Here is a 72,089-nt window from a genome sequence, read left to right as displayed (position 1 = left end):
TGCTTTGTTCTACAATGATACCTTTCAGACAGAAAATAGAAGTAGCTAGGAACCATTCTAGGTGCCACTCTTCAGTCATATTAAGCAGTGTTGTACAATTGCCACCACAATCCTTTTCAGGATATTTTCTACTTCATTGTACTCCTTGATATCAGTTCCCCATTGCCTACCACCTCTCCTCCCATACCTCTGAGGAACCTTTATTCTAGTTGTTGTCTCTATACATTCTTCCATCTTGTGTTTTATCTACCAAAAAACACAGAAAAACACGTAACAGCGAGTCAAGAATTCTACAAACAATAATAAAATACAACAGATTTTTTTAATGTTTGGATACCATCTTGGGGAACTATCTGTTCATTTCTTTTATTCGCTTTTTAATTAGATTTTTATCTTATTGAGGTTTTGCAGTATTATACAGACTTTTTAGACTAGTCTCTTAGCTGTTGCACCATTGCTAAAGATTTTCTTCTCAGTCCACATACTAACTTTAAAAAAATAGTTTATTTTTAACAATTTCACAGACAAATACATAGCATACATTCCAATAGTCCAATCACATACATAAGATGGTGAACCATCACCAAAATAAATTCCAGGATATATCTTCTTAAGTGCACTCATTGTTCTTAGCTTCCTATTTCCTGCCAGCCTCCCCTATCATGTCCCTTTGAATCTGCTTACCTTCTTTTTTGATGACGTTTTTTGATGCACACAAGTGTCTTATATTTAGTTGATTATTCACCTAAATTTCTTCTGTGTGTTTCCTTCATTATATTTAATAGTATTTATTTATCATGTAATAGGGTCTCAAAGTTTGTCCCTATTCTCTCATTGATAATATTTATAGTTCTTGGATTTGCATGCAGGTCTTTGATCTATAATGATTTTGTTTTGTACATGGAATGGGTTGTGGGTCCAGTTTCATTGCTCTGCATATGGTGTTTCAATTTTGCCAACATCATTTGTTGGAAGAGACAGTTTCTTTCCTATTTAATGGCTTTGTGGTCTTTTTCAAAGATCAGTTGTTTATAGGTAGATGCACTTATTTCTGAGTTTTCTATTCTGTTCTGCTAATCTGTGAATCTATCATTGTACCAATGCCAGACTGTTTTTCTACTGTGGCTGTGTAATAGTTTGTTTTTTTTTAATGTTAGTAGTGTGAGGCCTCCTACTTTGTTCTTCTTATTAGGAGTTCCTTGCTTATCCTGTCTTATTCCTCTCCATATGATCACACCAATAGAATCAAAACCTTGGTTCTGTAAAAGCCAAGGTAATTGGTAAAGGAGTAAAAAATAGCGGGAAGTAAGCAATTTTTAAATTAAAAGATCATTTTATGTGGGGCTCTTACAACTCTTATTATGATCCATACATCAATTATACCAGGCACATTTGTATATATGTTGCCATCATTCTTTTCCAGACATTTACTTTCTATTGAGCTCTTGTTATGAGCTCCCCTTTCCCATCCCTTCCCCTGACATGACCCATTGATAGATAATATATTATTATCATTTTCAAATCTTACACCGACTGCTATCTCCCTTCCCCCATAGTTTTTGTTGTTCTTCCCCATGGAGGAGGTTGTATGGTTATGTGTCAATCATTGCAATCAGCTCCCCCTTCTTCCCCTCTTTCTCCCCTTTCCCCCTGCCCTTCTGGTATCACTATTACCATTTCTGTTCCTGGATTCCATGTGTCATGAGCTCTTCTGTCTTATCTATACCTGTGTGCCCAATTCTGTCTTGTCCGGAGTGAGAAGCAGCACTGAGGTCATGATAATAGAAGGTTAGGTAGCCTCAAGGAACCAGAGGAATATTGCATCTTTCATCGGTGCTGTGCGGCACTCCAGTAGGCTCATCCCTTCCCTATGACCCCATTGTGGAGGGTTATTCCATTGTCTACAGATGGGCTTTAATTCTCTGCTCCAAGCCTCCTTGTTCTTGATGTGTTTGTTTGTTTGCTTGTTATGGGTCTTCTGATGCCTGTAATCTGGTCCCGAAGACACCTCATAATTGCACTAGCTGCTGTGCTTCTTCCATGTGGAGTTGTTGCTTCTCTGCTGGACTTGTTTAACTTAAAGCCTTTAAGACCCCAAATGCTGTATCTTTTAATAGCCAGTCACCTTCTGCTTTCTGCACCACATTTGGTTCTGCACTCATTTTGTCTTCAGTGATTGTGGAGGCAGGTGAACATCACAGAATGCCAGTTTGTTAGAACAAAATGTTCTTGTATTGAGGGAAGGAATGAGCAGAGGCCCAACGTCTGTCTACTACTTCAGAGTATTGCCATATAAATATATGTACATAGATCAATACCTCTATTTTGATGGATTAATGTATTTACATATGTATACACCTATGCTTATACCTCTAGGCATAGCTTTGTTTCCTAGATCCTTCCTTGGTTGCCTTGTTCCTTTCTCCTGTCCCACTATCACTCTTGCCCTCTTAGTACTTCCTTTCAGCTAGATTGCTATTGCTCCAACACTCCCAGGATCTCTACGTCCTCCTTGTTGTTGATTTTAATTCAAAAGTTGTTCCCCTGTCTATGGCATTGTTTGCTCACAAGACCCTTCTCCAACTACCTTCTCATCTCAAGACCCTCTGGGACCTTTGTTCCCATTGTTTTCTCCTCCAGCTTGCTTCCCATTCCTGTCTTATATAAGTAGGCAAACCAACAGTAACATAGACCAAACAAAAGAGAGCAAAGAATTGAAAAAAAAGCAAAGGAAAAAAAAAAGAGGAAAAACACATGCTTCTAGGTCTGTCTGCTGACCTTCAAGATGATCTCCCCACTGGTAGTGGGGGAATTTCAGGAGCTGCCCCTCATATCCTGAAGTGTATTTGGGGGGCTTTATAAAGGCTTTGTGGCTTTGCTTTGTTCCTATTGCTGATCTGTTATGGTCTTTTCTTGATTTGCCCGCTGGAGAGTTCCGACTACACTACCTCCCCGCTGTGTGTCCCCAGTACTGCCCTCTGTCATAGTCTGCTCCAGTAAGATCATATGTCATGAGCTGTTGGCGGACCTACAGTCATTTTTGTACTTTAGCAGCTCCATTCAGGGACATCATCCTTTGGGCTTGGTGTGCTAATATGGGATCTAGACCAACCATCCCTTTCCTTTTTCCTTCTTGGTTTGCTTCCTTGGGTGCATGGAATGCCAGCCTCTCCCCACAACCTGTAGGTTTAGTGTTGTTCTCTGTTGCATATACTTCTGGGGGGGGGGGGGTCAGTTGGCCTCTGGTTGAGGCCAGCCCTATAGCTCAATCTTTTCATGAATCCATAGCTTGGTTTGAGTTGCCGAGATTAAGCCATCCATCTTCTCTTCCATCAGATGAACTCAATTGGATCTCTGTATTGCCTCTAGAGGAGTGCTTGTGTACAGCCACCTTTTGGGGCATTCCAAAAGGTGCTTTCTGTGATCATAGCATTGGCTCTGAAAATTTCTCTCAGGTGATCTTGATCTCCAACTTTGCTTCTATGAAAAGGTCCGCATTTTCCAAATGCTCTACAACCTTCTGTGTCTCCATCTTTTCCATTTCCAATCTTCATAATTATCAACACAACTGGATTGCAGGATTGACAAATTTCTGATTGAAGCCTTTGGTGGAATTTTTCCATGTCTGCATCCCTCGCTTCTGTGGGTGGTCCATCCATTTGTAAAATACTTGTTTTGAATGGATTTCCTTCAATGTGGATACATAGAATCGTATCATAGACAGTATTTATACCTCAAGGTGGACTTCGAAATATTTTGAAACAGGAATGAAATCCATTCATCTTGAAAACTGTTGGACACGGAAAAAGGGCAGACATATGGAAAAACAACAACAACAAGAAAAAAAAAACCGCCAAACTGACAGGCATTAGCTAAGCAGTGGATTACCTTCAAGAAACAGAAAGAAAATTTCTTCAACTGTAGTGGGCAATTCACCTTTCCAGGAATATTTCAAGTACCCACAGGAGCTTAGGGAGCCATGCCCGGGCATTTCATCCAGAACACTTGGTACTGGATACCAGTAAGAAAGAATCGAATGAACCACTGACCGAACGAGGGTGTCCCAGGTCCACCCTTCCCTGGCGCGGGAATCCACATCCACTAGGAGGGAGTACATGAAAATGTGCTCGCAGAAGTGACAGGTCCGTTTGGGAGGATTTGTCAAATGGTTTGCACGGAACATTTACCTTCTTGTATGAGGAATTTTGGTCTTTCTGGCATCCCCTTTCACTGGACCAGTTGCTATGGCTGAGGTGCTCTGTGACGTCAGAGCGCTTCCAGGACTCCCATTGGCTAAAGGCATTGCCATGCTGACCGACCAAACAATGATAACTTGCTTTGCTCTTCCTTGACTGGGAGAGTGTGTCAGGAGATCAGAAGACTTGGGAGCCAATAGCTGTTTGGTCAAGCCTGGAATATAGGACTGGGAAGGCAGCCGTGGTTGACAAGACTCAAGAACCTGCTGTAGTTAATCCTCAAATTGACACCAGATTATATAACTACCTGTTAATAAGGTGATCAGATTTTAACATTGGTAAAGCGAGACACCAGCGGGAAACCATTGATAAAAGTCATATCCTGGCGAAATAGACACATGGCAGCTAAAAACTGTATACCCTAACATGTCGTGCATTCTTTCAAAAAATCAGGACAAATTGTTAAAAATCAGGACTGTCCTGCCAAAAGCGGGATGTCTGGTCACCTACCCCAATAAATAATTTTGCGTCGAATTCATCTATTGGCCTGGTAATGTGGTGGTTGCGAGTTGGACTGTTAATCATAAGATCAGTATTTGGAACCACCAGCCACTCTGTGATAGAAAGATGGACTTTATACTTCCATAAAGAGAAACTCACAGGGACAGTTCCACCCTGCCTTATCGGGGCCACTGGAGGTCGGCCTTGACTTGGTGGTAGTAAGCTGGGTAGCGACAACCTAGACAATTTCCTGCTCCTCTTTATCCTCTTCAGAATTACCTGACAAAATCCCATATATGGATGAGAACAAATAACTACCATCTATGCGCCTACATAGGAAGCTAATCACTGTCTTAGAAACAATACAAGCAAGAAGATTATCATCATTTTAAACTAATAATCTCTCAAATCTGCCTCTAATCATTGTGGCCATACTATGTTGCATTTCTTCTCAGCTGGATTGCCATGTCTTAAATTGATTATTTTAGAACAACCTACAATTACTTCAAATATCTTGTTTCTCCTCTTTTTTACTAAATTAAGGGGATAATTTCTCAGACAAAATGAAAGACATATAACAGAAATTATCTTAATTTCTAAAAATCAACCTGAACCTAAGAACTAGCAGAGTATATTGGTAAGAGCATAGATTCTGAAGCCAAGCCTCCTGCATCTGACACTTAATATTGTCGATTACAAGCTGTGTAGGGCTTGAGAAAAACGTTTAAAGCTCTAATTATATTTTTTCTTGTGTACAATGAGAGTAATCATAGTCCTACTGAGGAGTGTTGCAACAATGCAAGAGTTTAGCGTTGATAAGAGGTTAGCCAAGGTGTCAAAGCCTCCCCGGGACTGCAGGCCACATGACTTGCTACCGGAACCAGACATGATCTCAGAAAGCAGGATGGTGAAGCGGAGCAAGAGAGAGAGAAGCTATCTCTAGCATTTCTTATTTAAAAAATCACGAAAACAAAGCGGGATTGGCGACCAGGTAGCTGAATAGTAAGAGTCTGGTGAGTGAAATATCCCCTTGGGACAGCTCCCCAGTCCTACCCCACGTATTTGTCCTGAGCAGGGGTCTAGGTGAAAGAGGACCGGACTCGTGGGACATCTCTGGCCACTAAGCTGCCGTGAGCTCACTGGCGACCAGCCTAGGCTCCATCCCCAAACCGGACGCCAGCCCAGAGCCGCTTGCTAGCCCTGCCTAGACAGGCGCAGCAGGTCACGCTCCCCTACTCCAGAGGCACACTCCCCACTCGCGGATCCCCACTGGGAGAGAAGCTTTCCTCTCCCGCAGTTCCCCTCTCCCCGCAGGGCAGCGATCTGCCCTCGGGCCCACGTCCCTCCCTCCATTCATCCAAGCTCAGGGGAGCGGACCAGCGGGTTGTCTGGCGACCCCCACGGGGGACCATCCACCCGCACCGCTGCCTCGGACCTCTCCACCTGCTCTCCGTGCGCTGGCCTCCCACCCCCGCCCGCCCCCGCCAGCCCCTGGCAGCCTAGCGCCAGCTCCACTCCTGGCGGGGACCCTGCGCTGAGCACTTCCCGCCAAAAGGAGCCATAGCCCAACTCGCGCCTGTCCCGGACCCTGAGCTTCCGCGGAGCGCCGCGCCCCGCGCTGCTGAGTCTGCCCACCAAGGGCCCCCCCCCTGCGCAAGGCACAAGAGTAGGTGCCCTCCCCAGGGTGCTGAGGGGACCCCGGCAGCCGCGACTCTGAGCCTGAGCAGAAGAAGGGCGCCATTACCCCCCGCGGTTTCGCGCCAAAAGGGCGGAGAGTGAACACCATTGTTCCCTGCAGGGTCCCGCAGCTGCCTGTGCAGCTATCCAAGGGTCCTCCCCGCGCCCCGCTCACAGTCCGGGCAGATCAAACACTCCACCTGCAGTGGAGCCTGGATCTCGACTTTGTAGTCCCTGAGGAGCCGTCAGTGAGCTCCAGCCAGCTCTCACCACCTGGGGCCCTGTTGGGTCCCCAGTGCCAGCCCTAAGCCTGCCGCAGCCCGCCCGAGCCACCCCAGGAGACGGCACAGTGGCCTGAGCCTCCACACAATAAGGCTACTCCTGTCTCCCAGAAGCATGGGGCCTATTAAAGGATCAAGGAAAAATCAACAGACCACATCACTCCCAACAAAAAAATCAGAAAAACGAGGCACTTTAACAGACCTAACGTCACTCAGAGAAGAAACAGATATAGATCAGCCACAAAAGGAAATCTTCAGAACTCTGCTTGCAGTAATACAGGAGCTAAGAGAAGCAAACCAAAATAAGGATGCAACGATAGAAGGGATGAAATGCACAAGAGAGGGGATGAAGTCCACAATAGAGGGGATGAATACTATCCACCAAACGGAACTGCAGAAACTAACAGAGGAGGTAGCAGAGGCCACACAAAAGGTCACAGAAGCTATATCTAGGCTTGAGGAGGCTGGGAACCGTATCAGTGAACTTGAGGACGCTCAAACCAAACGAAGCAAGCGAGAAAAACAATCAGATAGGAAAATTAAAGAAACAGAAGACAGCCTGAGATCAATGACAGATGCTATGAAGAAGAATAATATTCGAATAATCGGTCTACCGGAACACAACATAACACACAAATCGACCGCCAAGATAGCAAAGGAATTCCTGGAAGAAAATTTCCCCAACCTAACAAAGGAGAATCCGACTCTCATACAGGAAGCAGAGAGGACGCTGGCTAAGCTAAACACCAAGAAGAACACGCCAAGGCATATAATTGTAAAATTATCCAACTTAGAGGAAAAAGAGAAAATTCTACGAGCATCAAGAGAAAGGAAGACAGTCACATACAAAGGAGCACAGGTAAGGGTATGCTCAGACTTATCAGCTGAAACCATGAAGAGGAGGAGAGAATGGAGCAGCATCTTCCAAATTCTGAAAGATAAAAATGCCTCCCCCAGAATCCTATACCCTGCCAAGTTATCCATTAAGATAGAGGGTAAGATAAGGGTCTTCCAGGACAAGGAAGAACTCAAAAAATATACTGCAAGTCACCCGACCCTGCAGAACATACTGGCTGACTCACTATGGCCAGAAGATCAAGCTCCAACTAGAACCTCCAGGAGACCACCATATAGCCCATCTCCATCTAGAAGCCAACATGCCAGCAACACGTACCAGGACAATACGGTCTCAGATGGAAAAGAGGACAGGATAGAAACCCTCCACTCAAACGCAGTACACTGATATGAAGGAAGATAGGCAAAGACCCAAAACACAAAACAGAATATGGCAACCATGAAGCCAGAGATTGTAATAATCACTTTGAATACAAATGGGCTCAATTCATATGTTAAAAGAAAGAGGCTGGAGGATTGGATTAGAAAACATAACCCATCAATCTGCTGCCTGCAAGAGACACACCTTAAGCAAGCAGACAAGCATATGCTGAGAATAAAGGGCTGGCAGAAAGTTTACCAAGCAAATGGTAACTCCAGGAAGGCAGGAGTGGCTATCTTAATCTCCGACAAAATGGATCTCAAGATCCAAAACATAAAAAGAGACAAAGAGGGACATTACATAATGCTCAAAGGCTCAGTAAACCAGGAAGAAATAAGCATACTGAATATTTACGCACCTAATAATGGTGCGGCAAATTTCGTCAAACAAACTGTTAAAAAAATGACAGAAGAAATCACGGAAACAACAATAATAGTGGGGGACTTCAACACTCCACTATCAGAGAAAGACAGGTCACAGGGAAAGAAGCTCAGCAAAGAGGCCAGAGAGCTAAACAATGTAATTAGGCAACAGGGCCTGATAGACATCTATAGAGCCTTTCATCCAAAAGCAAAAGGTTTCACATTCTTCTCCAATCCACACGGATCTTTCTCAAGAATAGATCACATGCTGGGGCACAAGGCCAGCCTGAGTAAATTCAAACACATAGATATTATCCAGACGTCTTTCTCAGACCACCATGCCATAAAGCTGGAGATCAATAGGAGGGCACCCAGAAAAGCAAGGGTCACCAATTGGAGAATAAACAACGATCTCCTGCGACATGAATGGGTTAAGGTCCAGATCAGAGAGGATATCAGGAAATTTCTAGAAACTAATGAGAACGAGCATACAACATATCAAAACTTATGGGACACTGCAAAGGCAGTTATCAGAGGTAGCTTGATATCACTGAATGCATACATGAAAAAAGAAGAAAGGCTTATGACAGATATGTTAACACAAAACCTCCAACAACTAGAACAGAGTCAACAGAACTACCCCCCCAATAGCAAGAGAAAAGAAATAATAAAAATCAGGGCGGAGTTAAACCAGTGGGAAGACAAAAGAACAATGCAAAGGATTAACGCAACTAGAAGCTGGTTTTATGAACGAATTAATAAAATTGACACTCCCCTGGCAAAGCTTACCAAAGATAGAAAGGAACAATCATCAATAGCCAGGATAAGAGATGAATCGGGGGCAATAACAACAGACCCCAATGAGATAAAAAGGATAATCACAAAGTACTATGAAGGTTTGTATTCTAATGAATTCAGAAACCTGGAAGACATGGATAAATATTTAGAAAAACAATCTATCCCTAGATTATCTGAGACAGAGATCAAGAACCTCAACAAACCCATAGCGAAGGAAGAAATAGAGAGTGTCATCAAAAACCTACCAAGGAAAAAGGCCCCAGGGCCAGATGGCTACACAGCAGAATTTTACCAAACATTCAGGGAAGAGCTGACACCGATCCTCCACAAAGTATTCCAGAACATAGAAAAGAACGGCAAGCTCCCAAACTCATTTTACGAAGCCAGCATTACTTTGATACCCAAACAGGGAAAAGACCCCACAAGTGTAGAGAATTATAGACCAATATCTCTAATGAACATAGATGCAAAAATCCTTAACAAAATATTGGCCAATAGAATACAAAGGAACATCAAACATATCATTCACCACGACCAAGTAGGATTCATCCCAGCGATGCAGGGATGGTTTAACACCCGAAAATCCATCAATATCATACACCACATCGAGAAGAAAAAGGATAAAAACCATATGATAATATCCATAGATGCAGAAAAAGCATTTGACAACATCCAGAATCCATTCCTAATCAAAACACTCATGAAGATAGGATTGGAAGGTAAGTTCCTCAAGCTCATACAAGCTATCTATGAAAGACCAACAGCCAACATCATAGTCAATGGAGAAAAGACAAGAACAATACCACTGAAAAAGGGTACAAGACAAGAATGCCCCCTGTCCCCTCTTCTATTCAATATCGTTTTGGAGGTTCTGGCTAACAACATAAGACAGCGGAAGGACATCAAAGGGATCCAGTTGGGAGAGGAGGAGGTGAAACTATCGTTATTTGCAGATGACATGATCCTATACATTGAAGACCCCCAAAACTCCACAGTTGGAATACTTACAGCAATAGAGGAATACGGAAGGGTAGCAGGATACAAGATCAATAAACAGAAGTCGGTAGGGTTTCTATACACATCGGACAGGGCCATGGAAGAGGCGATTAAGAGGGAAGTACCCTTCACAGTAGCCAAGAACAAACTGAAATACCTAGGAATATACTTAACAAAAAATACTAAAGACCTATATAAGCATAATTATAAAACCCTATTACAGGAAACCAAAAGTGACCTTCACAAATGGATGAAGCTCCCCTGCTCATGGTTAGGTAGGCTGAACATAGTAAAGATGACAGTTCTTCCTAAAGCACTCTACAAGTTCAATGCTATACCAATCCAATTACCATCAACCTTCTTCAAAGAATTGGAAAAACTGACCACCAACTTCATATGGAGAGGGAAGAAACCCAGATTTAGCAGAGAACTCCTCAAGAAGAAGGACACAATTGGAGGACTCGCCCTGCCTGATTTTAATGCCTACTACACAGCTACAGTGGTCAAAACAGCATGGTACTGGCACAATGATAGACACTCAGACCAGTGGAAAAGAATAGAAAGCCCAGGAGTAAAATCATCAGCATATAGACAACTGATCTTCGACAAGGGTCCCAAAAACGTCAAGTGGGAAGCAGATGCCCTCTTTAATAAGTGGTGCTGGAAACAATGGATATCCACATGTAGAAAGTTGAAACAAGACGTCTACCTCACCCCATGCACAAGAATACACTCAAGGTGGATCACAGATCTAGAAGTCAAACCCCAAACCATCAGGACCATTAAGGAAGGAATCGGGACTAATCTCAGAGCACTGGCCCAGGGAGCACATAGGCTCACTGCAACAGGGAAGGGGACACACACAGGTGATCTGGAAATCGACAAATGGGATCTAATAAGAATAAAACACCTGTGCACCTCGAAAGACTTTGCCAAGAGGGTGACAAGGCAACCCACAGACTGGGAGAAGATTTTTAGTAATGACACGTCAGACAAAGGGCTCATTACTAAAATCTACAACACCATCATGACCTGCAAAAAGAGGAAAACAGTTAACCCCCTAAGGAAGTGGGCAAAAGAAATGAGCAGAACTTTCACTAGAGAGGAGATCAATATGGTCAATAAATATATGAGAAAGTGCTCGAAGTCCCTTGCCATAAGAGAAATGCAAATCAAAACAACCATGAGATACCACCTAACACCCCTGAGGCTAGCCCAGATCAGTAAATCAGAGAGCAACAAGTGTTGGAGGGGCTGTGGTGAAATAGGAACCCTCCTCCACTGCTGGTGGTCGTGCAGATTTGTACAGACACTGTGGAAAGCAATCTGGCGATACCTAAAGAAAATGGAAATTGATCTACCTTACGACCCAGCCATCCCTCTACTGGGCATATACCCGGTTGAAGCAGCAAATAAAACACGACCAGTCATATGCGCTCCAATGTTTATTGCGGCACAATTCACAATAGCAAAGACTTGGAAACAGCCTAAGTTTCCATCGATAGACGAGTGGATTAGCAAACTTTGGCACATACACACAATGGAGTATTATGCAGCACTGAAAAGCACCGATGAGCACATGAAACACGTTATTTCATGGGAAGAGCTGGAAGGAATTATGCTAAGCGAGGTAAGCCAGTCCCAAAGGGACAGGTACAACATGAGTCCCCTGAGGTAAGTACAATCAGCATGACAGAAATGGGGCATTAATCCACCCAAGGGGAGGGTATTGTTTATATCTCCACAGGGAAAGTGGGACCAGACTTCAACCCAGTGTCGCAAGGTGTGAATGCATTATCCCGGCGTGGAGGACGGAACCGGTGGAGAGGTCTGGGAGGCAGGCCCCAGCACCATAAATTAAGTGGATTCCTGCCCCTCCCCCGAAAAGAACTTGTTCCAAAGGACGACATTGACCCTGCAGCTATGGGAGATGGACATATTTGATCAGAGCACACGGGAGCAGATGAAGGGGCAGGAGGAGAGAGTGGAGCACAGCCTGGCCCACCAGGCCGTGATGATGATGTTCCTGAGTAGAGCAGCAAGTCCACAGAGAGAACAACATGGCTGGCCCTACTATAAGACATGATGCCCCTCAGTGACTAAGGACGATACAGGGGACAGCACCGGAGACACAGTGTGGGAATTGCACCTGACCTGATCCCACCACACCGAGGCAATGCACTGGGGGAGTGCAGCGGAACAGCAAGGGAATGGAGTGGCAAGGTCCCCAGGGAATGCTGAAAGTGGACTTTGGGGCCAGGGCGTGGTGCCCCAACAGACTGGACTGGAAAACGCTCCTAAGGGCCAGCAAAGATCCCTGAACTAACTACAAGCTTTTCTCTTGTGAACTGTTTTGTTCTGTTCTTTTTCAGTGGTTTGTTTTGGTTGTTTTGTTGTCTGGTTATATACTGTTGCTTTGTGTTCCTCTGTCTAGTTTTCGTGCATGTTAGTGACTCCACAGGTCTGTCTGAATAGGACAGGCTGGATGAACTATCTGGATGAAAAACAACGGGACCGACAGTTCCGGGGGGACTTGGGGTGGGGGGTAGGGGGGGGTAAGGAAGTGGTGTTAACAAACCCAGGGACAAGGGAAAAACATGGGACCCCAAAGGGTAGAGAAGGGGGAGTGGCAGGCCTGGTGGGAAATGATCAAGGGTAAGGTTGCTTAGAGAAGAGGTATACTCTAGCCCAGGTGGCAATGAAGCATGGTAGTAGGGCAGGAGGAAGGTCAAGGGAGATGGAGGAAAGAGCTAGGAGTCAAAGGGCATTCATGGAGGTCTAGACAAAGACATGTACATGCAAATATATATAGGAGGTTGGGGAAATAGATCTTTGTGTCTATATTTATAGGTCAAGTATTAAGGTGGCAGAAGGACCTTGGGCCTCTACTCAAACACTCCCTCTATGCATGAATACCTTCTTTTATTAAATTGGAACTCTATGATGCTCACTCTCCCGACACAACAGCTGGAGCCAACATGGGTGAACAAGTAAATGTGGTGAAGATAGCTGATGGTGCCCGGCTATCAAAAGAGATAGTGACTGGGGTCTTAAAGGCTTGAAGATAAACAAGCGGCCATCTAGCTCAGAAGCAACAAAGTCCACATGGAAGAACACACCAGCCTGTGTGATCGAGTGGTCCCAAAGGGATCAGTTACCAGGCATCAAAGAACAAAAAATCATATCATTGACTGCACACCTCCATGATAGGATCGCTGAAGACAAATGGGTGCATAAACAAATGTGGTGAAGAAAGCTGATGGTGCCCGGCTAGCAAAAGAGATAGTGTCTGGGGTCTTAAAGGCTTGAAGGTGAACAAGCGGCCATCTCGCTCAGAAACAAATAAGCCCACATGGAAGAAGCACACTGGCCAGTGCGATCACGAGGTGCCCAAGGGACCAGATATAAGGCATCATGCAAAAAAAAAAAAAAAAGATATAAGTGTGTGTATGTATGTGTATTTATGTGTATATGTATATATGTATGAGTATATATATATTATATTAAATGAAGGGGGAAGTGCAGAGTGGAGACCCAAGGCCCAAGTGTCAGCCAATGGAGATCCCCTCATAGAGGGGCTTCGGAGAGGAGATGGGTTAATTAGGGTGTGAGGTAGTATCGATGAAGAACACAGCTTTCTCCCAGATCCTGGATGCTTCCTCCCCCCAACTACCATGATCCGAATTCTACCTTGCAGGGCTGGATAGGACAGAGGCTGTACACTGGTACATAGGAGGGTTGGAGATACAGGGAATTCAGGGTGGATGATACCTCCAGGACCAAGGGCGTGAGGGACGATGCTGGGAGAGTGGAGGGTGAGTGGGTTGGAAAGGGGGAACTGATTACAAGGAGCCACATGTGACCTCTTCCCTGGGAGAGGGACAGCAGAGAAGGGGGGAAGGGAGACCCCAAATAGGGCAAGATATGACAAAATAACGAGGTATAAAATACCAAGGGCATATGAGGGAGGGGGGAAAAGGGAGGGAAGGGGGGAAAAAAAGGAGGACCTGATGCAAGGGGCTTAGGTGAAGAGCAAATGCCTTGAGAGTGATTGGGACAGGGAGTGTATGGGTGTGCTTTGTACAATTGATGTATGTATATGTATGGATTGTGGTAAGAGTTGTTGGAGTCCCTAATAAAATGTAAAAGAAGAAAAAAAAATCACATGCCGAAGGCGTCATAATCTCGCTGTGAATTTAGTGACAGATTAGCTACACCCATACCTTCACACAAAGGGCATCAAATTGACATAAAATCTAATCATCACACATCCTTATCTGTTTTATATTTTTGTAGTGGATAAATAACCTCTACTTTGAACTATGAGTGAAGTTTATTACCTTATGACTGCTCAAGGGCACTGTCATTGTTAGTTGCATTCAAGTTGGCTCCACCTCATGGTAATCTTATATACAACAGGACAAAACATTGTCTTGTCTTACGCTATATTCAAAATTAATACTTTTAATCTGGTTTTCCCCCTAAATTACATGGATAGCTCCTATAACTTCCAAGATCCACTACTTATCAAACACAATATTCTTTTCTAGTAGTTATTTTTCCCTAAAGATGTGTCCCAGGTAAACACCACCAAGTTTAGCTTTTCTGGCTTCTATGGAGAATTCTGGATATATTCCCCTGAAACTAATTTGTTCATTCTTTTCAGTAATCCACAGTATAACCAGGATTCTTGACCAACAATACAAATCAATTTTATCAATCCTTGTATGTTTTTTCAATGATCAGTTCTCACATGCATATGAGGTAATTGAAGAGACCATGGCTTAGGTCAGTTATACAATAGAATTTTCTTTTTACTGCGTACATTAACTTCTCAGTGAAGACTTTTTCCATCAGTAATTAAATATTTTTAGACATTATTTCATAACTAAATTTCTCAACAAATGTTTATACCCTTGCTTATAAAATTAAGTATATATCAGAATCAACTGGACTGCTTTCTAAAGCAGAGATTTCTGGACTCACTTAAAGATGTTATTCGTCATTTAAGCAAAAATCAAGGTAATGCACCTATTAATTGTCAACACATCTCACTTTAACATTTCTGTACTATATTCTTAGTTTTTAAAGATTGCCAATGTCCTCTAGGTCACATTTGGGTACTCATTTTGCAGTAATCATAACTATGTCTGTCTCTCTCTCTCTCTCACCATTTTTTTGGGGGCTCATAGAGCTCTTATCACAATTCATACATCCATCCATTTTGTCAAACACATTTGTACATTTGTTGCCATCATCATTTTCTAAACATTTTCTTTCTACTTGAGCCCTTGGTATCATCTCCTTTTTTACCCTCCTACCCCCACCCACCCTCCCTCACGAAAGCTTTATAATTTATGAATTATTATTGTTTTTTCACGATTTAAATTGACTGATGTCTCCCTTAACTCACTTTTTCTGTTGTCCATCCCCCAAGGAGGGGGTTATATGTAGCTCATTGTGATCAGTTTCCCCTTTCTCCCCCCACCTTCCCTTATCCTCCTGGTATTGCTGCTCTCATTATTGGTCCTGTGGGGTTTATCTGTCCTGTGTTCCCTGTGTTTCCAGCTCTTATCTGTACCTGGGTACATGCTCTGGTCTTGCCGGATTTGTAAGGTGAGTTTGAATCATGATAATAGGGGGGGGGGCATTAAAGAACTAGAAGAAATTTGATTGTTTCATCTGTGCTATACTGCACACTGACTGGGTCATCTCTACCTTGTGACCATTTTGTAAGTGGATGTCCAGTTATCTACAGATGGTCTTTGGGCCTCCACTCTGCACTCCCCCTCATTCACATTGATATACTTTTTTGTTCTAGGTCTTTGATGCCTGAGACCTGATCACACAGGCTGGTGTCCTTCTTCTATGTGGACTTTGTTGCTTCTTAGCTAGATGGCCGCTTGTTTATCTTCAAGCCTTTAAGACCCCAGATGCTATATCTTTAGATAGCTGGGCACAATCAGCTTTCTTCACTCCATTTGTTATGCACCCATTTTGTCTTCAGCAATCATGTTGGGAAGGTGAGCACCATGGAATACCAGGTTATTAGAACAAAGTGTTCTTGCATTGAGGGAGTACTTGAGTAGAGTCCCAATGTCTGTCTGCTACCTTGATACTTAACATATAAATATATGTACATAGATTTATTTCCTTATCATTACAAATAAATATATTTACATATGTACATGCCTGTATTTAGACCTCTATAAATGTCCTTTGCCTCCGAGTTCTTTCCTCTATTTCCTTTTACTTTCCTCTTGTCCCACTATTATCTTTGGCCTTCATTCAGGTTTCAGTAAGTCAGTAATTACATTGCCCTTGTTCAAACCCTACCAGATATCCGATGCCCTCCTCGCTATCAATTTTAGATCACTTGTTGTTTTCTTGTCCCTGGGTTTGTTAACACCCACTTCCTTTTCCTGCTCCCCTCTCCCATGTTGCCCCAGAACCATTGGTCCCATTTGTTTTCTCTGCCAGACTGTTTATCCCACCTGTCTTATCTAGATAGACATACAGAGATATTAATAAGTACAAATAGAAGGTATAGCAAAACAAAATAGCATAAAAACAACAACAACAACAACAAAAACAACGCTATAAAAAAGAAAAGCCAATGAATAGTTCCAGGTCTGTTTGTTGACCTTTAGGAGTGCTGTCCAGTTGAGTTTGATGGGGTGCCATGCCCTGGTCCAAAGTCTATTTTTGGTTGTCCCCGGTGATTTAGGTGACTTACTTGCTGCTCTGTTGCATGCCCTTAGCGTTTCATCCCGGTATGGACGGGTCAGATCAGACAGAATTCCCGCACTGTGCCTCCAGTGTTGTCCCTCATAGTGATAAAGGTCCGTACGAGACGTCTTTTCTTGTGGGGGGGGGGGCCTATGGTCCTGTCTGTGCATTGGATGCTCTGAGCAGGAATATCATCCTTGGTGAGCCAGGATGTCTTCCACTCTCTTTCTTCCCTCTTTATTTGCCTCTGTGTGCTCTTATCAGATGTGCCACTCTTTTTTATCTATGTCTTCAGTGCTGCCCTTTGTAGTGTATTCTTCTGGAAGGGGAGTGGGGGTGTCCGTGTAGTTGGGATTGAGGCCGGCCTGCAAACCTCTCTATTGATTCTCTGCTCATGCCAATATGTTGCATTCATGGTGCACCATTTTGAAGTCTGATCCCTCTCTCCCTGTCCTGTGGAGATATAAACAACACCCTCCCATTGGATGGGTTAGCGGCCTCTTACCCTGCCACCCCTGTCTCTCCCAGCACCCACTTATTATTTGGCTGCCATATGTATCCCTGGGTTGCGTTTGGCACTTCCTGAGTACCTGGACCTTACCCCAGGCATGTATGTACTTAGTAGCTTACCTCAGCAGGCTCATGTTGTTTATGATGCCCCACCTGTGACCCAGCAATGTGGAAGTTCTCTCTTAGTGACTCCTGCACTAATTTCTGCAGAGTCCCTGTGGTATGTATTCCTCAGTCGCCATCTTGTCAGAAGTCAGACACTATCTTTTTTTGTGAGAAAAAAAAATCATTGCAAATACCCAAACCTATGATTTGATTGGCATGATTAAAAACAAAACAAGTGTAAACTCCAAAAGGATCATAATGTCAAAACACAGAATTATCTAGAATCTTCAAAATTCTAGACTAAGTTGCTGTTTTTACAGCAACTACTAACAATAGGATATCAATTTACTTTAAGTGTAATACAAATTGAAATTTAAAAGATATATATTTAATATAATACAATTATGTTAATATAATTCACATGTTATTTGTGAAATAATAATGATATAATTATTTTGAAAAATAAGTATATTTTCCAAAATCAAAGCCTCATTTAATAAGAATAACCTACTCAATATTTTGTCAAGTCTTCTGATGTATTATTATATATCAATCATTTTAATTTACAAATATTCAATTATTTTTACATCTATTTGAATGAGGTAATCTGATCTGTAATTTTCCTTTCCTATCATGCTCAAACCAGGTTTTGGAGCATGAGGTTTTTGACATCTTTTCTCAGTTTTAGGAGCTTAAGTTATTTGAGAAATATTCTATTTCATGCAAATTGTTAAAATAATAAAACTAAAGTTTTAAAAATTAGTTTTCTATTATCTTGTAATGCCTTTAGAATTTGTACCTATGTCCTTAGTTGTTCCCTCTTTATCTTGGCTTTTATTAATTCTCATAAGCATAGCCTTTTAATTTGAGTAATTTTTCATTTTTATTTAGTGTAAATAAAGATATAATTGAGTTTATATTTTCCATACTACTATTTACTCTTTGCTTTGAATCTCTACTTTAAGTTTCTTATTGCTACATACTGTTTCTTCATTTTTTCTTTTTAGTAATGATGCATTTTTTATTATTTCATTCTTCTTTGTATAGACTTGATACACACTCCTACTATTCTAGAAATCACAATCATACTTATAATCACTCTAAATACTACAACTAACATCCCATGATCATCATGTTTTTAAGAGTGTTATTATATTTGTGACTTCCCTTACACATATAAAAGGTTAGAATGATTAAATCACTTTAAATCTTTTCCTATACTAATATTTTCTGAATATATTTAAACATATTAAAAATTGCGCTTAATGATTAATTTATTCACATATTTACTGTTCACATTGTTACACATTTTTCCTGTATTCCAAATTTGAGAGAATTTTCTTTTTCATAAAAATAACAATTTTTATTTTTAGTTTAGTAAAGGATGGCTAATAATTTTTCCATCTCTTTATAAATTAATTAATTTTATTTTTATCTTATTTATGTTTTAGATATTTTATTCTGTTTTTACTTTAAAAATTAAGTAAAGAAGGCTCACATTAAGCGAATGTATATAATAAGAAGCCCTGGTGTATACTGCAATATGCATTGGAATGGTAGTATGAAGCTGCCAGAAGGTCTACAGGAAAAGCATGAGGGTTTCTACTCTCATAAAGATTCACAGTCTGAAATTATGGTACACCCACACAATGGAACAATATGGATCCATAAAATATGGTGATGAAAGCATGAAATGCTGCATGCCATGGAATGACCTGGATACCATTGTGGTCAGTGAAGTCAGTCAATCGCAAAAGGACAAATATTGTATGAGTCCACTGATCTAAGGAGAGACTCCAGTTCAACAAATCGTAGAGACCAGTTCACAAACAACAGAGTAGAAAGGCAACCTGCAGTTTATGAACCATACATCATACCCCCATATGTGCTTTTCATGAGAATCACTTTGAAAGAGGAGACCTCACATTTGTTTTGGTCACTCCTTCAAGAAGGCAGAAAAGGGAGAGGACCATCAATTTGGTGCTATACAACACTGAGACAAGTCTGTGACAAATCAAAAGGCCCTCCACAGGAATGATAAGAGGAGCTTATGGAAAATCAAGTTCAGACCTGGGTAAGGGAGCATCTGCATTTCAGAGGAAGCACTGACAGCTCTGTTGGTGAGTATGGTGGGTAAATGGGGAGGGAAAAGCTCACATTGGGAAGGGATGCTAAACAGTAATTGTAGGGAACCTAAGTGGAGAAAAACCTCAATTTCATGGTCTTGGGTAGAACCTATGAATATATTTCCACACAATCCTCGGTGAACCTTGCCATGGACTTAGACACTAGCCTTATAGGTGACAAAGCATCCTCCAACGATGACACCACAAAAACGCAGTGTAAAAACTCGACTGAATGAACTGGGAACTATCTTCAAACTACCTGTATGGTTCATGGTCAGTAAGTCGACTTCTCCCCTCTTGTTCAGAAATTGGCCCCGAAGATTTGTTTACTTTGTGTTTATGGTAGTAGAGTTATACAACACGTGTTCCTTGTCACTTGCGTACTTCACAAAAGGTATTGTGAAGGACAAAATCTCACATTACCTGGGGTCACTCCAAGAGAGAAAATGGGAGATAACCAGTCACCGAAGCTATACAACATCGAGACCAGACTGGGAAAATCAAGGGGGCACCCACAGGAATGGAATGAGATCTTTCCCGGAAATTGAAGCTAAGACCAGGGGAGGGGGATCATCTACATTTTGGAGTTGACGTTCTGTGGGAGAGTACGGTGGGTGATTTGGAGAAGTAACCTCACAATGGGAAGGGATGCAAAACAATGCTTGTAGAGAACCTAAGGTGGCAATGGGGCAGACTTTATGTGCCTTGGGTGGAACCTGTTAATATGGTTATACCCAACCCTCAATGAAGCATGCCATGGAATAAACACCAGGATGACCTCGGATGCTGACCCTGCAGGACGCATGGCATAATACAAGCTGGGAGAAGCTCAGTTGAATGAACTGAGCCCTGCCACGAAGTTGCCTGTAGTCTTAGATGGAAGAGGAAGCATAAAGTGGCTACCCTGGGACTGTGGAAATGATGGCCTTTGGACCTTTGGGAGAAGACCTGGCTCAGGGAGTGTCCAATGGAAAAGGATCCAGAATCACCATACATTTAGTAACTGGATGTCCCCCTTGCAGTGGCATGACAGTTTGTGATATGTTGGGCAGGGATCTGCATGTGGAAGAATTCATCCAGGAAGTTTCCACCTGGCACCAATCCTTATACTTTAAGTCAACAGAACTCAATCGAATGGGAGATTGAACTGTTTTGGGCAACAACTCATGGGTTGCAGCTCAAGGTAGAACTGTACTCACGTAGACTCCTGATACTGACAGTCATATTGTGACCACCGAAGTAATCTAGTTGTTCATAAACTATGGACAAGTGGAGTGATTCTGGGCTCCTACTTAATTCTAGTCCCAATCCAAGAACTGTTAATTTTTATAACATGGTCCTGTTCAATACTCACAAATGGTGCCTGACTATGAATTTGAATAGTGTCTGGGATTAAGAGATGAAGTTCTTTGAATAATCATGAGAAGGCCACACCCTACAGAGGCATCATTGATTGACAGGTTAAACTCTAAATCCTTCACTCATAATATCTTCAAGTTGACACAAGATTATGCATCTATCACATTTGTGTTCTACTGACTATGCCAAGGCATTCCACTCTGTGTATCATAGCAAACTATGCATAATTTTAAGAAGAATTACATACCATTTCATTTTGTTCATGTGGAACTTGTACAAAGATGAAGCAGTTGTGTAAGCATAAAAGGGAATACTGCATGATTTAAAATCAGGAATGGTGTGCATCAGGGTTGTGTCCACTGTTTTGAAGTTGATTTCTACTCATAATGGTAAGCCTCCTAGGACAGAGTATGTAGTTTCTGTGGATGGCTGTTAATCTTTTTGAAAGGAAACAAACACATCGTTCTTCCACAGAGCAGCTAGTGAATTTGAACTGTTGATTTTGCAGTTAGTTACCCAATGATTAGCCCACGTGCCAACAGATCTATATGTGATTCTAACATCCATGCCTGTAACCAAGACCTCCCACTGAGCCAGAACCTTTATATCTAAATGCCCACTCAACATCTACTACCACATCTTTACCCTTTTCCCTTGTTTCTTTTCTCTTCTTAGTTGTAAGATGAAGGTGATGAATAGAAATATAGAAGTTATCTGATGACCACGATGCAAAAAAAATAGCAGGGCAAAAGACAAAACATTAGCTATGATAGAAGGGAATTTTGGAAAGAAACTAGATCACTGGTGATGTTGTAGCTTTGTATTTTCATCTCTATACTTTCTCATCCTGGGCCTCTTCTTATTTGAGACAAATGAATGTTGTTCTATTCAAGCTATTTTAATATGATTTCCTTTTATTTTAAGTGAAATCTTGATACTCAATAATCTCAATAAATGTTGGTGGCTAACTATTCAATTCTATTACATTTAAAAAGGTAATCTGAAAGAGTTGCTTAACAAATTATATAACCAATGATCTACAAGCAAATAGAAAATTTTGCATTTAAGAAGCTTGCTAAATTTGCTATGCCTTTAATACTCTTGATTTCTTGTTGTGTACATTTTATTGATATGTATTCACATAGATATATGTACTATTTTATGTCTTTATAGTTATAATATTTTTATATATTTGGTGTATTCGAAAATACTTTTTAAATTGACAGTGATAATCATTTAATTCAAGCAAGAAGAAAGAAGACATGCATTTGCGAAAATAATTTCTTTTAGAAAGATTATTGTAAGGCTGATCTTAATGAGGTGTGGTCGTTACATAATCTGGTATCCATTTGAGAGGATTAGGAGTGAAGGGGTGGAGTCTGGCCTGTCAATAAAGATATAACCAATGAGGCGTCTGTGTGGGCATGGCCTTCTCCTGAGGATTCTGGGAATTCCTGTATTTTCTTCCTTGGGGCCAGGAGACAATTCTCTCTCTCTGCTTACTCCCTTGGAGACTCTCTACTGACAAGACACATGGCACTACACCCTGGGAGCTGAAGAAGCCACATGGATCTTCCCTGATGCAACCGGACCTCTGGAGCCAGAGAAGCAACGTAGAATCCCCTGCCAGAGCTGAGATGCTTACAAAGCCACTGGATCCAGATTTCCAACCCACTGGACTGTGATCTCCTGCATTTGGCATGATTGCATGTGCTTTGTGATTCTGAAGCGGACTTTATAGATTGGTATCGAACATATTGGCTAATATAGGACTTAATAATATAGGCTAATATAGGACAGATCTGGAATGACTGAGATGTTTTCTCGATATTCAATTGCTCCTGGATATAAATCTCTTTCTTATGAGTGTGTCTATGAATTTGTTTCTGTAGTCCAACCAGACTAACACATGAAGTAAAGTTTAAAGATATACTAAATGTCAGACTTTTCCACAAAACAATATCACTTTATTATCCCTAATCAGTAACCATTCTTCCATTTAGCTCTTCATGTCCTAGGATTCTATAATCCACTGCAACATTTCACAGAACTCACAAATCTTTAACAAAAGAACTCATGTGATTGTGAAGGGTGGCATATACCAAATCTGAATGTAGGTGTATATTTATAGGTTTAATTATAGATCCAATATTTGCTTTAAAGATATAGTCACTCAATTTTACACTTTATATGTGTTCAAAGAATAATATGCAAAAACATAAATTTTAAAAAAGGAATGAGACATATGTTTGAAAGCTCAATATGAAGGAATCTGATTATCTGGATCAACATAAACAACAACAAAAAAGAAATTAAAAACACTGAACACTAATGGCAAGTTTATTTAAAGAACATACATCCTTTCACCTATGCCAATTTCCCCCCAAAAGTTGATTCAGGTACACTGGAAAAAATTTCTAAAGTGTGTGAAGCAATTAGCTCTTCATCAGTGTTTCAGGCCAATCCATATCTTTTGGCACTTAAATAATAGGACACAACTTGTTTTGATGCTGAAAGGGAACTTATTTTTGGCTGCTCTTTCTCTTCAATTGGCTATTTATTACTGGAAATCTACCTTTTAAAATCATTCTACTTGTGCAAACTTTATATGACTAACATGCAGTTCAGTTTCTCACTCTTAAAATCTAAGCTTTTATAATTTCATTTGTTTCTAAAATGGTTATAAGGTCTGCAAAAGAGAAAAAGTGTAATCTAGTTTACTGTACCTAGAAATATGGGTATTTTTGTGTTTCTTTGCAATCTCCAACATTTTAAATAATTTGTGATCCACTTTAAATTTACCTAATAGATATATTTCTACATTGAATATATGAATCAGTAGAACAAGAGATTGAGAGTGATGTAGTACTACCATTGAGAAACAATACACTCATTCCTTTCCTCAAACAATTAATGCCTGAATATTTTGGTAGTTTATCAAGTGCACCATATATTTCTTACTAATCACCATTGACTTGAATTTGATGCTTTTTCAAATTAAGCACCATCTGTGTATATAAGGCTTCAGTCATGTATGCCTATAGCTCAATTCTCTAAAATTATGAAAAAAGGTTTGTCTTGGGACATAGTGTAGGGTTGGTAAACTTAGATAATTCTAAAAATATCATATGGATTTTATTTAGAGTCCCATTATTGATTATGGATGTGAAGTTCATAACAGAATTATAGCAAAGAAATATTTGAATTAGATCCCTTAATACATGCTGTTTGGTAATCCTGTATTACATTCTGTGTTAGGTTTTGTTGCCTAGAGAAACAAAACCAGTGCTGCTTATATATTTAGGAGAAAGAGCTTTATATCAAGAAGTAATCTTACATTAAAAAGGCATCCCAGCCCAGTCCAGCTTAAGTATATGGGTCCAATGTTAGCAAGAGCCCTCTTTAAACTCATATAGCTTCAGGTCAGTGATGCAGAAAGGTGAAGCAGGATACAGGAAGATCACAGGCTGGTAGGAGTTGAGTCATGTAGATCTAAAGTCAGTGGACACATGACAGGGCACCAACAGCTCTGAGGGTTGGAAATTCCATGTGAGGCCACACCAGGAGGCAGGCACAGAATCCCAGCAAGCAGGAAGGAGAAGGGGCAGAGAGAGGAATCCCCAGTGTCTCTCTTATAAAAGACCACACTTCCCAGGAGTCATTACCAGGCTGTGATTGTGATTAACATGTTAGATTCCACCCCTACACAAGTACAAGTTGACAAAATCTAACTGCCACATATTTCTTTCCACCACTTCTGGCTTCAACCTTGCCTTCAGTAGACAGTTCCTGTGAGTTCACTTCTAGCTCACAGTTAGTATCTCTATTTTTCAATTATTGTTTTTGTTTCAGTTCCATTTCTAAAGCCAGCGGAGGAAAGGATATTTCTACACCTTCTGGTACAACCACTATCATGCACAGTAGATTTATTAATGATCACTAAGCATCATGAGTAAAATTCACACCCCAGAATAAGGAGTTAAATCAGGCTTATTAAAGAAAATTACAATTCGAAGTTGAACAAAAGGAGCAAAAGCATATGTTCTCCAAAACTTTTTTTTCTGAAAACTATGTACATTTGTACTTCTATATTTTACAGATAGGAAATCCAGGGCTCAGAAACAGATGGATTTAATGTAGATCAGCCAACAACTTAATTTTAGGTCCATGTTTACAAAAATGTCTCTAGATTACAGATCACAGTTAGCAATTTGAACCCACTTAGCAGCACATGGAAATAAAAGCTTGGAAATTTGTTCAGTAAAACCTATATAGGTTAGGACACTATGATGGTCAATTTTACTTTGTAAAATTTACATCGTAAAGTTACTATGTAAAAATACATGGGATTTCTATGAATGCCGCAAGGAGGGTTTTGACTTATACTATGGCAATGGATACGGTTGTAGATTTCTGTGTTTTAGAGCAAGAGTCCTAGTGGTGTAGCAGGCAGCTAACTGAGAGGCAACCATTTGAACCCACCACATGTGTCATGGGAGAAAGATGAGGCTGTTTGTGTGCGTAAAGGTCTGGCATCTTAGAAAGCCTAGGGAATCATTATATTTTCTCCTACATGGCCACTATTCTTTGGAATCAACTCAATGGGAGTGGGTGGGTCATGTTTTAGGATGGCGATCTTTAAAATTCAGCATTAAAATTTATTTCCTAACCACCATTGAAGAAAAAAATCTCAGCGGATTGTATTTTTTACTTATATCCTGATGCTACATATACTACATATACTTTTGAACACACACACATACAAACACACTGCTTTATCCTCCCTTCTCTATCCTGCTGTACAGTATATGCTGTTTGTTGAACAAATGTTTCCCCACGCTTTCTTTTCAAGTGATTTCTCAGAGCAGATGTTCTCCCAAGTGTACTTTCTTCCTCTTTTACCAGCAATTTTTTCCATGGAAACAACAGACTGCTTTTAGGCCATCCTATAAATTTAAGGAAGAAAAATTTTCAGCACTACAGATGTTTGCTTCTATTTCCCCACCCCTAGGTTCTTAGCCAAGATTCATGAAGAAATGTGCATCTTTCCTCCTCTTTCTTCCCCGCCTCCTTAATGTCATATTATAAGATTGGTTTTCAATTTTCCCCATAAAGTTATCTTTTGGATTTCTCTGAGCAAAGATACTCCTTAGAATATTAATCATTAGATGAAATTGTGGTGTTCTGAAACTCATGAGCAAAAATGCTTTTCTAAATATCAGTAAAAATAGAACAATTTTATATTATTAAAAATTAAAAGAGGCTAATTACAATAATATTTTATCTGAAAATATTTTACTGATTATTATCAAGAAGGTCTGTGGAAAAAGTAATAAAACATATGGGTCAAATATAGGACTTAGATTTTTTAATATATACATTGCAATAATAATTACACATTATAATCATGCATTGTTTTACAAGATGTTACATTTAATAACATTTTGCAGTTTGCAAAGTGTAGTGTCACTATGAGTCAGAAGCCAGTAGAAGGCACCTAACAAATACAAAATACTATTGGATCCTTATATAAACTATTGAAAGTTTTACTATCCATAGTTTTAAAGGTAAAAGCTAAAAATTATTTACTTGATTATCATGTATCCACTCTCTTAGTCCTGAATATATAGAGAAATAGAACTAATGATAATAAATAGATGAATAGGAGATAGAGGGATGATAGAAAGGTAGATAGATAGATAGATATAATTTTTCTTCAAAAGATTGACTCTAACATGTGGTGGTTGACAAGTGCAAAACTTTAGCTCATGGGAAGCTCCAGACTTCTGCTGGCTTGTATCCCAAGATGCATAGGTCTAGTGACAACAGAAATCCAGAGAACACACCCTAACGAAACTGCTTTTTCAGATGATTGATCACATCAAATTACATTATAGAAGCTGATTTATTACATTTCACTACATGAATTATGGAACATCAATTAGCTAGCATTTAGCTAAGCCAGGAGGGACCATAGTCTAGCCCGTTTGCCACATAAAATTAACAGTTACAGCCACCAAGCTGAGGTGACAACAATTGAACTTAACTTAAAATGTATTTACACTTTGCACTCTGCATGCCTTCAATTTTATAATAACGTACAAAGTATTCTCAATTGTATTTTCATCATCCCCCAAAGAAGCCCTGTACCAATTATCAATTACTATCATATCTCTACTAGTGCTAGGCAACCATTGTTCTGCTTTCTTTTTCTGTTTATTTGTCAGAATGGACTTTCTATATAAATGCAATCTTACAAAATGTGGTCTTTTATAATAGCTTTTTTTTTAGTTAATATGATGTTTTTAAGGTCCATACATGTTGTAGTACATATAATCATTTCTTTCGTGTTTTTAAGAATAATATTCTAATAAAATCGTTAGAAATTTGAAACACAGATGAAAATAATATTCCATTTCATGGGTATACTATGTTATTATTCATCCATTATTTAATGGATATGTGGGTTGTTTACATGTTTTGGCTATTTAGGGCCTGTGTTAGTTATATAATCGCTTGTCAATTTGAGAGGATTAAGAATGAAGGGGTGGAGTCTAGTCTGTCAATCAGGTCATAGACAATCAGGCCTTCTCCTTAGAATTCTGGGTACTCCTGTTTTCCTCCTTGGAGTTGGGAGATACTCTCTCTGCTCACTCTCTGGGAGACATTGAAGCTGACAAGACACACGGAACTACTATAGTACCCTGAGCTGCATGAGCCTCATGGAGAATCCTGCTAGTGCTGAGATGCTTACAACACCACTGGATCCACAAGACTTTCCACCCACTGGCCTGTGATCTTCCTGTCTTTGGCGTCATTGCACATGACTTATGAGTCTGAAGAAGACTTTATAATTAGGTATCAGACATATGGGCTAATATCAGACTAATGGACTTGATCTGCACTGGGGTGGGATGTTTTCTCTATATTCAATTGTTCTTTTATATAAAGCTCTTTCCTATACACATATGAGTGTCCATAAATTTGTGTCTCTACTCTACCTGGACTAACACAGGGCTATTGTGCTATGAACACCTATGAATATTCCATTGTTTGTTAAAAATTTTTCTCAGTGTTTTTATCTGGAGACTCAACCACCTTCAGTTGATTAAATGAATAGTATATTTAAAGGTAAACAAAGAGTGAGAACACTTTTGGTTCATCTAGGTATCTGTAAAAATAGTGGCTGTGGCTGAAATTTTCAGCAGACAGTGGTCAAAATTGAGGTTAGAGATTTAAGACCGTACGTGCCAGTCAAAGAGGCAGTCAAGTTCAATTTAAAGATTTGGTCTTTGTCCAAAGAGCACCCAAAAAACCATGAAAGATTTTAATCAGTCTAGTGACTTAATTTATTTGGGACTTTAGAGAGATACTTAGGTTCAATTCTGGAGCAACAATAGGAGGAAGTAAAATATACCAGTACTCAATATCAGCAATGCCTTTAAACAAACTAAACATTGCCTGTGTTAGTCAGGGATCCCTAGAGAAACAAAACCAGGACATTCATTATTAGATAGATAGATAGATAGATAGATAGATAGATAGATAGATAGATAGACAGATAGACAGACAGAAACAACTTGCAGGAAAATAACAGCTAATTAGTCCACACAGCATTACAGAGGACTCAGTTCAACTCACTTCTATGGAACAGTTAATATACCAGTAGTCCTTCAACTCCTGAGAGCTGTTGGGTTCAAGGTCAAGGAAGCAGACAACTGAGTCTTTCTTATGGCAATAAAGGCAGTCCAGTCACAGGCAGAAAACAGCAGCAGGTGTCACCAACAGTTAGCAACTCAAGAGCTTAGGGAAGCAGGCTCAGATGGGAATAACAAACTCAAGAAATGCAAGATGACAAGATCTTCCAGCCAGCCTCAAACGCAAGCAGCCTGGCAAAGCGGTCTTGAAGGCACCTCAAACTCTAGTTTCATAATCCACAGGTTGGCCATACTACAGGTAGTGTAGTTCACAAGTTGAGACAGAGAACTAGCTAAAGCAGCCACATGCTGGTCTGATCACCAGACAGCAAGAGAGAGAGGGGTGGGCCTTGCCCTGGCATTTATCTCTTTGTCCTCCAAATAAACTGCAACATTATTAATCCCACATGTTCCTATTGGTCAGGTTGACATAAGAAACCTACCTATAACATTGCGTTAATCTGAAAAATGTTGCTTCCTTTCTGTCCTTTTTTGAGACTTCCCAGGAATATATAGCAGGTGCTGTAATGCATAAAGTAATTATTCAAGATTATTTAAAACTTTTCTAGCCTATTTTGAGTTTAGTAGGTGACCCATTGTTTCCAAATACTTGTTACTATGTTCCACATCAGAGCTAAAGTAGGTAAACCAAATTTTCTCAACTGATACATCCATATTATAAGAAATACAGCTTAGCTAGATCATTTGCTGAAGATCACACAGCTGTGTGGCTTAAGTGTCTGGACTCACAGTACAATATTATTTCCACTACAGCACATTACTTTGCACTATATACCCATCACTGAACTGGAACAACTACTTGAGATGTAGAACTGTGAAAAGCACTGTCGAGTGTGTAAAAAGAGTAGTACCTCTTCTTTGGTCCTTGAGAAGCCTATAAGGAAACGGAGCTTATTTATCTGGGTTTCCTATAATTGTACTCGTTCTTAGGGTGCCTTACTGGGAGGGGGATGTCTAATATTATTTCAACTTAAGATCTTTATCAAAGTAATAAGTCCAATTCTTGCCCAATAGCTTTTTGTAAGTGGCAAATGATATACTAATATGTTAGCAATGTCATGCACATTTACAATATACAATAATTTTATAAAGTAAAATACTTTAGAGATAACAGCAATAAAATTTGAAAAAAGATATTAATAAGGGCTGGAATCAGTGAAAAGAATTCATGGATGTAAAATAACCTTTAATTTAACTTTGATGAATAACAAAAATTTATTATCCTTTCTAGGCTCATTTGTCTTTGAAGAAGTACAGCCAGAATGTTCCTTGATAGTTTTGTCTAAAATACTTTGAACATCCTTTCCAAAAAAATGAAACTGGAAGTGACATAATGACAGTTTAAGTAAAGTATAGCAAAACAGAGATTCTCCATGAGATGGACTTACACATGATGAAAACAATGTGCCCCAAAATAACAACTATTATGAGGATAAACCAGAACCCATGTTTCCTTATGTTGTACATGGGGTTGCTATTCATTGGAACCAACTTGCCAGCAACTAATAATATTAATCAGAGGTCTAGTAAAAACAAGCAAAAAACATATTTCCTTAAACCCTATGTGTTACAGAGTAAAATTGTTCCTCATAGTTTCCTTGATTTTAATCTTAGCAGAAGTAGGTCATTAGGCCTTTCTTCCCTGGTGCAATTGATTGGTTTTGAACCATAAAATATTAGGTTAGCAGCCAGTCACAAACCACTTACACCAACCTGGGAACTGTCTTAAGTAGTCTGTTAGGTAGAGGAAATATACAGGAATCTGGATCCACTTACCCATAGTTGCATTATTCCTTTACTTATCATGGTTTCAAATACAAGGAATTCCCAACCAAGAAAAGTTCAGGACCAGGTGGCTTTACAGGGATTCATCAATTCTTCACAAAATTTAGAAAGGGATATCAAACTCCCAAACTCATTCTATGAGGGAAGAATATCCCTGATTCCCAAAACAAGAAAAAAACCACACAAACACAGACACTTACAGAAAAATATCCACTATGAACATAGATACAAATTTATCAACAAAATTATGACCAACAGAATCCAACACCATATCAAAAAATAATCAACAAGATCAAATAAGATTTATACCAGGGATGAAAGGATAGTTTGACATTAGAAAAACATTCAATGTAATCCACCACATAAATAAAACAATCAATAAGAACCTAATGATCAGATCAATAGATGCAGAAAAGCAATTTGACAATATCTAAAATCCCTTTCTGATTAAAAAACACTCAACAAAGTAGGAATTGAAGGGGAACTCCTCAACACAATAAAAGCAATATATAAAAATTCAATGGCCAACACCACACTCAATGAGTGAAAACAGAAAATATTTCCTGAAAAGAAGTACCACATAAGGATGCCAATTATCACCATTCATATTCAGTATCATGCTGGAAATTTTAACCAGAACTATTAAACAAAATCATGGAAATACATGTGGGCACAGAAGAAGTGAAATTCTCACTATTTATGGATGATATGATTTTGTATGTAGAAAACCCTACAGACTAAACAAAAATATTTTGGAAACAATTGAGAAATATGTTAATGTAGCAAGACATAAGATTAATCATCAGAAATTCAATAGACTCCTATATATCACAGAAGAGAGCTCTAAAAAATTCATCACAAAAGTAATTCCATTTAAAATAGCCACACAAAATATGAAATACTTAAGAATTGTGTTAGGCCGAGTTGACTAGTGAATCAAATCCAGTGACACTCAACTATGTGTAAGAAAGAGCTTTATATCAAGAAGTAATTGTATCTAATGAATACATCCCAACCCAGTACTACTCAAGTTCACAGGTCCAATACTAGTTCATAAGTCCCTCTTCAGACAAATGCAGCCACATGCAATGATGCAGAATTCAGCATCCAGCACCCTCCTTATGAAAATACCATGTCACATCTGTAGACTATTAAAGAAACCGATATACTTCCTTGAACTTAAGGCTGAAATTCGTTAGGGATGAGAAGAAGCACATAACTACTTGCTCAAGGTTATGGATTTGGACATCATTAGACTTGGCTCAAATCTCTTACTTTGAGGGTGCCCAATAAATCCTAACTCAGAACCTCCATGTATTTTTTGTTTTCATTCTGTATTTGGTTTTTATACTTTTTTGAATGAGTATTATGAAAAAATTTTCCCAATCTGCAAAGCTCATTGTTTGTGTAGTGGCCCGTCACTTAAATTTTTAATCCATACAAGTCAACAACCAAGGTATTTTAATCTAAAACGCTGTCATATACGTATGTTGAGAAAACAAATATATATGTTCTCAACAATATTTTAAATTCTAAACCATAGGATAAATTAATGATGATAGAATTACCATATGATCCATGGGGATGATTGACAATGTTCCCCAGTAAAAGGAGTAGAGACGTATCGAAACCATAGATACATGAATGCATTCTGAGCTTGCACTTAGTCATAGCCCTAATCTAGGAACCATTCGTACCTGCTCTTATGAAGAGATCACTGAAGATATGAGTGCTAGAGTAAAGAGTGGCTATAAGAAAGAATAGTGCCTGCGTCTTAAGGCTTATCTGAAAACAAACTGTCATCTAAGTGAGGTGCCAACTACACAGAAGAAGCATGCAGTTTGTATGATCCAAGAACTTTATATAATAAAATACAAGACAGGCAGAAGTAATGGCATTAGAGCTTAAATTCTGAGCACTCTCTTTACAGAAAGCTAGAGATGACAGTGAAAGCTCAAAATCCATTTTCAGGGTCCCCATATGGATTAAGTTTCAGGTGAATCCCCTGTAACCGTTGACCACGTGTGTGGATAGCTTTGCTATCAGATAGAGTATACTGGAAAATTAACTAATATGGATGTAGTTACATTAAACTTAAAGCACATCATTTGTTCTCCCTTTTGATCCATTTTAAATTTGTTCTAGTTTTTATTATTTTCTCCTTTTTGATAAGCATTTTTCTCTGTTTTATTTTCCTTGAATTTGCATGTTTTTCTTTACATGAAATCAAGGATAAACAAATCTATAGATACAGTAACTGAATTAAAGTTTTCCTAGAGTCATGGCAAGGGAGGTTGGAGGTTAGTGGGTAGCTAATAATAATGAGTAAAAGACAGAAAAAAATTCTAAAATTAATGGTAGTGATGATTGCACAACTCTCTTAAATATGTTTAAACCATTGAATTGTAAAATATGTTAATTATAGGTCATAAAAAGTATTAAAATTAAAAATAAAACATACTGCTGTATCCTTTTTCTTTTTAGGTCAGCACCAGTAAGAATTTGAAATCTTAGCCTTGTTCTTTTCTTCTAACGGATAGGAAATTCGCTTACATAAAGCACATCACTGTAAGCATGATTGAACACACCATCTGGTAGTAGTTTTGATCTTGCAACCAATTACCTGAGTCATTACCATTTACTAGACTGGGCTTGTCTATTAGGTCCTGTAATCTGATCAAGAAAAAGTCTGTATTTATTTGGCATGCTTTACTTTTTCTTATTTATGCCCCAGAGACCAAAAAATATATGGCATTTCTAATATTGCATAATAGGCAATTTAAACATAGTGCAGAGATTTAAAATTAACTGTGTCATCATTTGGGGTATGACAAAAATTAGAATATTACTGGGTGCTTTTACAAATTGGCGTTAATTAACTCAGTATTAAACAAGAGACTGCTGCTGCCTCTTATTTTTTTTTTAACCTGAGACAAAAACAGTTAAGCTCCGTAATACTAAATTTCTTTTTTTCAAAACTGGAAATAATAATGTCATCTATATTATACAGAGATTGTAAAGTAGAATAATGTTTAAGAAAGACACTTGCCACTAGTAAATAAAAATATTTCATTTTTAAATTGAGCCTATACTTTGCAAAACACTGTGCTAGATGTGCTGCAACCATTACCTCACTGAATTCTGTAACTTCTACAAGTCATTATTTATATTTTCTATTATAGTTAATGTTAAGAGATCATAAAACTAAATAGTTTGCAATGCTAGTATGCTACCTTATTCCTAACTGATTTCCAAAATTTTAGTTTTACTCTTCCATGAAGATACAACTCTAGTATTATGTAAATATGTGAAAAATTTAAAGCTCTGATCTCCTTGAAATTGTGTTAGTGTTTGTATGGAATGTGAATATTATAATTTATGATGATTACTCACAAGAATTATGTATTTTTAATACACATTAAAAAGTTACTCTGTAATTTTATAACATGTATTTTTGCTGTTGACAAAATGATTGGTCAAAGTTACTGTATAATTTTGTATTAATATACATTAGAATATATAGTTTAGAAAATGTGTTTGCTGAACATTTGTACTTTTGGTTTTGTAAACTGACTGTTCATATATTTAACTTTCAAATTTGATGTTCTTATTTAATTATTGTCTTATAAAAACTTCTTATATATCAGACTATTAATTAGTATCTTAAATTTTGCACCTATTTTTTATAAGTTCTTAGTTTGGTTTCATATGGCTTGTTTATGTATATTCTTATTGAAGATGAAATTACAATGCACTCAAATAATTGCCCATATTTATCAGTTCTAAAGTTTTATTCTTGCTTGGAAATATTACAAACATATTGTCTTATGCTTTCTGATTGTACTTATATGGTGGTTGGCATTTACATTATTCATTATAATTCTTCATAATGAAGGGGTCTTTTTTTAAATTAAAGGTGTGCAGTATGAATTGAAATGTACTTTTAAAAATCAAAATCACTTGGAAATTTTACTAAATTATTTGGGCTGCTTACTTCAAGGTCAGCAATTTTAAAACACAGGAAACACCCCAGGAGGAAGATGAGACTTTGTACTCTCTTAAAGATTTATTGCTTTGGAAGCCCACCAGGAAGTTTCTACTCTGTCCTATAGGTTCACTATAAATCAGAATTGATTTGGCGGCAGTGAGCTTGGATTTATGAGTGTTCATTAAATAACATTATGCTTCGAACTCAGTTTCACATTAATTAATGCAGTTGTGTAATGATTGAAATATCCTGTAGAAAAGTTTACATTTATTGCTATTTTGTCAAAGGTTTGTCTTTTCTATTTGCATTATATCGCTTTCCTATATTAAATATATATTATTGTTGTTGAAAATGCCAGAGACATAGAATAGCTAAAATCAAAAGTAGAAGAGAACAACGTTGGGAGCTTCTCACTTCAAAATTTACTGGAAAGGTGAAGTAATCCAAACAATATGGAACTAGCATAAGGACAGGCATATATAGACAATCCCAGACTAGAAGGGATTTCAGGTACAATGACCCACACTTATGACCAGACGTTTTATTTTGCTTTGTTCTTTATGATTGTAGAGCAATGCATTTCCTCTGAAGTAACTTATGGGATATTGCATGCAGGGGATTTGGAATAAAAATTCTGAGTTATATTTACAAGATCTGTAGCCTTTACATAATATCCTATTTACATAATTTGTGAATGGGTGGAGTCCAGCCTGATTACCTAATTTTGAGGCATGAAGGAGATAAATAGTTTACTGGAGGCCAGATACAGTCTCTGTTTGCCTGGTCTTCTTGTACACAAGCCGCATGCAGCTATGCTGATGGCAGCCAGAGACTTGCAGCTGAAGGAGCTACATGGAGACTCATGCCAGTCCTAAGATGCTTCCGCTACCACTGGATCCACAAGACTTGCCACCCACTAGCCTGTGATCTTCCTGCACCCAGCATCACTGCATGTGTTTCGTGAGTCTGAAGAGGAATTTACGTACTGGTGTCAGGCATATGGGCTAATATTGGATTTGTGGACTTGATCTGGACTGGGCTGGGATTTTTTAAATATACAATTACTTTTTCAATTGGAGGTCCCTTTTACATATATACGAGTGTCCTGGAGTTGTTTGGCTAGTCAACCCAGACTAACACAAGTTCAAAGCATTTGAGAATAATACCATGATGGAACGGATCAGTAGAAAAATGGCCCTTATGGCATGGACACTGAATTCAGAATTTGACATCTCAGCTGTGGAACAGGTCAAAGATTGAAAAAAATAAGAGAAATTGACAAATCAGGATAATGAGTTTCGAAGAAGAAAGAAACAATGAGAAAGAGCAAGGAGAGAAGTTATTAATATTTTTACTGTGAAATGATTTTTTGAACTTAAATTAAGGGCTTCAGCTGTTGGATATATGGGTTCAAATTTTGATTGCTTTTTGACTGATAGATAAATTAGGGAAGCAGTAAGAAATTGCCCTGAAGTATATGTAGACAAAAGAAAGGAAACATACCGAAAACTCTCAATAAGTTTTTGACTAGAAACAAAATCCTCATTCACAGGGTGATGCCACAATTCTGAGTACAGTTATTACCCCAGTGGAAATATGTCAACACAGTCTAACTCTCCATCACCTGGGTAAATAAGATGTGTATATGTGCATATTAATGTATGTACAAAGGTAAGTTATACATACATGTTTAAATATGCCTCTGTTATCAATGAATGGAAGCAGACAAATACTCACAGGAACACATTTGCATTATTCTGGTTAGGGTGCCTTCAAAAAAAGGTGCAATCAAAATAGTGACTTCTGAAATGATCTGCTAGGTTACTTAAATTCAAAGCAGAGTGGCAACACAGAAGACTATAATGACAGAAGGGACCCAAATAAAATATTCTTAATATAATTTTCTCAAAGGACCTAGGGCCCTTACAGGAGCTTATCAGGAAGAAAGTTCAAGAAAATTGAAAATTCTATTAGTGACGAAAAATCCAGGAAAATTGCACTGATATATATATTAAAGATGGCCATCTAAACACATACACCCTCTACAACATACAGGAGAAGATCCACTAGATGGAAAATCCAGGATCCCTGGAAACTTGCAGAACAATTTAAGGGTTAAGTAGCCCAAGGTCTTCACACTCCAAGATCATGGATATAGGCAGAAATAAGGGAGGAAGCAGTAAAGTCACTCACAGCGCATGTGCACAAAACAGTTCAAGAGGGAACTGCTGGTGATATCACAACAGGACCAAATGAAATTTTAAAATAATAATAAAAATTATTACAAAATATTGCATTTTAAAAATCTGTGAAAATTAGATGCAATTGACACATTTACAGATACATGCTGTCTACCCAAATTAACAGGAGGATTCCTAGAGGCTCAGTGGTTACATGTTAGGCTTTGATGTGCAAGGTTGGGAGTCTGAAACCATCTGACTCTCTGGAAGAAAGAGGGAGCTTTCTACTTGGGTATACAATTAGTCTCAGAAACTCATAGGAGCGGTTTTATGAATGACCCAAATTGGCACAGATTGATGTAGTAAACTTCAAAAGAACAATAACAAAAGAAGAAATATATCAGGTCAGTGAAAAACTCCCAACAATAGATTCATTGGGATAAATTCATTTGGCATTTGGGAATTCTAATATGCTTTCAGAAAAGACCTGATGCCCATTCTACACAGACTATTCCAAAATATTTTTTAAAAAATACTGAAAACTCCCGAACTCATACTGTGAAGCCAACAAAATCTTGATATCAAGACCAGGAAAAGACATTAGCAAGATAGATAACTGTAGACAAATGCCATGTATGGGCATAGAAACAAAAATTCTCAACAAAATATTTGCCAATAGAATACAATAATTTAAAATAATAATAATACACCATGATCAAGTGGGTTTTTTAACAGGGATGCAAAAAAGGTTCAACAATAGAAAAACAATCAATTTATACCGCTGTTCACAATAGCTGGAAGATGGAAACCATATAAATGCCAATCAGCAGAATAATGGATAAACATATGTATTACTAAAAACAATTATGAAAATATGAAGTGCCATATGGCATGGAATGACCTAGAGAACATTATGCTTAGTGAAATTAGTCAATCATAAAAGGAAAAATATTGTAGGAGATCTAGGAGATCACTACTATAAAGGTTTTAAAAAAACAAAGAATTTCAGATAGGGAATAGACTTTGGAGGTTATCAAATGGGGGAAGAGCAAAGGGGGGAATATGAAACAATAGGTAAGCTACATCTAGAAAACACTCCTAAAGGCCAATGAACTGACCTTGAACTACTAGAAATTTTTCTTTTAATATTTGCTATATTTTTGTTTTGTCTTTTGTTTTTTTAATTTGTTTTGTTTTTTACCTTGTAAATTGTGTATGTTAGTGGCTTTTCTGCTTATTAGCGTGTTGATGTTGCTTCTGTCAAAGACATGTTCTTATGTGCCACTTGGGCGCTATCAAAGTCATCTGCATTAGTATGCACATATTACTATATCAGCAGTTCCACCTAGACAAGATAGGCTGGACAAATAATGAGAGAAGAAAACAACAGGACCAACGGTCCTGGAGGGACATGAGAGCATGGGAGGTAGGAGAAGGGAGGAGATGTTGCCCAACACAGGGACAAGGGAACAGCGAGTGGTTCAAAACCAGAGGAGGGAGGGAAGGGGAGGACTGGCAGGGAGTGACCAAGAGCAAGGTAACTGAGAGGAATTAATGAAACCAGAATGAAGGCTAAACATGGTAATGGGACGGGAGGAAAGCAAAAGGAAATAGAGGAAAGGAGTAGGAGGCAAAGTGCATACGGAGAAGCCTAAATACAGACATGTACATATGTAAATATATTTATGATTATGGGGGCAATAGACTTATATGCATATATTTATAGGCTCAGTAGTAGGGTAGCAGATGGACATTGGGCCTCCTCATGCATAATCCCCCAATACAATAGCACCTCGCCCTGCTAAACAGTCATTGCATGATACCCACCTTACCGACATGATCACTGAAGACAGATGTGTGTGTAAGCAAACGTAGTGAAGAAAGCTGATGGTGCCCGGCTATCAAAAAGATATAGCGTCTGGGGTCTTAAAGACTTGAAAGCAAATAAGCGGCCATCTAGCTCAGAAGCAACAAAGCCCACAGAGAAGAAACACACGGCCTAAGCGAATACAAGGTGTTGAATGGACCATGTAGCAGACACCAAGGAACAAAAACAATCATTGTGTGATCACCTTCCTCAAATAATCGGTGAAGACGAAAGTGTGCATAAGCAAGTGTGGTAAAGAAGACTGATCGTGCCCGGCTACTGAGAGATATAGCGTCTGGGGACTTAAAGGCTTGAAAGCAAACAAGCGGCCATCTAGCCCAGAAGCAACCAAGCCCACACGGAAGCAGCACACCAACATAGGTGATCATGAAGGGCAGAGGAGACCAGGTCTCCAACAACAAAGGTGGGATGGTGGTGAGAATCACATCACCGTGAAAGAGGGGGAGTACATGATGGGGACCCAATGCCCATCTGTAGACAGCTGGACACCTCTTCCAGAGGGGTAGTGGGGAGGAGATGAGTCACTCGGGGTTCAGTGTAGCAACAATGAAACTAAAAACCTTCCTCTAGTTCCTGAACGCTTCCTCCCCTCCCAATCATCATGACCCCAATTCTACCTTGCGGACCTGGTTATACCAGAGGATGTACAGCGGTGCAGTAGGGATCTGGAATCACAGGGAATCTAGGACAGACGACCCCCTCAACACCAGCGGTGGGAGTGGCGACACCAGGAGGGAAGGGGGTGTAGAAAGGGAGAACCGATCTCAGAGATCTATGTGTAGCCTCCTCTCTGGGAGATGGGCAATGGGGAGGTGGGTGAGGGGAGACGCCGGGGAGTGTAAGATAAGATATAATAATTATTTATAAACTATCAAGGGACCAGGGTTGGGATCGGGGAGGGAGGGGGACGGGAGAAAAAAAGGGAAACCGAGCTGATTCCAGGAACCCAAGTGGAAGGTGAATTATGAGAATGACAAGTGCAACGAATGTATAAGGGTGCTTTGCTCAATTGATGTATGTACAGATTGTGATAAGAGCCTTATGAGCCCCAATAAAAAGATTTAAAAAAATTTTTTTAAGCAGTCAGACCATCTCACCCTAACTATGGCCCACTCCCTTCTGATAAGGATCATAGATTGTTCCCCAGGAGAAGAGCTCAGAGACACAGAAGGCCAAGCCAGCTCAGTACCAACCAAGGTTAGCACGCCATCTTAACTCTAGAATCTGCCCATCTTGTTAAGTATGTACCTTCCTGTCACATTATACCTCTGGTACTTCCCCTTCCTGTTAGGTATGTGCTTACCGGGGCTTGCTTGCATGAGAGTATATAAGGTTTTAAGAGAATACATTCAAACTGACAGTGGTAGCAATTGTACAATTATGCTTGATCTAATTGGATTGTGGACTGTTATGACATCTGTAAGAGCACCCAATAAAATGATTAAAATGTATATTAAAATAAATAATATACAAATAGATGGGGGGAAAAGAGAGAACAAAACAATAGGTGAGAAGGTTGACAGGTGAGATAGGTTGAAGGGTGAGATAGAAATAGATAAGAGAGAAAAGAACATTTAAAGAAGGTGGGGGTAGGATAAGCTCTTGGAGGTAATTTAAATTGTTGCAAAATTTAATGACAAATTGACTATCTGAAATGTACCACCGCCCACCTAATTCACAATAAATTTGTTTTTTTAGAAAAGTATCTGCTTATTCTTTGATGGTAGCAAGAGCTGTTCTACGAAAAAAAATATTAGGAAGCTTGACTTCATACACCCTACAGCCCCAATATTATTCCTTCAGACATTTTGTTCCCAAAAAAAGGAAATATTTAGAAGGTAAACAATTTGAGTCCTTCAAGAATTCCAAAACTGTCATTTTGAGGTGAGGTAAATTGAAGAGTTCAGAATCATTTGGGGGAAAGTTTACAGAGATGGTAATACCACTTCTTGAATGTATAAAACTAGATGGAGAATATGTTGAGAAAAAAATAGTTTCCCTTTTAATTTTTGGTTGTTTAATAAAGTATCTATGATTTTGTGGCTATAATTTTTGTCACTTTTGTATTACCATTGATCCTTGCCCGAGATGGAAACTTGAACTTATACCGATGGCTTTTCAAATGCTGTACAATGCTAATAATCACGGTGTGAAGAGATCATCTCTCCAGTGAATTGCACATTACAATAGAAAGTGATATTTCACAGTTCTTACATATATCTCCTAGTGTTTACTGAAATACCACAAATCTTCGATAATATCATGGGACCCATACAAAGTGTCATTAGTGATGTTGTAAGTGCTCCCAAAGCGGATGTGATATTAAAAGAAAATGTTGAACTACTTGATATGTTTTACAGATTGAAGTCTTTGAGTGTGGTTACCTATCATTTCAAGATACATTAATCCATCCTAAGGACCATTATTTAAAAAAAGAGAGCGAGGACAATAAAAATAAAGGAAAATTGTGATTCCATTTGTAACGTGCCTTTTAATCTGACCATGAAAATGCAGCTTTTATGTGAGTGAAATATATAACACATACACAAAAGATATTTTAATTGACTGCTTTCTGTTTTCAGTGAGGCTTTCAGTTAAAAGTAATCATGTATGATTCAGAGAAACGAAACGTTATACATGGATTTTCAACTGCACACAGCTGTGTCAGGGCCACTATCTTTCATGTTGTATGAAGATTATCTGTTATTCATGCATTGAAAGTAGGTTTTAAGTTTACACTTAGTGTTTCTTGTATTAGGTTCAGTTATCTAGAGAAACAAATCCAGTGACACTCAACTATGTACAAGAAACAAGTTTATTTCAAGGAGCAAATTTACATCAAGAAAGTGCCCCAGTCCCATCCAACTCAAACTGCTAGGTTCAATGCTAGCCAGTTCCCTCTTCTAACTGAAGTCGCTGATACTAAAAGGTGACCTGGAAGAGGGAGATCAAAAGTTAGTGGGTGCAGAATCACATGAATCCCATCAAGGTTCACGGAAATATGGCAGTGTACTGACAGCTGGGGCCACTCCTAGAGGCAGACACACAGTACAAGTGAAGTCCCGAGAGGAAGAATGTGACGTCACAGAGAGAAGCAATTCACAGATTCTCCCACTCATAAAAAAGGCCATATCCCTAAGGAAGTGTCATCAAGCTACAACTTGATTAACATGTTTTAATCCATCCCTATCCAGGACAATCTAGTTTACTTAAAATCATACAACTACCACATTTACCATCCCCTAAAAACAAATACAAATTGGGTTTTTAAAGATGTTAATGGTGGTGGAATAATTTGGAAAAGGATATCAATAATGGTTGCACAACACAAAGAGTATAATCAATGGCACTGATTCATATATGTGGAAGTTGTTTCATTGGAGAATGTTTTGTTGTGGGTATTTTTGCCACAATTAAACTAATTATAATTACATGAATAACAGGAGTACAGGAAGAAGAAAATATTCTAAAATTGATTGTGATGATGATTGCCCAACTCATCTTGATATGATTAAACGATTGAATTGTATGATATGCAGATGACATGCCAATAAAAAGAGTAAAAATAAAGTCTGAAATTTTATAGTAGAAAATATTAACAATGGATATTGCTAGGCACTAGAGATATCTTTTTTCTCTTATATTCTAGTGGTCGTATTTATTTATTTATAATTTTTTTATGGCGGAACCTCTTACAGCTCTTATAACAATCCAGACATCCACCCATTGTATCAAGCACATTTGTACATATGTTGACATCATCATTTTTGAAATATTTTAGAGATATCTTATGAAATATTATAAGCATACATGTTACCAAAAATAAAATAAAACATATTTATATCTAATAGTTAGCTTTATGAAATGTTAGCATTTTGCCATGTTTGTTTAACTTCTGTAATGAAATATTTCAGTGAAGATTGAAAAGTTACATATTAACGCTCTTCTAACCCATTTCCCTCTCTCTCTGTCCCCTCCAAATCACTCCTCTCTCCCTCCTAAAATTTGGAGTGCTAATTTGTTGGATTGTATATTACATGTATAATAATACAAATATTATCAAATTAAAAAAGATGCTGATAATAAAAGGCAATCATAGTGGACACAATAAATAAATAAATATACATTCCTTTTATCTAAGAATCTAGTTATAACAGAGCCATTGACACAGAACCTCATCATTGAGTACATCTTTAGATCAATAAGCTAGAATTGAGAATCCAGAAATAAATCCTGAAATCTATGCCCAATTGATTTTTGACAATGGTGCCAACACCAGTCAATAGAGAAAACAGTCATTCAACAAATGATGTTGGGATCACTGAATAGCCATATGTAAAAGAATATATTCAGACATCTACCTAAGACTTGATATAAAAAATTAACTCAAAATTAATCAAAGACCTAAATATAAGAACTGAACTTTGAAATTGTTTTCAAATAGGAAAAACTTAAATAAGTTCCTCAGGAATGGTAGCGCTTTCTTAGGTATTACAGAAAAATTTACCTTTGTGATCATTGAGACTACAGTCCCGAGTCTTGGGGTTGAGGCACTCATTCCCTTACTTGATTTTTACATCAAAGAAGTTATCATAACTTTGTCCTGTCTGCTCCATGGCTATATTTGCAGCAAATGTTAGTACACATATAAAAATATCTTCTGTTAAACCTATGTATAGATTCATGGGTATATTCCCACTCTCCCTTTAACACCTGTTCTTCCTCTATATATAGTACAGCACCTACTCATATATTACCAATTTTGCAAAATTATTTATATAAGAGTATTTGCCTCTGTTACCTTTGAAGCTTACATTTCCCCCATTATCTTCTGCCTTCATCATGTTTTTTTTCTAACCTTCCTTTTATTGCATTTTGACTTCCTCTTCACCCAATTTAACTATGAACTGAAATGTGCCTGATACACACCATGGTCTTTTAAACTGAAGAATATGCATGTAAAAAATGGTTGATAGAGAGAGGAAGCTAGGAGAATTTATATTTGGGAGCTTTTGTGTTTGTGAAGAATATGGCATATACCCTGCACTCTATGTTATGTTAGTCTGGGTAGACCTGAGACACAAATTAATAGACACTCATATATGTACAAGAAAGATTTTTATAAGCCAAAGAAATTGTATATTGAGGAAATCTCCTTAACAAGTCCAGAAAAAGTTCATAAGTCCAAAATTAGCAAATACATCTGATACCAATCTGCAAATCTTCTTTAGACTCACACATCACATGCAATCATGCTGAATGCACGAAGATAACAGGCCAGTGGATGGAAAGACTTGTGCATCCAGTGACAGTATAAGCATCTCAGTGCTGGCATGGGTCTCCACATGGCTTCTCCAGCTCCAGGGCTATAGTGTAGCTCCGTGTGTCTTGTCAACAGGGAAGTCTCACAAGGAGTGATTTTGTGGCCCGCTTCCATTGAGCTATTTACTTCCGTGGTGCCTTCAAATGAGGTAATTTAGCTGCGAGCTCCACCACTTCACTCTTAATAGTCTCAAATTGACACCAGATTATGGAACTACCACAGACTGCTAACAGAAAAACAAAATGGTTTTAGAAAATTTTTAACCAGAATTTTTCATAGAAATGAGGATGACAAACCTTTGACTCACTTACTTTAAGTATGCTATCAGGAAAGACCAATCACTAGAGCAGGGCATTATTATGTTTGGTAACTTAGGGATAAACAAAAACAAAAGAAACTCTCAATGAGATGGCTTTTAAAAATAGTAATAAACATTCTAATGATAATCTAGGTGGTGCAGAACCAAGCAACCTTCTCTTAAATGTTAAAGTTTTCATATGTCAAAGCTTATTCAATAAAAGATAAAAGGAGCAACCATGCCCCTTAGATACATAGGCATCACTAAGGATATATATGAATACTAATATATACATGAATATTATTAAAATATTTTAAAGTTTATTATAGAACCATAACCACATAAGGGATTGTTGAGTATATTTACAGCCTGTCAATAATGAATTAAATATATATCTATTGATTAGAGATATTCTTGTGCAAAGGTGCAAAAAATGTGTTTATTTGTGCTAATGAAATCAATAGGTTTGTCACTTTTAGCCATAGATTTTGCAAATACCACCAGATGACTTACTTGTTGAGATCATGCAAATAAACTGCCGAGGATTTTAACATAGGGATTGCTCAGTTTTACTCAGTATAAATTGAACCACTAGAGGAGAGGCAAGAAAGAACCAAGAGTGAAGCATTTTTGCTATCCTTGTATGGAAACCCTTGTGTGGAAAGGTGGCAGAGAAGCAACGCAGAGACCCATAAACTCTGCTTATATTGTGGCAGGAGGCTGGCTGCAGAGTGATGCCCTTGCAAGATTGGAAACCGAGAGACTGTGACTGAGAGGTCTAGGACCAGATATAACATTTTGTAACCTGCTAACTTCTTTAACAAACCCTAAAAATAGGTGTATTGAATGTGAGTTCTGTGTGGCCATTGCAATGGATTAATGAACCCAGGAAAAAATAGCATGCCGTGGGAGAGAATTCTGGTGTCAGAATAAGGTAAAGAAGGTTGGAGGATGGAGGCTTATATGATCACTTTTGCGTAGGAATCATTATTGGTCAGATAAAGAGTTGGATTCTCCTTCCAACTAGTGAAACCAGAGATCAGATGTGGCACCCCAGACATTTTCTCAATATTATATTGCTTTTGTAAGGCAAAATTCCAACATTGCATGTGTGTTTGTGTGTGATTATATAAGTATAAATTTATGGAGTTATGCTTAACATACTAGCTTTTAACAAGATTCTGGAGTCTATAATTGAAGGAGAGAAAAGAGACTGTAGGACAAGGTAAACTAAAAGTAAAAAAAAGACTACTAATCTAAAGAATTATATTTTATGTGCTATGATCCTATTTCACTGTAGAAAATTTTATGTACACTTAATGAATATTTAAGTATGCTAATGTAAATTTTATTAGGATTTCTAAAACTATTAAAATCAACCTTGGGAGAATTAATTACTAAAAAGCTTTAGCTCTTCCTTTCTGAGAATTTTGTTTCCCCTCATACTTAGTCTTCTATTAATGTTCATTCTTTAGAGCTTTCTCTTCTTTACATGTAGAGATAACACATTATGTTTCTGATGCAATTTAACAGCTTAGAGATTTTAGTCCCCTTTTTGGATAATATGTATATTTAAAAAATATAGCATAAAATGAAATTTTATGTTGTATTTCTTAATTACAATAAAACAGCATTGACTATTTTAGACAATCACTTGACAATATTCATAATATTTTATACTTTATATCATGCATTCACCTGACATTTCAAGAAAATGGCAACATAAGCATTATTTAAGAACAAAAGTAGTTTATAAAAGGAAATCCAGTAAATTAATTAATGACCATAATTTCCTTGGCCTTTGTTTTATATGCTTTCAATAAAAAACAGTATTCAAAATTTGATAAGAGTTTTTCTATGGAAATAAATTTGTTTTAAATATATTTTTATTCATTTTAATCATATGACTAATCATGTCTCAAGATCCTTCTTTAGTAAATGGACTAGAGAAAGCAGTAATTTTGCCTCTTTCTTTTTTCTTCTTTCCCTGATACCTACTTTAGAATCCTAGTAAACATTTGGCAATCATTCTAGTCTTTATTTATAATTCTCTCCAATCTAGAAAAGCATAGGCAAATGTTCATTGATATAAAGCATCCTTGTGGTAGTTGCATAATTTCACATCAACTTGAAGATATATAAGTGTATGCTGGGTATTCCACATGTGAGTTCTGTTACAGCCAACTGGAGGTTCCTGTGGCCATGGCCTTCTCATAAGGTGGGCCCTGGAAAGATCCCCTTCTCTCTGGCTTCACCTTCCTGCTGGTTGACCCTGGTTACTGTCAGAATGCCACCATTGTATCCACAGGACTTTGTATCCACCGGCCTGGGGTCTTCTTGCACTCTGCATCATTATATGTTACTGTGTGAGTCTGAACAGAGACTTATGGACTAGTATCGGACTGATGGATATGAGTTAGACTGGACTGGGATGTCTCCTTGATATAAAGCTCTTTCTTATACATATATGTGTCACCGGATTTATTTCTCTAGTCCACCTGGGCTAAAACAATCTTTTTTGTAACCAAAATTTATTGTTCCCTTAGTTCCCGTATTGCTTTCTTTTGTGCTTAAAAAATTTATTGATATATAGTTCACATATCATACACTTCCATGGTTCATTCATATTAAAAATAGTTGTATAATCATCACTTAATTAGTTCTAGAACATCTTTGTACCTCTTGTACTCATTATTAGGTCCCGAATTCCCTCAAACTCCCATACCTTATACCAAATTAATCATTAATTTAGTTACTGTCTGTATAGATTTGTCTAGCCTGATTTCATATACTGGAAAACATACCAAAGAATAAAAAGAAGGAGAAGAAGAAGAAGAAATAAATAAATAAATACACCAACACCAACAAAATAAACCAAAGAAATAACTACAATAAAGAAAAAGGCAGGAAATATTAAAAACAAGAAAAAATTTAAAATGGGTCAAGAGGGAGATCAAATGATCATATATTACATCTGACCTTATTTAAACTAATTAATTTAACTCTCTGATTTAGAACATATTTATATCCCTAGACTACTGTCAGATAGGATTCAACAGAAGCTTAATCCAGGTAGGGCCACTGCAAATGGATTTTGTGCTTACGCTGTCATCCATAGCCTTCTGCAAAATGGATTTTTCAAATGTTAAGTTCTGATAATATTCGTCCATCAATTTTTTTATCATCCTTAGCTCACACCAGCTGGTGTGCTTCTTCCATGTGGATTTAGTTGATGCTTCACTTATACGGCTGCTTGTTTTAAAAGAAGCCTTTAAGATTACAGACTATTCTTTTTCATAGCTGACTACCATCTACTTTTTTCACCACATTTTGCTGTAGCACCAATGTCTTCAGTGATCTCTTCATGAGAGTGAGCATTGGACAGGGTCATGCCATAATAATTAATTGGTCTTTGATTGGAGGTTTAGAGGGGTCACTATCATTCTATAACAGCGAACGTTACCAATCATTTCCCTGGGTCCTAAGCTACTTGTATTGATAGTATGTGATAGTGAAGCTTATTGTGCCAACCTGCCACTAGGAAAATGCAGGAGTAATCAGGTCAAAGTTTGATTGAAGGACAAAGATATAAATGATCCGGCAAGGCATGCATACTTCTCTCTTGCTCTCTGGTTATCAGACCAGCGTGTGCACTGCTGCTTTAGCTACTTCTCTGCCTCAACCTGTGAGCTACACTACCTCCGGGCCAAGCCAATCCATGGGTTGTGTCCTTAGACCTTGATGCTCCTTACAGACCTGCTTTACCACGGTGTTAGTGCATACATCACTTGAGGTTGAGGCTGATGGATCCTGTTGCCTTGCATTTTTTTAGTTTGATATCTCATCCTGGACTGTTTTCCTTAGCTCCTGAACTTTGCTGCCCTACCCTGCTGTTTGCATCCTGTTGATAGTCTGCCTGCCTTGCCCCAGAGATAACTCTGCTGTCTGCTTCTTTGACCTTGGAATTGGCAATTGAAGAACTTCTGGTATATTAACTGTTCTAGGAAGTGAGTTGAACTGTGGTCTCTGTACTGCTGTGTGGACAAATTAGCTGTTCTATTCCTTCTTCCTATGTCAATCTATCTATCTATTATCTCTCTATATTCATAAATGTCCTGGTTTTATTTCTCTAGAGAACCCTGTCTAACACAATTGGTACTAAGATTGGGATTTTAGAGAAACAAATCACGAAGATGAAGAATGGATGGTTGGTTGACCTCTGGCTCATGGTAGTTTCTTCTATGGTTAGTCAGATTTCAGATATGGCCATGCAATTTCCTAGATTGTTTTCTGAAAAGAACGTAGGAAGTTAAGTTTTGATTATCTTCTTTAGTTTTTGTCTTTTGTTATTCCTGTTTGAAATTGCAAACATGGATGTCAATGTATATTTTGAGCCCCTGGGTTAGAAATCACTCATCAAATCTCTCAGAGACCATGCTGCTTAGTGAAAATGGCAAATGGAATGTCAAAATAGCTGACAAAAGCTGGGCTCTGACCTGATGTAATCAGAGGCCTCAGGCCATACATATTTTGTGTCAATGGAATAATTTAGATAAGGATTGAGATAACATAGATAAGGATTGAACTTGACCATTTTAAGAATTGAGTTTAGAATCTGGTTGTACTAGGTTTATACTGTTTTCTTTTCAATATTGTTATTGATATAATGATTGACAGAAATGATTATTGAGAACTATAGAGAGTTTGTTAACTCACTATTTCAGCCACCAACTTGGAACTTTAAATGGGTGTAGGACACATCTGCCAAGAAGGCTCTGAAAAGCTAAGCCCCAGCTAATGCTTGGGAGCGCTCAGGATAGTTGCATTCAAAGAGACGTGCCTGGGGGTGAGGGGACTGCTAATGGAATGGAAAAAAGGAACTCTTTGGCTTGTTGAAATTTTGAACTAGTCGCGTGTAAATGAGGCTGGAAAATGTTCGAGAAATGGAAGGGACTCTTTTCTAGGACTGAACTATTAAAGGGAACCTGTGGGCAGGCTGAAATCCTTGGTAGGTAACAATCTGAATCCACTTGTTGAGTGTAAGTGGGAGAAATGTTGCATTAATTAGATTGTTTGAGTCTGGCCACTAATACCCATGGACCTGGTTCACAGGGACTAGAAGATAAGACAAGAGTGAGTCGACTGGTATGAAGTTCATGACCTAGCACAAGGGGGCTAGGGTTGTTGTGAAATTGTGATGGGTCCATGGTCTAAAGACAGGCAACCAATGGTCACTCTAGTGAGCCTAAGTGAGGCAGCCCACATTGAGCCGACCAGAGCCTGACCAGATGAAGAGAGATTTTTGAGCCTGTGAACTGGTGCATACTGCTGATGAATTTATGGACTTCTTGTCCTGATTTGACATTGTTAATCAATTCAGACTTCACAAGGTTCCAACTGGAATAAAGACTCTGCACATCAAAGAACATGTTTGTCTCCTCAGAGCATTGGGTTGATGTAAGTGGGCAGCATAGAAATTGGATACCCAAAATGGAGCAGATAACGACATGAAGTGGTTGCCTTCCCAACTTTCATAGGTGGGGGAATATATTCATATGAGTAGGGTGTTCACCTAACTGCAACTGTAGACATAGAATATCATTGTTTTGTTCATTTGTAGAATATTATGTTTAAATGTGGCTGGCACATATTGAATTGTATGCATTTTAGTTTTATCCTGTTAGCTACAGATATGATTTTATTATTATTTTGTTTAAAATTATATATGGCTAGAGTTGTATAAATGTGTCAAGTTGACAAGCGGTGGTTTGTGGCAGTTGCATAATATCCTGTCAACTTGAACAAAGGGGTAGAGTCTAGCCTGTCAATCAGGTCATAGCCCATAATGCTTCTGTGTGGGCATGGCTTTTTCCTGAGAATTCTGGGAACTCATGTCTTCCTCCCTGGAAGTGAGACACATGCTCTCTCTGAGAGACATTCCTATTGACAAGCCACATGGAGCTACACTAATGGAGCCAGAGCCCTGTAGCTGGAGGAACCACGTGGAGACCCATGTTAGCCCTGGATATTTCCACTGCCACTGAATCCACAAGATTTTCCACCCATTGGCCTGGGACCTTCCTGTACTCGGCATCATTGCATGTGTTACATGAGTCTGAAGAGGTATTTATAGACTGGTATGGGAAATATTGACTAATACAAGACTTATGGACTTGATCTAGACTACACTAGGATGTTTTCTTAATATACAATTACTCTTTAATATAAAGTTATCTCTTTCACATTTATGAATGTCTCTGGATTTGTTTCTCTAGCCAACCCAGACTAACCCACAGTGTCCTTAATTTATCCAACTATGTATAATCTAACACTCTGTTGAGAAAGGAAGTTATACCACTATAGACCAGGTCAAGACCACATTTCTTGAATTGATCATTTATACAGATTAAACTTAAATGATGGAGCACTATTCACACTGACGGAAGAGTTGGTAATAGGGCAAAATTTCCAATAACATTTATTTACAGAGACAGAACCATGCCTATCAGATTAATCCATGTCACAATAAAGCAAGGAATACATTAATATAGTAAATATATGGTGGTCTTTGGCCACCTTTCATTGAGCATTCTCAAAGCAAGGGATGTGAACTAAAGTTCAAGGATTGAAAATTCCATAGCCTGAGGGTAGCAGTCATGTGTCTTCTCTCACCTTGGAGTTTCAGTCTTAAGTTGAAGGGTGACAGATGAGTTTGAGGTAAAGTGTAGAGTTCATTTAGTGAAGTTTCCTGGTGTGGTCTATGAAGGATGTTATGTGCCTTGAAAAGATAATTAATTGGGTGATCATTATGTGTGCAAGGTGGTGGCTTATGGTAGATTTAACTTTAACATGATTTAATGTGTTTGTTAACCATTTAGTGTCTCTTTTATGCTAGTTATTGGCTCTGGTTTCTGCTCTATTTCTCACATTGAAAAGTTTATATAAAAGGTATAAAGTGTTTGGACAAAAAGACAATTAACAAATTAGAATGGATGCAAATATGAAATACATCAAACATATTTTTCTATATTTTAACATTTTATTGTGATTTGAGTGGATGTTTAGAGAGAAAATTGGTTTTCCATTCAACAATGCATCCATATTGTGTTTCCTACATTATTTGCACTTCCCTACTTCTTTTCTGTGTATAATATTTCCATCCATCCTTCTTTCCTATCCCTGTCTGTCTTCTGTACATTTCCCATCATCAAATGCTCTTTTTTTATTTATCTTTTTTTGCTTATTTTTCCCCCAGAAATATTCCCTTCCTGGTATCATTATATGGACGCCTAATGGAGTAGTGGTTATGTGTTAGACAACTAACTACAAGGTCAGCATTTCGAAACCATGGTAGAAAGATCAGGTTTTCTACTCCAGTGATTTCAGTCTTAAGAATTCATGGGGACAATAGTATCCTGTCTTATAGGTTTGTTATGAGTTGGAATGTAATCATTGGCAGTAAGTTTGGGATTTTTAGTTTTGACGTTATTGTTGCTCTATAGGCCTATTGTTTGACTGAAAGTTGAGCCTTGGGGTGCTAGGTTTGAAAAATGACTAAAGACCATTTAACTTGCTTCACTTTAAGAAAACTATAAGAATATAAACTTACAATATAGAAAATTAAAGTGTTTTGTAAAGTTATAAATTTTACAAAAGGATTCAATATAGATTTAATCTAAACAGCCAATTTACTTAAGTAATTTGAACTTCTATATATTATTTGCAAAATCTGCATTTTGCAGAATGTAGGGAATAATTTTATTGGGTATAATAAGTTGTGTCTCTTTGAAGTTGTCAATAAATGATTAATATCTGGTCAAGTAAGTAAATCCTTCCATCATTTTTGTGTTATTATTGACCTCTACTTCACTCACTTTTGACACCGTTAGCTATATTGCTCTAGACAGGAGAAATATTGTTGATGAATACATTTAGAAACAAATTGTTATTACATTTGATGGTGATCCCTTTAATATGAGAGTGTAAGATCAGGTTTCCTTGTTGTTGTTGTTTACTTTGAGTCTTAAGGAAAGAAAGTCTTAAAGCATTGAACCAAAAAGTTTACTCTGTGAACACTTGATCTTTGATATTGCTTCCGACAAAAGAGTGTCCTTTTTGACAAAGCATATTGCTATTGTTTGCAATGGACTCTCAACTACTTGGATTTGGAAGGGCACTGCTACCTCATTATTCATAGGCCACAAAATAGCTAACAGATAATAATATCTCTAAGTCACTATTAATTTTGTCAAGCTGGTAGCCTATGGCCATAAGACAGCTTCTTTCATTAGTCTTTCAGTCCTTTACTTCACCAAGAGGATTATTGATTTGAAATAGTCTCAAAACATTTTTTCTTACTAATCCTCTATATTGCTTCCTAGCATGATATAACTGCTGACATTTTTCAGCTGTTTCATCTGAATAATGAATTCTAACAATTCAGTGATTCTAGTAAAGATCAGTTTTGGCTTCTCTGTCCTAATAGACTTTTAAATTCATATACATATCTCCTGTGAAATTCATATACATATCTTTATTACTGGACACTATATCTTCAGTAAAAAATCATATGTGCTTATTAAAGAAACTACCGGTCAAGTGAATAAAATGTTAATAATTTAAATAAAAATAGTTGATATTTGACTAATCATGGAAGGAAATTGATACTTATCTGAAGTAGTTTTTTCAAGTCCATTGATTCTATATGAATACCTTATTGCATAGAATAGAATGCATGTTTCTCCTCATAAACCACAAAAATTTTCTCTTTCATAGAGCTTTTAAACAATGTATTACCCAATATTCTGCTTCCTAGAGACCCAGTATGTGTTTTTTCCAGCAATATTAAATTCTTAAAAGAGTTACAATATACCTTGTCCCGCCTATGAGTTCTTGTACAAAGAATGTGGTTTTAAATTGGAAGATATAGGTTAGTGTTCCACCTCTTGATCTTATTTCCATTTTATTAAGAAATAGAACACAAGATAGCCTTGGTGACACGTTTAAGATATCATGTCTGTTTATATAACCCATGTCTTCTGATATTTACCTGCAGATCTTTACATTAAAATCTTGATTCAGAAAAAAATATCTTAGAATACTTTCATCTAGCTTAGGTTTTCTAGCCATCATTGTGTCAAGAAGTGATTACATATGAGAAATTCCATTTTGTATTAAGTATGCTATTCTCAAGGGATTTGGGGGATATTACATATAAGCTATCCTCTCACTACAGAAAAAGACATCGCAATCATCAGAAATATATGAATTTGTAGAATAAAATAAGGTAAAGTTTTTGATGAAAGGATTATGCAAACCTGAAGGAAGACTCCTCTCACACCTTCTATCATAGGGAAAGGGGAGTCTTTGAAGAGCAATAATAATGATTAAACACAAAGTAGTGAGTTACAAAATTAACAATCAGAAATCAATTGGGTTCCTGTATATTAGTGAAGAGAGCTACAAAAAATACATTAATAAAACAATACCATTGACAATAACCACACAAGAGAAGATATATTTAGCAGTAAACCTAAAGACCTAAAGAAAAGATATAAAAGACTTATATAGAAAAAAATTACAGAATATTACTATTAGAAACAATAAAAGACCCATATAAATGGAAGAATAAGTCATGCTCATGGTAAGTAGACATAACTGTGTGAAAATGTCAACATTACCTAATCTATAGATATAATGCAACCTCAATCCCAAATATGGTAAAGAAATGAAAAGAAATTACTAATTTCGTATGGATAGGAAAAAGATCCAAGATAAGCAAAGAACTTAAAAAGCAGGAGAACTCACATAGCCTGACCTCAAAGGCATAGTAGTCAAGTGGATCAGAACAGATAATCCAGACAAAAATACATCAGTATTTGGTCAACTAATCTTCAACAAAGGACCAAAAACTATCAAATGGGACAAAGACAATCACTTCAATAAATGACATTGGACAAACTGGATTTCCATATTCAGAAATTTTAAAAGATTCATATATCTGCCATGCACAAAAACAAATTCAAGATGGATTAAAGACTTAAATATAATTCCATAGCTATCAGGATCATTAATGAGAAAACTGGAACAAATTTAAGGGATCTATTGCAGGGCTTAGATCTACCTAATTAGGTCTACCCAGGAACCTAAAAGAGGGTTTCTTGTCCTCTTTGGTTCTGTACAATTATTGGTTAGCATCCTTCCCTATGTGAGGTTACTATTTCCTATTTACCCAATGACATGAATATAAATGCCTCCTCTGCAAAGCCGACGCTCCTCTCACCTGGTTTTCACTTGTTTTTCCCGTGTAAGGTTCTCCACTCATGCCAGCCTTGGGCCTGTTGATTTATCGCAACTTTGTCTCTAGCTCCAAGTCTGATGATCCATGGAAACAGAACTCAGTCATTTGATCTGTACAAAACAACAACTTATGGATCGCAGTTTCCACCTGGACTGCATTCGCATAGCCTCCTTTGCTCAACAGTGCCTTAATCTCTATGCCGTTGGATAAATTGTTGATGTGATCAATGAAATTGCCTTATACCCCAGGGGGAGTAGTTCATATTTTTTTCCTTTATCATAAAATGGTAATAATAATTTTTAAAAGCCACCAAACTCATTGTCATTGAGTCAATGCTGACTTGTAGCAAATCCCTCTGGGTTTCAGAGACTAACTCTTCACGGGAATAGAAAATCCAATCTTTCTAGAATGTTTTTCCCCTCTTTATCATAAATCATAATAAGACCATCAAAATAAACCAGTCATTCATAACCCATGGACAAGCAGATGAACTCTGGGTTCCCACTTAATTGTAGCCACAATCCAAGAACAGCTAGTTCTTACAGCATGGTCCTACTCCAAACTTGTCTTCATGAAGGGATAACTGAATGTATGTGTGCTACAGCAAAATGTGGTGAAGAAAGCAGATAGCGCCCAGCTATCAGTTGGAATCGTGCTTGTAGTCTTAAAGGTTTGTATTTAAACAAGCAGCCATCTAAGTGAGGCATCAATTAAGACCACATGGAAGAAGCACATCAGCCTGTGTGATCCAAAGTTGACAATACTAAAATTCAAATACCAGGAAGGGAACAGTATCAGAGCTTAAATTGTGAAACACCCAATTTGTAGAAGACTCTGGAGGACAGTGGGAGCCCAATATCCATCTGCAGAGTACTCAGTTGGATTAAGCCTCTAGAAGATGATCCCTGATGGCCAAAGTCAAGGGACTCAAACAGATTTGCTATCAGAAATACTATTGCAAAATTGCTTATGAGGGATAATGTGATACCTAGTCAGTTGATCTCCCTCTTGGCCCAATCTGAATGTGCTAATGGTTTAAATATTTCTCCTTGGTTCCATGACAGAAATTTTCTCTCTGGTTTGTTTCAGTATTGCTTGTGGTCTTTGCTGTCTTCCTCTTTAATTTTATCCCTATTTTATAATCATTGTCGTTTTTTTTTATTATTTTCTTTGTTTAGTTTGTCTCTTGTTGTTTTTGTTAGGTTTCCCAGTTTATACAGCACAGAAGGAATGGATGTATAGGGACAATAACTGATTCAATTGTGATTGGAGATGGATGGATAGATGAATGGGGCAGAACATGAAGGGCAGTAGGGAGCAACTAAGGAGTACCAGAATGGGGAGGGTGCAGTCAAACTGATCGTGATGGTGCATACACAACTCTTGTTAAAATTGACTTAACTGTGGAAGTGAGCAATATGTGAATCATATATCAATAAAATATTTAAAATAATAATGGCCAAACAGATATCTGAAGCTGACCCAAATTATCTGGTTCTTTGTGCCTTTCAACTTGAGTATAAATTAAGAGTTTTCAGTAATGTTGATCTACCTTTTATTCAAGAAATGTGGAAAAATTTTATGTCCACTTGTTGGGCTGCTAACCTCAATGTCAGCAGTCCAAAATCAGAAGATGAGGCTTTCTATTTCTATAAACAGTTATAATATTGGAAACCCATGGAGGCAGTTCTACTCTGTCCTTTAAATTCACTAATAGTCGGAATCAACTCAAAGGTAGTGAGTTTGTTTCAGTTTAATATTCATATAAAAATGACATTTGACACATTTCTATAATTTTCAGTAAAAACTTATGGCAGATGACAGAATGCTTTTAACTGAATATATGGCAAAAAAATAAACTTATGAAATTAACACCCATTGCCTCACATTGGGGACAGTTCACTAACCTGCTTAGTGCTTCCCCTTTCACTTAAGTAGGTTTGACTATGCCTTATTATAATCAGATATATAATGACTCATTAGCCTAAAGAGATGCTGCAGTAATCTCTAATTGTAAAGCAATCCCATGTTGCCTTCTGAAAAACAGTACTGAAAGTTAGTAACTCTGATGTGTGATAACACAAATTTTCATGAAAAGGAAACAGAAACGTAGTCACTGATTCTGTTATTGCCTATTTCATCTTGGTTTGAATTTTAATTGCTATGAATAAAAGTGAGTTTCAATTCATTTTCATATACTTATTCATCATCTGTATTTCCTTTTTTTCTAAAACTCCATTTCAAATAATGGGCTGATTTTCTATTTTCAATCTTTATTTGGGGGGTTCTTATTTTTAGTAATTTTCTTGATATAAAAATATAATCCAATGAAAGTCTCCTTTCAGCATACTCTATGCTCATTGAAAGCTATCACCAAATATTTTTCCAGACGTGTGTGTGTGTGCGTGTGTGCGTGCATGTATGCCTGCATAGAGGTATGTAAAGGGATGATAGTACTGGTTAAGTGAACAGGGATAATATAGAGTACTGGTTAAGAGAAGAGATATAATAACCACGTTATTTACACATTCAAATATCAGGGTAGGTCCAACATATTGCTACAGAAACACAAAAACTTTTATTAAACAAAATATCAATATATGAAGCCATTATTTATCAACATATCCTTAACATTTCTGAAGATATTTCCATCTCTTTAACTCTTCCCCAAGTTATTCTGTGTTTTTCAGTTTATACCCCATCAACATGGCTGTTTTGATGTCCTCGTGTGACTTAAGTCATGTACCTTTTCAAAGTTCTTTGAAGTTTTAGAACAAAATGAAGTCTGAAAAAGACAATGTCAGGGCTGTAAGATGGATGAGGTTAGGTTTCCTAATGCATTTCTCAGGGGAGAGCCCTTATTACCCTCAAAGAATGAGGGTTCCAACACTGTCGTGATGCAAAACCGGTGCTCAGCAGAACTTCCCCGCCATTTTCTCACCAATGCTGTTTTCCATTTTCTTAAAATTTCTTCTTAATAAGGCTCCATGAGCATCCTGTGTCCTTGAAGAAAGTCTATCAAGAGTATCCATTTGGTATGCCAAGGAACAGTCACGATAACCTTCTGAGCCTATAACTCTACCTTGAATGTAACTGGCCCTGCAAATCCCCTTTGTTACCTATGTTTTATTTGGCATTTCAATGCTGAAGGCACCCTAATGAAACTAAGACAAGTATATGTAAGAGAACTTGCTTACAGCCACCATAATTGGCAGAGATATGTTTAAACACTTATTCATTTAGAATAAATTCATGCCTAAGAACCGGAACCATAGTAGCACCATTTTATGACTTACCGCCACATGACCTACAAGATTTACAGACTATGTAACCTCAGAGAAGGTCATTTATTCTTCTCTTTCAATTTCTTCCTCTGCAAGACGATGATAACACTAATACCCCCTTCATGGAAGAGCTATGAAGATAAGTGCTTGTAAAGCACTTCAAACAGGGCCTAGGATATAAAGTGAAAATGGCTAATATTATTTAGACCTTACTATGTTCCACGTGTTGTTCTAAATATTTTTCATGCATCAATCCATGTAATAATCACAAACATTAGCTCCATTTTATAAAGAAACTGAGAACCAAAGGCTTTAAGTCATCCTTAGTTCTAATAAATGGCACAAAAAAATTAGGAAGCCTAAACACTGTGAGCCTGATTTCTCACGTTTCATTACTATGATATGTGTTAAGCTTCCACTGAATTTCTGTTAGTTTGACATACAGCGATGACTTGTGTTGCTGTGATGCTGGAAGCTAGGTCACCCTATTTCAAATGCCAGCAGAGTCATCAAAGTGAAGAGATTTCAGCAATGCTTCCAGACTAAGAATGGACTACGAAGAAGGAATAGCCTGTGCACTGCTGAAAAATTAGTCATGGAAAAACTTATGGACAGTCACGAAAAACCGTCAGATACTGAAAACTTAATAAACCTGGCATCAGGATCATAGGATGGCTGATTACAACCTGAGATATACAGATGAAAGTTGCTTGCTGAAAGTGAAGAGGACTTGAAGCACTTGCTGATAAAGATCAAGGATAGCAGCCTTGTGTGTGCATTAAAACTAAATGTAAAGAAAACCCAAAGAATGTGGATTATATTTAATATACAGAAAATCAGTAGGCAGCATTCTGGTAAATGGAGAAAAGATGGAAGTTGCTGAGGATTGCTTGGATCCCCAAACAATGCTCATGGAAGCAGCTGTCAAGGGAGCCCAGGACACATTATACTGGAGAAATCTGTTGCACAAGACTTCTTTAAAGGTTTGGACTGACTGGTTGACATCTAACAACAACAACATGTTAACCCACCCCTCAACTCTGCTTAGTAGATGCTGCCTTGTGTTACATATATGGAAACATATAGTTTAGTGTGTATTACATAATGGCAAATTATTAACATGTTTCTGTCATTTACTTTTATCACTATATAAATTATCCATATTTATGTCAGTACTGTGCAAAGAAGCTTCAATGGTTTTTTGGAATGGTAACAGACTTTGGAGATTGTCAAATAAGTGAGGAGAAATGTGTGATAAGGCAGTGGACTAGAGTGTTGAGGGGTAATAACTTGGGCGAAATGGAAGATAGTAGTCCAGCAATGGAAATGAGAAAGCAAGAAGCAGGTAAAGGATAAACTATTAAGGGGGGGGGTGTTTATCAGTAAATTAAACTTTACTAAACATATGATGAACAGAAATATGAACTCCCATCTAATTTACAATAAAAAGTTATAAGAGAAAGTTTTTAGAAAAATAGAATTAAAAGATAATGGGATTTTCTAAGCGATTTTAAATATACTTTTGCATTTTAACAGTTGTCATATATGATTGCTAATAGTATATGTAAACATCTATTTATTAATGAACATATAACTTGTTTGTATATTTATTCTATTATCATCAATGTGTCAGTGATCATCCTTATACAAAGATTTAATTTTTTCTACCTGGACAAATATTTCTTGATAAAAGAATTTGATGTTATTTAAGTAGTTTTCAGGTTGGGTGTACCCAAGTAAGTTAAGGTTTTATATATTACATAAAATTTACATTGAAGGTCTTGAAACATTTTCTTGCAGGAACCAAAATTTGATGAATGGTCTTTGCTTATTTTTATCTTTCTAGCTTACTTTTGCATGTATCCATTTATTTCTTTCATTTCTATGACACCTCTCTAATAAATGCCATAATACCCTTTGGATAAGAATTTTATGAATATTTTATTTCCTTTCTTCTTCCTTGGAAGTATCTTCAAAATATCTATCAATTCATTTTTATAGGTAAATTGCATACTCTCCTTTTTTTTCTCTATATCTACACAAGTCATCTCGAACAGCACTACAGTGTAGCCTCTATGTCTGTTCACTTTACCCTTTCTCCAGGGATAAGTTATGAATTATTTTGGGAAATAGCATGAAAATTATGCATCTGATAAAGAGGTAAAGTTAATTATGGAAGACTGTGAAGACATCCATGGTTTTTTCCTGGAAATAAAATATGAAAAATATATGGAATTGCTGAGTCTTGTCCCTTTAAACTTTTGATAGTACAATAACATTAAAACTCAATAGCTTGTTTTCTTATGACATACCCCTCTGGAACATCTTTGTTGGGCAACAAACTAAGCACTGTTTTTATCTCATACCCTATGTAGCTGTATGTTTTTATGATATTGAATGGCTTCCGTGAAATTTCTAAATTCAGATGGAGTTGGAAGAAAGAGCTCATGCTCTACTTCTGAAAATAAGTCAGTGAAATTTCTTCGGAGTGAAAAGTTCAGATAACCAGCTGATAATGGGATGCTACAGGACCATGGTCCCTTTTGCACAAGGTTGCTATGAGGAGTTGTCAACTAGATGGCAGCCAACAGTAACAACAAAATAGCCTTCACCTTTCTACCTTCTCTCTTATATTTCAGTTAGGCTCTCTTTGTTATTTTGGGGGATGTAATTTAGGATATTTTAGAAACATTTGTCTATGAAAGAAGCTCCACATTTTTAGGTAGAGTCTTGTCAGACCCTTGGGAACATGGGGATTTTGTTGATTTCCTTTGTGAGGTGTATCTTTAGCTTGAATACATGAGTTGATTACTTTTTCACAAAAGATATGATTTTGGTATTTGATTCTTTCATTTAGCGCTAATATCGGAATGATTTGTTTTATTATAACAGTACTACTCTTTAAAAAGAGCAGCCAAATCTGTTTATAGAGAGTGATGAGCATACCTTGTTGTCAGCCTTGAATATGTACAAGTTAAGTAACTTTTCTAAAACTGCCCCATTTAATTTTTATTTATTTATTTTGATGAATCACTTGCAACCAGCCCAAGGAGTTAATGACAATCAGAAAGACAATTATACACTCCTGAGTCTGAGCCATATCTCCCATACTCCAGATTTATTTTTTCGCTCTTATATTCAAAATAAATTTAATTTATTTGTTTTCTTCCTCTTCCATCTTTTCCCCACCCTCTTCACACCAGCTTTCTCCATAACCATCAAAGTCTGCTTCTTTTGGTGTGAAAACCATTTAATTTTTATTTTTCCTTCTCCATTTTACTTTTAACCATGACTTTTCTGGGTGAGTGTCATGAATTGAAGAGTGTCCTCAAAAAATATGTGGCAACTTGGGTGGGCCATGGTTATCAGTGGTTTGGTGGTTATGCAATAATGTAATCTGAAGATTGTAGAATGTTGCCCTCATCACGCCTGACATGATTTTATGTGATCAGCCAATCAGTTCTGATGGAATTAGAGTGTGATTCAACACACTTATTCAGATCATAGTCCTGATAGAGTGTAAAAATGATCTTCCTTGAGGTGTAATCTTACTCAATCTTTTCATACAAGAGAAAAAAGGAAATACAAGTGAGTAGAGAAGGAGGGACCTGACTATGACCAAGAAAGAAAATCTAGGAGAGGAGCACATCCTCTGAACCTAGCATCCCTGTTGTAAGAATCACCTAGGCTTGAGGAAAATTGATGCCACAGCATATGTAGGAATTCCAGCAGATGAAAGGAGTCAAGGACCTTTCTCCACAGCCAACAGAGAAAGAAAATGCAGCACTGCTGCCTTGAATTTTAACTACTAGTCTCCTAAACTCTGAAAGAATAAATTTATGTTTGTTCAAGTCATTCAATTTTCTGTTATAGAAGAATTAGGTAACTATGACATTAAATTGAGATGTCAGTGTAACTGAGGCTAGAGCTACAATATCTGAGTTGTTAATAAACACTTAGAGCTCTCAGATCATACTGTGGTTTCTAATGTCTTTCTAAGCCAGAATGAGAACAATCAGACTAAGTACTCTCAACATGTTGGTTTTATTATGATGTGAAAGAGAAAATAAAAGTTCCCAGTCTTTATTGCTCACTCATTTTCCAATTCTCCAACCATCCTGATCTAAGTGCAAAACACTTGTGCTTTTTATTTTTCACAATCAAAGAGAAAAAGGTGTATTGAGAGTTAATTGTGCCCCCCCAGGGGAAAAGAGATGGATATCATGCTGAATTATTTAACTATCCAGAATTGTCCACATAGCATCACATCATTGTTCTTAAGGCAAATATATGAAAACGTACTATAGACTTAACTAAGATTCAGACCCCATATTGCTACATGATTGGCTGCTCTGATAATTACTATATGAGTTTATAAGAACTTATTTTTTTAACTATATAGAAAATTAGGTTTGTAGATAAGTTGAAAAACAGTACCAAATAAATACCCATATACTATCAAGTTTCCCCTACAGTTAACATCTTATATTACCATGGTAATAGAAACTAAGAAACTAGAAAATATGGTCATACATATTGACACACTGAAGTCAAGAAGGATCCATTTTTCGCTCTAGTTTTAGTAGAGACAGGGCACATCTTGTAGCATTTTAAATTCTAACACTTTGATAACTGAAAATAGGCTGAAACATTAAGAATAAAGACATCAATTTAGGGGGAAAATTCTGAAGTTCAACTACCATTAACATCACAATATCTGCCCAAAAAAGGAAGCAAGTTTGGACTTCCACCCAGAAGGTATCCCAGTTCTATCTTACTCCTATCAAACATGTAACATAGGAGAAAGAATGTTTTCTAAAATTTAGAAAATGAATTTTAAGCCTGATTACTCCTTCCACTCAATCGTACATACCTTATTAAATGTGTGCCTTCAATTGACATAATAGTGCAAAATTTTCATGGACCTTTGTGATTATTAGAACCATAAAGGCAACTTCAAAAATGTATTATGCTGGTTTTCCTAGAGACAATTACATATGTATGTAAGTAAAGAATTTTATATCAGTAAAGGAATTTATAAGAAGAAATCAGTGTATGTAGCCTCAGAGAGAATGAGTGAACCCAGTCTGACTAATTTTCATCAGTCGGATGTTGGGTTAATGGTTCTTTCTAATTCATGTGGCTCCTGGGCTGATTAGCCAGCGAAGCAGGAGGCAGAAATGTGAGTTGTGCCCAGGCAGTACAGAAAGGGGTAGTAACACATAACAGGGGTTGGCAGTACACCACAGTGAGATGCAGCAAGCTGTGTGGCATAGTATGGTGAGACACAGCTGGCCTAGCAACATGGCATGGGAAGGTGAGGCACAGCCAACCTTACAACTATGTACTAAGGCATGGTAAGACAAGGTGTACAGATAAGAGCCCTGGTCACATGGAACGCAGGACAGATAAACTCCTCAGGAACAGTAATGGGAGTAGCGATATCAGGACAGTAAGGGGAAGGTGAGGAGAGAAGGGGGAGAAACAATGAACCTGCTAAAATGATCAACATATAACTGCCACCCCCCAGGGGGACAAACGACAGAAACATGGATGAAGAGAGACAGCGAACATGAAAGATATGAAAATAATAATAACTTATCATTTATGAGGGGTCCACGGAAGCAGGGGGGTTAAAGGAGGATCTGGCATCAAGGGCTCAGACAGAAAGAAAATGTTTTGTTAATGATGAAGACAACACATGGTACAAATGTGCTTGTTACAATTGACATATTGATTGTTGCAAGAGCTGTAAGAGCCCCCAATAAATGATTTATTAATAATTTAAAAGGACAAAGTGTGGAGGTGCGTGGTACTGCAGCATGGCGAGGATAAGGGGTGGAAAGTGATGTTTGCTGGACAGGAAGGGAAGAGAGTAAGCAGGTCTCCACAGGCTCTTCTTATAAATAGGCCATACCCACAAGGAGACCTAATCAGATTATGACTTGATTGCTAGGTTGGATTCAATCCATATCTTCTTCCAGATTTCAAGCTGGTACAAGAACATTATAATTATGTTTTATTCCTGATCAATTTGCCACTTGTACACAACTCTTTAAGCATACAAAATCTCCAAACCAATATAATATTATAATCATATTTTCACCCTGACATGATACAACAAAAAACTATAACTGCCTACCATCAAATCAATTCTATCTCATAGTGACCATATAGGACACAGTAGAACTTCCCTTATGGCAAAAGTTCTCAACCTGTGGGTCACAACTCCTTTGAAGTTTGAACGACCCTTTCACAGGGCCATCTGATTCCTAACAGTAGCAAAATTACAGTGATGAAGAAGCAATGAAAATAATGTTATGCTTGGGAGGTCACCACAACATGATGGAACTGTATTAAAAGGTCACAGCATTAGGAAGATTGAGAACCACTGCTACGGGATTCCAAAACAAACTTTTTAGGGATGTAGAAAACAACATTTTTCTCCTGTGAAGTAAGAGGTTGTTTATAGCTGCTAACGCTTGCTATAATACAACTAACTAACTAACTAACTAACTAACTAACTAACTAACTAACTAACTAACTAACTAACTAACACTCATACAAATAAAAACACATTTATCCCATTTGAATCTTATATTTTATCAATTAAGAAGACAAAAATATTTGATGAAAAAGAGGACATACTAACAATACAATCTTTTTGACATGTTCACATGACTGGAATTAATACTTAGACCTCTCTTTGTCCACCACTCATTCAGTATATTCTTCATCCTCAGCTAGCACCTGAACTGATAATGGTAATTCACCTGGTACAGTGACCCAAATCTTTATTCCTGAAGTGTCTTGATCATTAGAAATGATGTCAGAATTTGATTGCTGTAGCTTGCATTTTACTTTAATCATAGGACATGGTCGTATTATAAGATTATCTTAAAAAAACACCTAGATTCCAGACATCTTAATCTTTCTCTCTATTACATGCCAGCAATCAAATTTCCCTTGACCTTCATGATCAATCATATCACTCAATAAAGTAACACCCTCCCTAATGGCCAGGAGGCATTCCTAACTACCAGATCAATGGAATTAATGCTGTTACCAGGTGGGAATATTGTTACTTTTGAATCATTCAGATGTGAAAAGATAGGTTCATCATGATAGGAAGCAAAAATGCTGTATTTGGATCACGAGGAGTAATAGTAAGTTACAGTATTTCCACTTACACTTATTGCTTCCTGGACTTGTGAATCCTGGATATTGGAGACACCACACCACATGTTGGTGGCTGATCTAGAACATATGCAGCCTCCTTACAAACAGTGCCTTAATACTAAAAGTTATTGCCCCCTATTAGGTACCATTCTTTTATCATTAGAAGATCAGTTTACTGTTCTATCAAGCCAGCTACTTCAGGAGGATGTGAGGCATGCTAAGAACAGTGAATTCCATGTGCATGTGTCAATTGCTGCACTTCTCTTGTTATGAAATAAGTGAGTTCCTTTATCTGTGTGTGATACAGCATTGGTGGTTATAGCATTCTATAATCTTGCTAATGGTAGTGAAGGTAGAAGCATTGCATTCAGGGAAAACAAACCCATATACAATATGCATGTCTTCTTTTCCAGTAAGAACAAAAAAACACCCTTTCCATGATGGAAGTGGTCCTATGTGATTAATCTGCCACCAAGTTGTTGGGTGATCACCCCACGTAATGGCCCCATATCTTGGACTCAGTGTTTGCCTCAGCTGTTGTAGATTGGTTGTTTAGCAAGTGCAGTAGACAAGTATGCTTGATGAGTGGAAATCCATGTTTCTGAGCCTACATGTACTTCTTTCCCTGTCACCATGGCCATTTTGTTTGTGGACCCAATGGGATATGACAGTTGTCGGTGGGAAAACAGGATAATTTTTTTTATTAAAAGCCTCTTCTGCATAAGTAACATGTCAGTGAGCATTCATAGGGAACACAAATATATTCCTTTCCTTCTTCGGTCCACTCAGAGAGGTCGATCTATATACCTTTTTCTCACAACTCCTCTTCAACAATTTTCCAATAATGCTTCACCCAAGTTCCTGACCATGAAACCAAAATATTGGCCACATCCCAGAAATCAGTCTACCATCTCAAATATGGCTGTTTCTCATTCCAGACAAAATAAACCACCAGGTGTACTACTCTATTTTCTGCCCACTATAGGATTTTCTTTCATTGTTCTTCTTCAGGGATCTCAAAGAGAGGGGCTCTCATGGTACCTACCTATCTTGCAGAACCATCTGTAAACTAAGCATGGATTTTTTATCCCTCAGTCAACTCATCATAAGGAACTCCCCCATGGGGTCATATGTTCAGGCTGGGAGAAGGTTGGTACTGTGACATGAGTGGAAATTCTAGGCATTTGAGTTACTTTTTCATACAGCTCATTTGTACCTTCAGGTCGTGATCAAGCCCATTCTTATATATAACACTTCTATGTAATTATTGAGTGATAGTGGGCATGTCCAACATTAAAATGCTGTGGGTCACACAACATCCAGTTCATCATGGGAAGCTCACCTGTGTTAAGGCATCCAGTCTCCATTCAGGACCAGTAAAATGCCAAATGCTTTGCTCTAAAATCCTAAATGTCTGTGTTGTGATTCACCAGTGGGGACTTGCTAAAAAACCCAAATTGTATCACTCTCTCTCTGTCAACAACATTTTAAGAACCATTAAATAAGCTAGATCACATGATCCAGTGTCAGAGTGGATTTTGCAGCAGCATTAACCTCTTGCAAAATCTTCTCTTGTTCTGGGGTCCACTAAAAGCTAGTAGATTTTCAAATCACTTGATAAAATTAATAGAGCAGTGCACCAAAATGAGGGATATATTGCTCTAAAATCTGAACAGGCCCACCAAGTACTGTGTCTCCTTCTTAGTTATGAGAAAGGCCAGATGCTATAGCTTATTCTTCGCTTTGGTAGGCATGTCTGGACATGTTCTATACCACTGGGCTACTAGAAATTTCACTGAGGTGGAGAGTGCCTGACTTTTTGTTGGGTTAAATTCCCAACCACTATCATGCAGATACTTTACTAATAAGTCCAAAGTTATTTATACTTTTCTAATCATCATAATTTCCTCAATGTATTAAACTAGTGTGATATTTTGTGGAAGGGAAAGATGACCATGTTACCTACAGACCAAATTATGGCATAGCACTGGAAAGTTTATATAACCTGGAGGGAGGATTGTGAAAATGTATTTTTGCCCTTGCCAGCTGAAGCCAAACTGTTTCTTGTAGTCCTTTGAAACCATAATTGAAAAAAAAGACATTGACCAGATTAATAGCTACATAACAGGTACCAGGAGAGGTATTAATTTACTCAAGCAATGAAATCACATCTGGAATGGCAGCTGAAATTGCAGTTACCACTTGAATAAATTTCTGATAATCAACTGTCATTTTCTAAGATCCATCTGTTTTTTAAAACAGTTTTATTGGCACTTCATCCACATGTCATACAATTCAATAATTTAATCATATTATGCAGAGTTATACAATGATTATCACAATCAATTCTAGAACATTTTCTTCTTCCTTGTACACATTCTTATTCATGTATTAATTTTTAAAATTGTGTCCAAAATATGCACAACAAAACTTTCTCCAATTCAACAACTTCTTCATGTATAATTCAGTGCCCTTGACTATACTCTTCATGTTGTACAAATATTATTGATCTCTTTTTCCAAATTATTCCACCACCACTAACATAAACTCAATGCTGCTGAGCAACAACTCTTCCTCCTTCACCCATGGTAACCATTGGTCAAGATTTTTTTTTAAGTAGTTTTCTTTTTCTTTTTTAATCATTTTATTGGGGGCTCATACAACTCTTAATCGTGAATGTACAAATGTGATCCAACTGTTTTTTTAGGCTAAATTGTAGTTTGGTTTCATTGAGTCAGCTATGATTTATAATGATCCTATGCACAATACAATGAAACATTGCATGGTTCTGCACCATCTTTACAATTATTCCTGTGTCTGAGCTCATTGTTATAGCCACTGTGTCAATTTGCCTCATTGAAAGCCTTTTTCTTTTACATTGCCCCTTCACTTTAGCTAACATGAAGTCTTTCTACAGAGACTGGCCTCGAAAAGCCAACAGCCAACATCATAGCCAATGAATAAAAGGCAAAAACAATCCCACTGGAAAATGGGACCAGACAAGGAAGGTCCTAGTACCCAATTCTATTCAATATCATACTGGAATTCCTAACTAACAACATAAGAGAGTGGAAGGACATTAAAGGCATCCAAATGGGAGATGATGAAATGAAAATATAGCTATTTGCAGATGACATGATTCTGTGCATTGAAAATCCCCAAAGTTCCACAATAGGAGTATTTATAGTGATAAAGGACTATGAAAGAGTGGCAGGATACAAGATCAACAAACAGAATTTGACAGGTTTGTTATATACATCGGATATGACCATGGAAGAGGAGATCAAGAAGGAAGCACTCTTCACAATAGCCAAGAACAAATTGAAATACTTAGGAATATATTTAACAAAAAACCCCTAAAGACCTATACTAGGAAAACTACAAGACCCTACTATAGGAAACCAAAAGCGACCTCCACAAATGGAAGAACATCCCATGCTAATGGATTGAAACACTCAACATAGTAAAGATGTCAATCTTACCCAAAGCAGTTTATACATTTAGCACTATTCTGATTTAAATATCAACAACCTTCTTCAACAAATTGGAAAAACTGACTACCAATTTCATATGGAGAGGGAAGAAGCCCAGAATTAACATAGAACTCCTCAAGAAGAAGGACGAAGTATGAGGACTCACTTTTCTGGACTATAACACCTTCTACACAGCCACAGTGGTCAAAATAGCACGGCACTGGTATAATGAGATACTCAGAACAGTGGAAAGGAAAAGAAATCCAAGAAGTAAAACCATCAACATGCATATAACTGATCTTCCATAAGGACCCCAAAAGTATCAAGTGGGAGGTGAATGCCCTCTTTAAAAATAGTGCTGGTAACAATGGATATCCACATGTAGAAAAATGAAACAAGATGCTTTCCTTGCAAAGTCAAGGTGGATCACAGACCTAGAACTATCAGAACCATCAACGAAGGAATCGGGACCAACCTAAATCATTGACCCAGGGAATGTATAGACTAACTGCATTAGGGAAGTGGGTACACACAGGTGAACTGGAAATCGACAAAGAGGACTTAAAGAGAATAAAACAACTATATGCATCAAAGGACTTCACCAAGAGGGTAACAAGGCAGCCCACAGACTGGCAGAGGATTTTTAGTAAGAACACATCAGACAAAGGGCTTATTACTAAAATCTACAGTATCCCCCTAGCCTGCAAAAAGAGGAAAACAGTTAACCTCCTGATGAAGTGGGCAAAAGAACTGAAAATAAATTTCCCTATGAAGGAGACCCTTACGGCCAATAAGCACATGAGAAAGTGATATAGATCATTAACCATAAGAGAAATGCGAACTAAAACAAACATGAGATACCATCTAACAACTTTGAGGTTAGCCCAGATCAGAAAATTGGAAAGAAACAAATGTTGGAGTGGATGTGACCAAATAGGAACTCTCCTCCACTGCTGGTGGTCACGTAAATATGTACAGCCACCGTGGAAAGCGATATGGCAATATTAAAGAAAATGGAAATCGATTAACTTTATAAACCAAGTATTCCTCTACTGAGCATATACTCAGGAGAGGTAACAAATAAAACACGACCAGTCGTCTGCACCCCAATGTTTATTGTGGCACAATTCACTGTTGCAAAAAGTTTGGAATAATCTAAATTCCCATCAATAGATGAGTGGATTAGTAAACTCTGGCATATATCCACAATGGAACAATATGCAGCACTAAAAAGCACTGGGACGATCACATGAAACACATCATTTCATGTGAAGAGTTGGAGGCAATTTTGCTAAGCAAGGTCAACCAAACATGAAGGGACATGAGTCCCCTGAGGTAAGTATAATCAGCACAGTAGGTATAGAAGAAAAGACACATAATATATGAGTGGAGGCACAGGCAGTTTGGTGGAGGTCACACCAAGCCAAAGGAGGTACTTGTGAATCCAACATAAATAAGGGGAGAGGGGGGAAGGAGGAGGGAGAAAAGTGGGGGAGAAACTGAAATGATGGCATGGGGGCAACAGGGCACTCACACACCCAGCAGGAGATTATTGGCTGTGTCTACACGGAATTGGTAGTGTGCATACAGACCCCACCACAGCGCACCAAACCTGGAGGGCCACGTAACCACGTGGAGGAATGCATGAAAAGATTGGGCAACTGGGATGGTCCAAACCAAAGCCAAGCGGACCCCCACACTAGAAGTATGTGCTACAGAGACCAATACCAACCTTCAGGTGGGGGATAGGAACCATCTTACCATGCCCACACAGAAGCAAACCAAGAAGGAAAACGAGAAAGGAACAGTTGGCCTAGACTCCATATTGGCACACTAAGCCTGGAGGATGATGTCTGTACACAGAGCTACTAAGGCACAAAGAGGACAGTAGGACAGCCAACACCTCAAGACATGTTGCCCCCTAACTGGAGTGTACTGCGACATAGACAATAATGGGGACACACGGTAGGGAGATAATGTGGCCTGAATGACCCACAGCTGGACAAACCAAGAAGGGATCATAGCAAAACAGCAACTGGGGCAAAGTCAATCCACAAAGCTCCTAAAGGGCCTCCAAAATAGTCTTTGGCCTAGGAAGGGCAGTTCCCGGAACTCCCCCACGAAGGACCAGGAGGGAGAGATTCATAAAGATCAGCAGAAAGACCTGGAACTGGGTATGTTTTACCACCACTAGTCACCCCCCTTTCTTTTTCCAACTTTTTGTTTTCTTATTGTTTGGACTAGGACAGTGATTCTCGATCTTCCTAATGCTGCGGCCCTTTAATATAGTTCCTCATGTTGTGGTGATCCCCCAACCATAAAATCATTTTTATTGATAAATCATAACTGTAATTTTGCTACTGTTATGAATTGGGTGACCCATCTGAAATGGTTGCTGAGCATCCTCTAAGGCGTCGCGATCCACAAGTTGAGACCCACTGGACTAGGACATTGCTGATTTGCCTACTTACATAAGACAGACATAGGGAGCAAGCTCAGGGAACAAGCAACCAGGTCAACAGTCCTGAATTGTCTTGGGGGGGGAGAATGTGGAGGGGGGCAGGGTGTGGTGAGCAAACAACACAATAAGCAATTCAAACCAACATCTAAGAGGTTGTAGAGATCCTGTGGGTATTAGAGAGACACCAATCTAGCTAAGAGGAAGTACTAAGAGGTGGAAGAAGGGGGAACATGATGCTGGGGCAGGAGGACACAAAAGGAAACAAAGGAAAACTCTAGGAAGCAACGCTAAAGATAGAGGTATTAACAGAGGTCTGCACTTATGTAAATACATTAATACATAAAGATAGAGATATTGGCCTATGAACATATATTTATAAGACTGCAGACCGGCCTTGGGTCTCAACTCATACGCTCCCTCAATACAAGAACACTTTGCTCTAATAAGATGCCATTTTGTGATGCTCAACTTCCCCCCCCACACACACACACACACACTCATGGGATCACTGAAGACAAAAATGGTACAGACAGCGGATGGTGCCCGGCTATTAAAAGATACAACGTCTGGAGCCTTAAAGGCTTGAAGTTAAACAAGCAGTCATCCAACAGTGAAGCCACAAACCCACAGGGATGAAGCACACCATCTGGTGTGATTATGATCTGTCATTGTGACCAGGTAACAAGCATCAGTAGATTCATAACAAACAACAAACAAACAAAAATGCATTAGTGAGAATGAGGGGGTTGGTGCGGAGACCCAAAGCCCATCTGTAGACAATGGAACATCACCCCACAGAAAGGTCGCAGGGAAGGGATGAGTCCATTAGGGTGTAGTAGAGCACTGATGGATCAAACAATATACCTCTGGTTTCTTGAGGCTTCCTCATCCCCCAATATCATGACCCCAGTGCTGCTTCCCACTCTGGACTGGACCGGAACATATACATAGGTATAGGCAAGAGATAAAGCTCACTACACATGAAAACCAGGAACAGGAATGGGAATAGGACACCAAAATTATAGGGAGAAGGGGGGCGAAGAGGGGAAAGTGGGTGTTGATCACAATGAATGACACATAACCACATACATCCCTCCAGGGAGAAGAACAACAGAAACCAGAAGGGAAGGGAGACAGCGGTTGATGTGAGATATGAAAATAATAACAATCTATAATCTATCAAGGGACCACAAGGGGGAGGGTGGAAAACAAAGAGGAACTGATCCCAGAGGCTCAATAGAAAGTAAATGTCTAAAAAGAATGATGGCAGTTTATGTACAAATATGTCTGATACTA

Source organism: Tenrec ecaudatus, chromosome X (assembly GCF_050624435.1).
Source record: "Tenrec ecaudatus isolate mTenEca1 chromosome X, mTenEca1.hap1, whole genome shotgun sequence".
Taxonomy (NCBI): domain Eukaryota; kingdom Metazoa; phylum Chordata; class Mammalia; order Afrosoricida; family Tenrecidae; genus Tenrec; species Tenrec ecaudatus.
Note: the sequence above shows the minus strand (reverse complement) of the source record.